The 72,089-nt window shown below is 38.6% G+C and overlaps 1 protein-coding gene and 1 long non-coding RNA gene across 2 annotated transcripts; one reads left to right on the top strand and one right to left on the bottom strand.

Moving 5' to 3' along the window:
- Positions 1 to 31,980: 31,980 nt before the first annotated feature.
- BET1 (Bet1 golgi vesicular membrane trafficking protein) lies at positions 31,981 to 46,522 on the bottom strand. The gene is made up of 4 exons (XM_086397862.1): positions 46,383 to 46,522; positions 41,131 to 41,255; positions 34,581 to 34,637; positions 31,981 to 33,180 (listed from the first exon to the last, which is right to left on the bottom strand). The coding sequence occupies exons 1-4, from the start codon at positions 46,399 to 46,401 to the stop codon at positions 33,025 to 33,027; spliced, it is 357 nt and encodes a 118-aa protein (XP_086253988.1). The 5' UTR covers positions 46,402 to 46,522; the 3' UTR covers positions 31,981 to 33,024.
- Positions 46,523 to 46,597: 75 nt separating this feature from the next.
- On the top strand, positions 46,598 to 54,136 carry LOC147374660 (uncharacterized). The gene is made up of 2 exons (XR_015163010.1): positions 46,598 to 46,899; positions 52,647 to 54,136. It is a non-coding gene; the product is annotated as an uncharacterized LOC147374660 (long non-coding RNA).
- The last annotated feature ends 17,953 nt before the right edge of the window (positions 54,137 to 72,089 follow it).

Raw genomic sequence — 72,089 nt, 5'->3', positions numbered from 1 at the left:
ATATGCAGATGACACCACCCTTATGGCAGAAAGTGAAGAGGAACTAAAAAGCCTCTTGATGAAAGTGAAAGAGGAGAGTGAAAAACTTGGCTTAAAGCTCAACAGTCAGAAAACTAAGATCATGGCATCTGGTCCCATCACTTCATGGGAAATTGATGGGGAAATAGTGGAAACAGTGTCAGACTTTATTTTTCTGGGCTCCAAAATCAGTGCAGATGGTGACTGCAGCCATGAAATTAAAAGACGCTTACTCCTTGGAAGGAAAGTTATGACCAACCTAGATAGCATATTCAAAAGCAGAGACATTGCCAACAAAGGTCCGTCTAGTCAAGGCTATGGTTTTTCCAGTGATCACGTATGGATGTGAGAGTTGGACTGTAAAGAAGGCTGAGCGCCGAAGAATTGATGCTTTTGAACTGTGGTGTTGGAGAAGACTCTTGAGAGTCCCTTGGACTGCAAGGAGATCCAACCAGTCCATTCTGAAGGAGATCAGCCCTGGGATTTCTTTGGAAGAAATGATGCTAAAGCTGAAACTCCAGTACTTTGGCCACCTCATGCGAAGAATTGACTCATTGGAAAAGACTCTGATGCTGGGAGGGATTGGGGGCAGGAGGAGAAGGGGACGACAGAGGATGAGATGGCTGGATGGCATCACTGACTTGATGGACGTGAGTCTGAGTGAACTCCAGGAGTTGGTGATGGACAGGGAGGCCTGGCGTACTGCGATTTATGGGGTTGCAGCGACTGAACTGACTGACTGACTGAATATAAAGTTCTAAATTTTATTTCTTTATACACAAGGTTTAAACATTTCATGATTTACTGGTAAAAGTAAAACAGGATTCATTGTTTGAAATTCAGAATCTTGACTTAATGTGTTCCCTTTAGGTTACATCAGGGCTTTTCTGTTGGATCAGAGGTTAAAGCATCTGCCTGCAATGCGGGAGACCTGGGTTCGATCCCTGAGTTGGGAAGCTCCCCTGGAGAAGGAGATGGCAACCCACTCCAGTATTCTTGCCTGGAGAATCCTGTGGAGAGAGGAGCCTAGTAGGCTACAGTCCACGGGGTCTCAAAGAGTTGGACACGACTGAGCGACTTCACTTTCTTTTAGGTTACATCACAGAATAGCTAATCAGATTAAAAACACCTTGACTGAGATTAAAACTGGATATATTTGATTCTTTAACTATATCCCTGATACTGATTTCTATTTCTACAGAGCAACAACAACAACAAACAGATATTTTTGTACATTCACTTCCACACAAACAATTCCTCTGCAACTGATCTGATCTGATGTCAGAAAAACAGTACCTCAATCAGTATTGGCTGTGACTTTATCAATTATTTTCAATCAGTATTGGCTGTAATTTTATCAAGCTTGTGTCAAAGATGTTTATTCTCTAATAGGTCAAAAGAGGCAGTTACTATTGATAGAAGGGCCAGAAGGCAGTTAAATATTTAATGTTTTTTCTTCTCCAACTATAACATTAATATAGTGATAGCACAGAAATGAGTAGACATTTTCTAAATCTCTTAAAGTTTAAAGAGCAAGCCAACATATTGCATGCTGAATCTATTCATCAGAATTTTTCTTCCATAGCACTAATTATCCCCTGACATATATATTTATTAGCTATTTTACTTATTTGTCTATTTTTTTGTTTCTTCTTTTAAAAGTTAATCATTCTCCAATGAAGGCAGATACTTTTTTAACTACTGTATCTGCAGAATTTAGAATAGTTGTGGACACATGGTGTGTGCATGCTAAGTCACTTCAGTCGTGTCTGACTCTTTGCGACCCTATGGATTGTAGCCTGCCAGGCTCCTCTGTCCATGGGATTCTTCAGGCAAGAATACTAGAGCGGGTTGTCATGCCCTCTTCCAGAGGATCTTCCTGACCCAGGGATCGAACCCAGGTGTCTTACATCTCCTGCATTGGCAGGCAGATTCTTGATCACTGAGCCATTTGGGAAGCTCTGGGAACACAGTAGCCATTTAATAAGTATTTATTGAATAAATAAATAAACCAATCTTTAAGTTGTCTTCGTTTTACTAAAAGATGATTTTTTAACTGTCTTATGGGCAAGAAAAGGCAGCATGAGCTTTTATATGATGACAGATTTCCTTTTAGGCTTCTACCTTGATTGTTTCTGTTGCTCTGTTTAAAATTAGCTTTTTAAAGACTTTCCTATATCTAAATGTAATAGAAAATTATGTTAACAGCCAGTCAATATATTAATGTTAATAAGACATGTGAGGAGCCACATGTATTGGTTTTTTGACATTGGATTATAGTCATTTTACTGGGTTGCTTCCATGTTTAATTTACTTCAAGTTTCTAGGAACCTAAATGTTGATCTGTATACTTTGAGGAATTCCAGATTTGGAAAGGACAATTCTGGAAACTTCTATAATTTTTGAATAATAGAAAAAGTATGATGCTGATAGTGATGCTGTTTTTTCTAGACTAGACTCAATAAATCAGGATGATAGTATGTACTATCTTATGAATGCTATCTTCCAAAGATGAATATGTAAGTGATTTTAATGGTGATAAATAATGTGAGAAGGATAGCCACTATTGTATAGAACTGTGACTATTAGCTACTTTGAATGAATTAGGAGAAAAGTGTTCCTAATCTATGAATACCCATTGTGATTGTGAAATAAGTAAACACAAAGGCTCCTTGAGAGATTATGAAGATGGGGTGGCAATGGATAGCATTCCAAAAGTTGCCGTAAGGTTTGAGAATGCAGATATTTTTCACTAAAATACCTTCCACAACCAAAAGTGATTATTATAGAACATTTTTATATCCTTAACCATTTACTATGTATCAGCTAAGTCAGCTAAGTCACTTCAGTCGTGTCCAACTCTGTGCAGCCCCATAGACGGCAGCCCAACAGGCTCCCCCATCCCTGGGATTCTCCAGGCAAGAACACTGGAGTGGGTTGCCATTTCCTTCTCCAATGCATGAAAGTGAAAAGTGAAAGTGAAGTCACTCAGTCATGTCCGACTCTTAGCAACCCCATGGACTGCAGCCCACCAGGTTCCTCCGTCCATGGGATTTGCCAGGCAAAAGTACTAGAGTGGGGTGCCATTGCATAGAAGGTTACTAAGAATCAGAAATGGTTACTATTCCAGCTGCCATAATGGAAGGGCTGCAAGTGAGTCCATCCTTGAAGCTTTCCAATTCGTTGATCCATTTTTGGAACACATTTGGAAATCGAATATTTAGGAAAGTGAGAGACATATCAGTTCATAGATACTTTTGAATAAAATAGAACCAATGCACACACTATTGACCCAGAGTCCAGAGGTCAAGAAGTTCCAGGGATGTCTGATTCAGTTGTTCAAGGATGCCAACAAAAACCCAAATCCTTTCCACGTTGCCAAACTGCCAACCTCATTGACTTGATATACCCCCTGTCCATGCCAGAGCACAATACTTTTCAAATGGCTGCATAAGCAAACCATAACATTCCCACCAAATGTCAAAAAACTAGAAGATAGTCTGTTCTTCCACCCCCACATCCCACCACCACCCCACTTGGTGGAACGTTCCCAGGTGCCTTTATAGGATTGTCATATCACATTGGCCAGAATTGCTTCATATGCCTATTTCTAAAACAAGCGCTAAAAGGGGAAGTGGGGCAATCTTAATTTGACTTTTGGAATCAAGAGTTGCCCCCTAAAGGTGGAGAGGGGTTCAAGTTATTCTGAAGCAGAGGGTGATCTGAGACCTGAATGCAAGGTTCTAAGAGTAAGGCATAAAGGAGAGGAACAGCTATTGTTGACACCACACAGTCTGTCCCTAGGCTGAAGTGGGATGAGCCCTTGATAGTAATGGTAAGGACTGCTTGAGAATTCACTTTGGGCCCGACGTTGTACTAAACACATTGCAGCTATCTGTTTTAATGACCAAACGTTGTTTTACTGCTGAGAAGAGAGGAGAGGTCAAAAGGAGAGTTGAGAAGCATCCCATTCTCTCTACTCCTTTTACTTGGGACCAATCAACCTATTGTTCATAACAGAGGAGGCGGTTCTTTACAAACATGAGAATCAGGTTAGTCATTTTAGCCATTGCAGGTAGTTTAACCTACTTCTTTTCAAGGCCAGTGATGAATGTTAATAGTATCCCTTTGGCTATTTTGACCATGTTCAACTGGTAAAAAAATATTTTGTTAATTATTCAGTAGTGGCTTGGCAAGCCAGGCAGGTGAGAGTCCACCCTAGATATAGACAGTAAAATTAGATCTTAGCTGGATGATGATGGGTTCTGGAAATCTAATGCTCAGTGTAGCAATGATAGTGAACAGTACTATATTATATACTTCAAAGTTACTGGGAGCCTGGATCTAAATGTCCTCGCCACAAAAGAGAAATGATAATTATGTGAGGTGATGGAGGTGTCAGTTAACTATGATGGTAATCATGTTGCTGTGTATAAATGTTTCAGGTCAACATGTACACCTTGAACTTATAAAATGTTATGTGTCAGTTGTATTTCAATTAAAAAAAGATTAGGCACCATCTGTAAAAAAAAATCTAAATAATAAAATCAAGTTAAGATTCATCTTACTTTTGTTAACACCATCCAGTAGCAGTTTTTAAAAATCAGTGATAAAATATTCTTTCTAGGAAAAAAAATCTTTTGTTGATCTAGTTTCTAAATTGCTTTTGTTACTGTTGGGTTTTAGTAATATATTAAAAGCCTCAAATTAGAATATTTTCATTATTGATATTTTGATAAGTATTGTATTTTGCACAAAAGTTCAGAGCACTCCCTGACAGTCAATCCCAACACCCACAGACTCAAAGACACACACTGTATACAAGAATCTGTTTGTGATGGTTCAGAATTATCTAAGGAATTATTCAAACTTGCTTTGGGTACCGATTATATCTCCAGTCTTTGTGGCACCCTATATTCCTGCTTTTAAACAGTAGATTAGAAATGAACAAAGATGTTAAAAGTATATTCATGTTTATATTATATATTTTGTAAACACATAATATTAATATATAGTATATAAATTTATATAACATATAAAGTCTTATATTTTATTAATGTTATCAATGAGTAGATGAATTATAATTATACAGGAATTCTCCAGGCAAGAATACTGGAGAGGGTAGCCATTCCCTTCTTCAGAGGATCTTCCTGACTCAGGTATCAAGCCCATGTCTCCTGCATTGCAGGCAGATTCTTTACCATCTGAGAGCCACCAGAGAAGCCCCAGATTACATCATAAAGATGAGGAAATACAACTTGAATTAATTCCATTCTGTTACTTTATATGACAATTTGGAGGGGTTTTTTTGTGTTTAAATTTTAAAACAGTGAAAGAGTATGAACCAGAGATGACATGGAGTTTCATTAATATTGTTGTAAATGTAAATTTTAATTCATACATGAAGTATTTTACTCAATTTGAATAATATTTAAATAGAACTTAAAAAAGTTATCTATGTGGGTATAACCACTTTGTAATGTCAATAACTAAATAGCATTCCATTATAAGTGTATACCATATTGTATTTAACTACCTCACTATTGAGAAATATTTAGCCTAAGTCTATCAACTTTAGCTGTCAAATTCCTGCATGACATATTACTAGTAGGGCTCAATTCTCACACAAGAAGATCTAAGAATTAATGAAGCTAGAGGAAAATACTTAGGATATATAAATGATATGTTTTTGCTTTATAACTGTTAAGAAGCTGAAACTAAATTTTATATCCATTTTTCAAAGCAGACTTGAACATTGCATTATAAGATCAATTAATAACTCAAAATTTCCATTTGTCTACAAACATTTAACAGTTTCTAATAAATTATCTTTCATTAAAGGAAAAGATGCTGTGTTATTCATAGAGGATTAAGAGCTGCCTTATTTTAGTTTAGTATTTTCCATTCCACAGAAACCAACAGAAAGAACAGAATCCAGTTCTATCTGTGACATCTTTGCAAAATAATCACTATATTCCATGAGTATTTGGAAAACCAAAGTAATAGTATGCATTTCCATTAAGAGTTTATTTGCCTATGAAGAACACAGCAAAATTTACTTATGGCAGAAACTTGTTTGACACATACTGACCAGAATATATTATCAGAGAATTGTTTGCATTGTGTGGAACATTAAAATGATATCCTATTTGATCTATTTCCTTAACAATAATAAGTAAGTGAAAGTCATTCAGTTGTGTCTGACTCTTTGCGACCCCATGGGTTATACAGTCTGTGGAATTCTCCAGGCTTTCCCTTCTCCAGGGGATCTTCCCAACCCAGGAATTGAACCCAAGTCTCCTGCGTTGTAGGTGGATTCTGTACCAGCTGAACCATAAGGGAAACCCAAGAGTACTGGAGTGGGTAGCCCATCCCTTCTGCAGCGGATCTTTCTGACCCAGGAATCAAACTGGGGTCTCCTGCATTGCCGGTGGATTCTTTACTAACTGAGCTATACGGGAAGCCCTAACATAATAATGAACACATTTAATTCTTGCATATTTCAATTTAGTGTTGAACCATTTCCTCCATGTTACTCTGGCCACCTCCACTTCAAACATACCATAACTCTTGGTGAGTTACATATCAAATCTACAAATACTGGTAAACATGATTGACCAAATATAATTTTTTTACTTTACTGAAATATAATTGACAAATAAAAATGGTACATCTTGAAAGTATACAGCTTGATATTTTGATAAACATCCTTTTTTCTTTTTTTGTGGTAGTGAGAACACTTCGGATCCACCCTCTTAGCAAATCTCAAGTATTCATTACAATATTGCTAACTATCACCACCATGTTCTACATTAGATCTCTTGATCTTAGTCATCTTTCATCAGTGAAACATTGTACCCTTTGTCATAAGCCTTCCATTATTGTTAAGAACAATTAACTGCAAATGCGCTTGCATAATTTTATGAAATACATCTAATTTGTAAAGCAGATTATTCCTAATTCCCAAGACTGGAGTATTCAAACACTAAAAATATACAGCTATGCCAAAATCATTCATATAAAAATAGTATCTGTTCAGTAGTGGCTCTCAAGACAGGTCAGCTGGAACTTAATATTCATTGTCATTTTACATCCCTGACAAAGTGCAGAAAACCATGCTACATACAGAATTCAAGAGATAACAAATGCCTTTTATGGGGCAAAAATACAAATGTCAGTGTGTCTAATGCACACTTAACATATATTTTATGTGAATTATTATTTGTATGCCCCATCCTAGGAGTTATACCTTTATATAGATAGATAGATTTTATAGATAAAGAGGCAAGCCTCAAAAGAGTTAATAACTTAGCCAAAGTCATGTACTCAGCTCAGTGCTCAGTCACTCACTCAGTTGTGTTGGACTATTTGTGACCCTATAGACGATAGCCCACCAGGCTTCCCTGTCTGTGGAATTTTCCAGGAAGGAATATGGGAGTGGGTTGTCATTTCCTTCTCTAAGGGATCTTCCTGACCCAGGGATCGAACCCACGTCTTTTGCATCTCCTGCATTGCAGGTGGATTCTTTACCACTGAGCCACCAGGTCCTATACATGGTAAATTGCAGAACTGGAATTTATACTCAAATATCTGGGAACCTAAAGCCCATATGCTTTTGCTGCACTATACTGTCTTCTTTTTGGAACTTATAATCTGTAACTGGAGAAAGATGACAGACACGTGAAGCATTTAAGTAACAGGAAAGTAAAAGATGACTTTGTAACAGGATGAGTGGGCCTGTGTGTGTCTGTGTGTGTGTGTGTGTGTGTAGCTAGAGAAAGTCATGTAACCTAGACAAAGGTAGTTGAAGTTTTTGTCTCTTATTGCCTTTAGTTTGCATACTGCTACGTCGCTTTAGTTGTATCCTACTCTCTGCGACTCCATGGACTGTAGCCCACCAGGCTCCTCTGTCCATGGGATTCTCCAGGCAAGAATACTGGAGTGGGTTGCCATTTCCTTCTCCAGAGGATCTTCCTGACCCAGAGATCAAACCCGTGTCTCTCATGTCTCCTGCACAGGCAGGTAGGTTCTTTACCACTAGTGTTACCTGGAAAACCCAAAGATCTTTATTTTTTCTCACCTTCTGTAAGGTTGACCATAATTCCTTCTCATTCTTCCCCACCTGTTCACCAGTGACTTCAGCTCTCTGTGAAGGGTGAGACAGGACCAGCTCCTTTTCTTACAGAGGATGATTTATTTATCTAGCTGGTGTGTTAGCAAAAGCCCAAGAACTATACTGGTTTATGTCAAGAAAAATTAAAGTGTAAAATGTAGGGCTTGTGTTTCACTTGGCTTTCTGTCATCTTTCCTTCTGATCTTCTCTTGGCTCCAATTAGGAGTTCACATGTCTCACTCTCCTCCAAATGAAATGACCAGAAGGGAAGGCTTGTCCTGATGAGATGAAGCCTACAGATACTTGGCCCCACAACTGGGTGAATAGCTGGGCTGCAGAGAAGGAAGAATTAGAGGCATATTTTCATTCTTGGGCTCAAGAGAATGCTCTCATCTAGTTTTAACGAAGGGCTTCCCAGTGGCTTAGCAGGTAAAGAGTCTGCCTGCAATGCAAGAGCTAGAGGAGACACAGGTTCAAACTCTGGGTCATGAAGATTCCCTGGAGAAGGGAATGGCTACCTACTCCAATATCCTTGCCTGAAAAATGCCATGGACAGAGGAACTTGGGGGCTAAGTCCAAAGGGTCACAAAGAGTCAGATACAACTGAGCATAGCATAAATTTAATGAAATTTCAGTAGATAGTTTAATCACTATCCGACTTTCGAGTCCATTTTTCAACTCCTTGAGAAAGGAGAAGTATGCCATTATTTGGTAACACACAAGGAACTCCCGCACTGAACAGCTTTAGGAAGGAAGGATCGGACTCCTCTGGACAAAGTCCTTGTTTCCCTAATGAATAGTTTTTCCCAGGTAAATTATTATAAGTTGATAGTCACTCTCTAACCATCAATATAACAAGTAAGCTTATCAATTTGTCTATTATAGTGTTGGTGTATATGAGTGACAAGGAAGGAGTTACAGATGCTAGATGCTTGGATGCAAAGACTTATTTATGACCTGCTTTTATCTGAAAAGCTGAAGGAACCCAAGTTATAACACTTAAGGCAGTTACCTGAGGATATGCTAACTTCATATAGATATTTCCTACTTTCTCCAGTTCATAATATTTACTGACATTTCACACAGTGTATCTTCCTATTTTATTTTTGTGGTCATTTAAATTATTTTTATGCTTATTTTTCATATTGTTTCTATCCTTGACTCTCTAAAATAGTGGAAATGACCATTTGTTCTATTCCTACTTGGCTTATGATGGTTTTCAATGCCCTAGTCAGTTTCAGTGAGTTTATCTATGGATTTAAACATTGAGCTGCAGATATTTAATAGATATTATTTAAATCAACTTTAGATAATAATAATTAGCCAAATATTTACTAATTTGATGAATTTCTGCAAGATTTCTTTTGTCTTCATGGGAGGAGTATGAATTACTAACCATTCTCAGTCAGTGGTTCTTTATAAATGAAATATCTAAATTCATAATCGATCTGTTACATGAAATTGGTGTTTTATACGCACCTTTGTAGTAAAGATCTTTCACTCCAAAATTAAATTTTGTATAATCTAACATTCATGAAAAAGGTAAATACGTGTATTTTTCAAAGACTGTTTATCAAAACCTTCTTTTAATAGACGGATAAAGAGAAATAATTGAGTATTAGTGGATAATGGGGTTTCCCCCTTGGGAAATGCATTCATCCTGACATCACCCAGAACATTCAGTAAATTTAATACCTTCTCTTGTCTGTGTGGAGTGGCTGTGTGTGGAGAAGTTAATGAATGCATGACCAAATTGAACCTCCTTGGTTGGCAGATTTTCCTCCATCTCTATCAGCTCTTGAGAAGAAAACACTTTTCTTGACCTTTTAAATAGCTAGACTTCAAAATCATTTTAGAATTTGCATATTTTGAACATTTTTTCCTGAACCCTGGACACCTACCATCCAAAATATAATCTTTAGCCTGTCATCTTTCTCTAAATAACAAAAATGAGAAGGGGATAGTGCTTGCCTTGGAACAGGACACATGTCTTATTCCTTGTCACAGTGATAATCATGCTCAGCATGTAGAAAATGGTTCAAAAATACTACTTGGGTTATAAAATGAATGTCATACAAAAAATAAGAGAAAAATAAATTTACAAATGCAGTTGGGGATAAATGTGTTAAATAATATGTAGTAGCTGACTTTCAACAAAAATAATGCTAATCGCTGTCAAAATCCAATCATTCATTCTTTTTTCTAAACCTTTTTAGTGTCTCCAATAATGTATTTTATGATGAATTTTCAAAGTGAACATAGAAAGCTTGAAAAGGACAAACATAAAATAAATAGACCTTGTCTGAGCCCTAAAAAAGGCAAGATGCCATTATCAAAACATTTTGAGTAACTGTGAATTAGTTATAATAACTGCTATAGATATTTTTGTTATTATGTTATTTAGAAAATGACTTCGCAGAAAGAACACTCATGGTATTAGCAAAATTCCCAGTATACCTAAATGATAAATCTAATTTTATTTATACTTATTATATTTATACAGACTCACATACATACTGTATATTCTGTGAGTAATATTTAAACAGAAATATCTACAAAATCTAATATATACAGAGGTAGTTCTGTTTCCCCTCAAGGTTTATCTAAAAGCCCAGAATTGTCTTTTAACCATGTATCCTCACACCTGTAGAAAATGTGTCCCTTCATAGGGGAGGACGAGGGAGGTGCCATACAATGAGGTTTAAATCTAATAATCACAAAATTAACGTACTATCGCTAATACATTAGCAAACACTAGATCAAAGTCCAGGACATCAATGCAGGAGATCTATTCCTTCTTTGAAACTTGGGGACAATTTAGGTATACAGTTTTTCTTAATGTAACAGTTAATGCTCAAGCTTAAATGACATGCAAACATTCCATTCAGCACCAAAGAATTGATGCTTTCGAACTGTGGTGTTGGAGAAGACTCTTGAGAGTCACTTGGACTGCAAGGAGATTCAACAAGTCCATTCTGAAGGAGATCAGCCCTGGGATTTCTTTGGAAGGAATGATGCTAAAGCTGAAACTCCAGTACTTTGGCCACCTCATGCAAAGAGTTGACTCATTGGAAAAGACTCTGATGCTGGGAGGGATTGGGGGCAGGAGGAGAAGGGGATGACAGAGGATGAGATGGCTGGATGGCATCACTGACTCGATGGACGTGAGTCTGAGTGAACTCCAGGAGTTGGTAATGGACAGGGAGGCCTGGCGTGCTGCGATTCATGGGATCGCAAAGAGTCAGACACGATTGAGCGACTGAACTGAACTGAACTGAACTGAAACATTCCATTTCATGGGGGAAAAAAATTACAAAATGCTTCTGCTAAATCTAAACAGCTGCCTCACTTCTGCAGGACTCTCAGATACCAGTAATCAGACTAATCAATCTTTCCGGAAAGTTAGAGTGACCTTCTGTCCAGGTTTTTTCAAAGCCATCCCTAACTATGCTTCATGGTCCCAGCATAATTATTAATGAAGTGTACTTTCCCTCCCAAGTATCTCATCCTGGATAATAAATTATAGAGTTACCCTATTTTAGGTTAAAGCAACAAATAGGAAATTTTGTTAAAGATATGGGCTGGTTGCAAATGATATTTAAGTAAGAAATCTTTTCAATTATATACTAACTTTTTATGAAGTAAGTTGACTTTTAAAGGGGCAGATAAAAGCTTTATTAAATAAAAATTTTAAAGATTTTTTTAGCTCTTTTTAGCAGCTGCAGATTTTTTTTTTAAGTTCAATTGGAATTAAAAAAAAAAAAAAGAAGTCTTGAGAAAATTCCTAAGAGGCTTTGCTTTTCTTAAAATAGAGCTCTATTTGAGGTATAGGCTATGGTTATATTTCTTTCTGTCCAGAGAACAACACTCTATATATCAAGTCTTTGGCCATAATTCTACTGTAGACATTAGTGTATCATCCTGTCTGGGTGTGATTGAGTGTGAAGTATTAACTCTAGAACATGAGCTGTCAGAGACAAATTTTGTTCCTCCTGTGCTATGGTGTCCATGACAGTGCCTAAGTAGCCAGGCAACAAAACCAGTACACGCAAAAGGCAGAACGTGCTGACCCAAGGTTGTTTTCTGATTCAATTAACTTTTATAGAAAGCCTATTATGTGCCAGGCCTTTCGACACAACTTTTTTTATTTGATCCTAATAACAACGTGTGAGGTATGTGTTACATTACAGACAGGGAAAGAGAGCCAGAAAGATTAAGTGACTTCCTTAAAGTCACTTAGTTGGTAATTGATGGAAAGTTGATTCAAATCCAGGCGGATTGATTTAGTCTGTGTGCTCTTTCTGCCCCACCTCTGCTTATACCTCTGGCTCCAATCTTTGATGGTCTGGCTGAGAAGAGTTTTCAGATGGGTGGAACACCACTTCCTGCTACACTAACATATAATCCCTGCATGGAGGTAAAACTGAATATTCCTATTTAACTTGAAAATTTTTCAACACTTGCCTTTTCTTCTAAAATGTTTTCTGATGAAAAAGTTTTAAAACCTGAAACAAAATTTATCAGAGTATTAAAAGCAGTAATCTTTGGATGATGAAAAATCAAGATTATTTTCTCTTTTGTACTTTTCCAATTTCTACAATGAGTATGTATGTTCAGAAAAAGACATGTTTTTATTTTTGGTCAGGAAATTCCTTGTGTGTGTGGCTTTGATTATGGGCTTCCCTGGTGACTCAGACTGTAAAGAATCTGTCTGCAATGCAAGAGACGCGGGTTTGATTCCTGGGTTGGGAGGATCCTTTGGAGAAGGGAATGACAACCCACTCCAATATTCTTGTCCGGAGAATTCCATAGGCAGAGGAGCCTAAGGGCTACAGTTTTGCACAGACTTTGGTTTTAAAAAAAAAAATTAACGTATTTTTTTATTTTAAAAAGATAATGCAAAAACCTTTATACTACATGTTAGAAAATATCTGAAAACTTTAACAGCAACGCTTTGGCCTTTGATGGGAAAAATTTCCTGCCCATTAACATTGTTTTTGTACAGAAACTGAGATTGTCATTGAGTTCTTTATGTTCTCATTACAAGCAGACACACACCTTTTTTGAAAGCTAAAATGATCCCTGATATAATGAGCATATGTGGAAAATGCTTCAGTCTGTTGAATAGTTGAAGAATATCATGATACCATCTTTCAATATCATGCTCAACTATATCTCCATATACTGTTTCCAGTTTTCAAAGTATTGAGTGTCCACTAAGTACACTTGTTGTTGGTTTGTTTTTTTTAAAAACTTACATCTTCCTTGGAAGTTTTGGAAGGCACTGTAGAATTTCAAAGTGTCTCTGAGCCATTATTTTGACATGTTATTACATAGCTCTGTGGCTGTTGTAGATGGGCCTGAAAAGAAGCCTGTTTCCTTTTAGGCTTCTGGACAAGTGACAAGGAACTGATGAAATGTGCAGAGCCAGCCTTCTGTTGTGATCATTAGTTGGAACCTGAAGGGTCCACTGTGAAAACACCTATATATTCATTTCTAAGTAATTTGAAAATTTTGTTTAAAGTTGAAGTAAATGGAATTCAAGGAGAGCTGCAGAAAAACTGAGCAGACAATCAGTGAATTTATGGAAGGCTGATGGAATGGGAAACCTGAGTCATTCTTTGACCCTTGATCTTTCCCATTCCCCTCATATCCAGAATCATTTTTCACATTGTGAAGGATGGATGTTAAGTTTTTACTTTCAAAAGTGGAGTGAAGAAGATATGACAAGATTATTCTGAGGGCTTGACTAAATGGTACATGTGAAAGGTATCTGTATATAGTATATATATGCATATATATATATGAGACATATATGATATAGTCACAATAAGTGGTGTGATGACCATTTTAGAATTTATTTATTTATTCGCTTTTGGCTGTTCTGGGTCTTCATTGCTGTGCATGGGCTTTCTCTAGTGGCAAGCAGGGGCTACTCTCTAGCTGTGGTGTGCAGGCTGCTCACGGCGGTGGCTTCTCTCTTAAGAGAAGCACTAGTTCTGAGCACCAGTTCTAGGCTGTGGGCTCTGCAGTTGCAGCACATGGGCCTTTATTGCCCTGTGACATATAGGACTTTCCCAGATCAGGGATCAAACCTGATTAGCAGGAAGGTTCTCAACCATTAGACCACCAGAGAAGTCTGTGTAATGGTGACTTAAGAATACTCTGAGGCTATCAGCTCTATCTAGTAGGGGAGATGAATGCAGGCAGGATCTCTGAACAATAGCTTTCCAGATAACTATAAAAGAAAACATTTTTATTATACTTTAAAAATAGGAATTAGCTTATTATTATAGACTTTATTTTGGGGGGCTTCAAAATCACTGCAGATGGTGACTGCAGCCATGAAGTTTAAAGACGCTTACTCCTTGGAAACACAGTTATGACCAACCTAGACAGCATATTCAAAAGCAGAGACATTACTTTGCCAACAAAGGTCCGTCTAGTCAAGGCTATGGTTTTTCCAGTGGTCATGCATGGATGTGAGAGTTGGACTGTGAAGAAAGCTGAGCGCCAAAGAATTGACGCTTTTGAACCGTGGTGTTGGAGAAGACTCTTGAGAGTCCCTTGGACTGCAAGGAGATTCAACCAGTCCATTCTAAAGGACATCAGTCCTGGGATTTCTTTGGAAGGAATGATGCTAAAGCTGAAACTCCAGTACTTTGGCCACCTCATGCGAAGAGTTGACTCATTGGAAAAGACTCTGATGCTGGGAGGGATTGGGGACAGGAGGAGAAGGGGACGCCAGAGGATGAGATGGCTGGATGGCATCACTGACTCGATGGACGTGAGTCTGGGTGAACTCCGGGAGTTGGTGATGGACAGGGAGGCCTGGCGTGCTGCGATTCATGGGGTTGCAAAGAGTCGGACACGACTGAGCGACTGAACTGAACTGAACTGATTGTGCTTTAGTGCGTTTCACATTTTATCCTGGCGTGATCATTTGGCTGGTCTCCTGCAGATCTTCTTTTAATTCATAACATGGATTTAAGACTTGACCACTGGCTTCCATTTTCATTTAGTTTGTTTTCCAATTTCTCTTCTTTTTCCCCTGATGTTCTTTCTCAAGTTTAATAGGAAAACTTTTGTATGCATATATGTATATATAAATGAATATTATGTATAAGTTAGAAAACATGAATTTTTGCTTAGCTAAAAAAATTTATAATATTTTGATTCTACTTGTTTGACTTAGTTTGAAAGCTAGGTTTCTAATTTATATTCACTCAAAACTGATAGAGTTCCATGTATTTTGGCATCTAGTTTTACTACTAAAAGTCTAGAAAGTTTATTATCTTAATGATCTTTAAAAAAAACTTTTTTGAATGAGGCTTGAAACTTCTAATCCAATTCTGAGAATATAAAGAAATGCTATGTTGTTAAAAAAAAAAAAAAAAAACAACTAGCAAGTGATATAGTATTATTATAGTCCAGAGATACCTGTAGTAACAAGCAAGTTTGCTCTTGGAGTACAAAATGAAGCAGGGCAAAGGCTAGCAGAGTTTTTCCAAGGGAACGCACTGCTCATAACAAACACCCTCTTCCAACAACACAAGAGATGATTCTACACATGGACATTACCAGGTGGTAAATACAGAAATCAGATTGTTTACATTCTTTGCAGCCAAAGATGGAGAAGCTCTATACAGTCAGCAAAAACAAGACCGGGAGCTGACTGTGGCTCAGATCATGATAAAGATATTGCAAAATTCAGACTTAAATTGAAGAAAGTAGGGAAAACCACTAGACTATTCAGATATGACCTAAATCAAATCCCTTACAATTATACAGCAGAAGTGACAAATAGATTCAAAGGATTAGATCTGACAGACAGAGTGCCTGAAGAACTATGGACAAAGGTTCATAACATTGTACAGGAGGTGGTGACCAAAACCATCCCCAAGAAAAAGAAATGCAAAAAGGCAAAATGATTGTCTGAGGAGGCCTTACAAATGGCTGAGAAAAGAAGAGAATCAAAAGGCAAAGAAGAAAAGGAAAGATATTGTAATGTAATTAGCCTTCAATTAAAATAAACAATTAAAAAAAAGATATACCCATTGGAATGCAGAGTTCAAAGAATAACAAGAAGAGATAAGAAAGCCTTCCTAAGTGAATAATGCAAAGAAACAAAGAAAAACAATAGAATAGGAAAGACTAGAGATCTCTTCAATAAAATTAGTGATACCAAGGGAACATTTCATGCAAAGATGGGCTTAATAAAGGACAGAAATAGTATGGACCTAACAGAATCAGAAGATATTAATAAGAGATGGCAAGAATACACAGAAGAATTATGCAAAAAAAAAAATCTTAATGACTCAGATAACCTAGATGGTGTGACCACTCACTTAGAGCCGGACATCCTGGAATGCAAAGTCAAGTGGGCCTTAGGAAGCATCATTATGAACCAAGCTAGTGGAGGTGATGGAATTCCAGTTGAGCTATTTCAAATCCTGAAAGATGATGCTGTGAAAGTGCTGCACTCAATATGCCAGCAAATTTGGAAAACTCAGCAGTGGCCACAGGACTGGAAAAGGTCAGTTTTCATTCCAATCCCAAAGAAAGGCAATGCCAAAGAATGCTCAAACTACTGAACAATAGCACTCATTTCACACGCTAGCAAAGTAATGCTCAAAATTCTCCAAGCCAGGCTTCAACAGAACATGAACCAAGAATTTCCAGATGTTCAAGCTGGATTTAGAAAAGGCAGAGGAACAAGAGACCAAATTGCCAACATCCATTGGTACATAGAAAAAGCAAGAAAATTCCAGAAGAACATCTGCTTCTGCTCTATTGGCTATGCTAAAGGCTTTGACTGTGTGGATCACAACAAATTGTGGAAAATTCTTCAAGAAATGGGAATACCATACCACCTCACCTGCCTCCTGAGAAATCTGTATGCAGGTCAAGAAGCAACAGTTAGAACCAGACATGGAACAACGGATTGGTTCAAAATTTGGAAAGGAGTATGTGAAGGCTGTATATTGTTATCCTGCTTATTTAACTTATATGCAGAGCACATCATGTGAAATACCGGGCTGGATGAAGCACAAGCTGGAATCAAGATTTCCAGGAGAAACATCAATAATCTCAGGTATGCAGCTGATACCACTATTATGGCAGAAAGTGAAGAGGAACTTAAGAACTTCTTGATGAAAGTGAAAGAAGAGAGTGAAAAATCTGGCTTAAAACTCAACATTCAAAAAACGAAGATCATGGCATCTGGTCCCATCATTTCATCGCAAATAGATGAGGAAACAATGGAAACAGTGAAAGACTTTATTTTATTGGGCTCCAAAATCACTTCAGATGGTATCTGCAGCCATGAAAATAAAAGATTGTTCCTTGCTCTTGCTCCTTGGAAGAAAAGCTATGACAAACCTAGACAGCATATTAAAAAGCAGAGACAACACTTTGCAAACAAAAATCCATCTAGTCAAAGCTATGGTTTTCCAGTAGTTATGTATGGATGTGAGAGTTGGACCAAAGAATTGATGCTTTTGAACTGTGGTGTTGGAGAAGAGTCTTGAGAGTCCCTTGGACCTGCAAGGAGATCCAACCAGTCCATCCTAAAGGAAATCAGTCCTGAATATTCACTGGAAGGACTAATGCTGAAGTTGAAGCTCCAGTACTTTGGCCACCTGATTCGAGGAGATGACTCATTAGAAAAGACTCTGATGCTGGGAAAGACTGAGGGCAGGAGGAGAAGGAGACAACAAAGGACAAGATGGTTGGATGGCATCACCGACTCGATGGACGTGAGTTTGAACAAGCTCTGGGAGATGGTGATGGGCAGGGAAGCCTGGCGTGCTGTAGTCCATGGGGTCGCAAAATCAGACATGACTGAGCAACTGAACAACAGCAAGAGTATTATTAACTAAATTTTGTTCAAATTTCACAGAATTTTATGCGTGTCCATTATTTCTTTTCATATCTTATTTGAGACTCCACATTGTATTTAACTGCGTTGAGTAACTTCAGCTGCATGCAACAAATTCTGGGAAATTTCTTTTCATTTTTATTCTATTACAAATATTTACTATTTCCTTGTTATGGCTTCTTGGATACACCCATCATTTAAAGTGGACATTTAATTTCCAAATACATGGGATTTTTATAGTTATCTCTGATATTAATTTTTCTTTTTTTTAAATTTTATTTTATTTTTAAACTTTACAATATTTTATTAGTTTTGCCAAACATCAAAATGAATCCACCACAGGTATACCCGTGCTCCCCATCCTGAACCCTCCTCCCTCCCCACACCCTCCCTCTGGGTCGTCCCAGTGCACCAGCCCCAAGCATCCAGTATCGTGCATTTGACATTAATTTTTAATTTTGATTTTAATTTCTCAATTAAACGCTTTCTTCTCTGCAATTACCCTCCAGTTTTCCAGTCTTCTATCTTTATTGAAGCTTTCAAGGGCTGAGTTAAAGATCTCTCTTGGGAAATGTCACATTGCGTTTGAAACTATGTGGGTTTTTTTCAAATATCTTTTGATATTTATCTCTAACATTATTCCACAGGGATAAGAGAACAGACACTGTGTGATTTCAATACCTTTAGACCGTTAAGTTTTTGCACCTGGATATTTTCAGGGTCTCCTAGCTTATAGTCTATGGGAACTCGAATAGAATTTATGTCCTGCTGTTGTGTGAAAAGTCTATAAATGTTAATTATGTTGAATTGGTTCATGGTGTTTTCAAGTCTGCTATGTCCTTCTACTTTTCTGTCTACTCATTCTATTAACCTGACAGTTTGATATTGAAATTCCAACTGAAAATCTTAATATATCTACTTAAGAAATAATTGTAATATACAGTGGAACTGTATGTAACTTCATTCTGTATTTTCCAAGTCTCCTCTAAATGTGTTATCATATTTTCATAAATTAAAAAATTAAAAAAGAAGCCCAAAAGAGTGCATAGACAAGCCAAAAAAATTTTTTAAATGTCCGTTTTTCATAGGACTTTTAGCTCAAAGGTGATGGAGTAATTGCGCTTGATAGTGACTTAGAATCTGCTTTAATCTAGACAGTAGGATGGTAGTTGGGGTGTGTCTTGTCTTTAATATGTGATTTTTCTCAAAAGTTTGAATTTTATGTAGGTTGAGTCAGGACACTATTGCCTGAAATGGACAGGCATACGTGATGAAACTTATAGAAGGAATTTAGTTGTAGAGCTTTGTTACTGAATCTTTTAAAGTCAGTTTTATTTGAATGGTCTGTTTTATTTGGCTGGCCTCTTTTGCTCAGAGCAATTTTTCAGTAAAAGTAACAAGACATGAAAAATACAGGAACACCTCAAGGGGCATCAAGGTGAAAACTTTTATAAGCAAGATATTTGTTCAGCTCATTCTAGATAATTTAGCAACTTTGTCTACCACCCTCTGAGATCATGTAACTGAATTTGAATGTTATTGAGACTACCAGGAATACACTGTCAGAATATGTATTTTGCTAATGATTTCATACAGAATGACTAACCAGTTAATTAAATTGTAGAAAGAAAACATCCCACTTGTTTTTCTTTGAGTGTTTTAGAATTGATGACCCATTCTGAAATTACACATTCCTAAACAACTGTATTCAAAATTATTTTTTCTCCTCTTTGAAAATATCTCAGGCAACTATGGTAGGCTACCGCCCACGGGGTTGCTAAGAGTCAGACACGATTGAGCAACTTCACTTTCACTTTTCACTTTCATGCATTGGAGAAGGAAATGGCAACCCATTCCAGTGTTCTTGCCTGGAGAATCCCAGGGACGGGGAAGCCTGGTGGCCTGCCGTCTATGGGGTCACGCAGAGTGGGACACGACAGAAGCGACTTAGCAGCAGCAGCCTCAGCAGCAGGCAACTATGCTTAACGTGTTATAGTCAGATTAATTATGGATTTTTTCCACAAGCTTTCATGAGTTGCTATTTTACTCACTAGACTTTGTGCCTTTGGAACTCACTATACCTGTTACCGTACAAGTGTTTGTGTCCAATCAAGTGTTCGTGTGCAAAGCAGAATGACTGTTAATACAAGAGGGTGTGGGTAAGGGGGAGGTGAGGCAGAAGTGTTGGATCGTCTGTAGATGCTTTTTACGAAGCATCTCTATGAGTCAGCCTCCCACCATCGCAATTCTGTCTGCAGCTCCAGTGGCCTTAACCCCAAGATCTTTGCTCCACTGGACTCATCTCTGTTCTCCCAACCTCAGCTTTTCAGTGAGACGGTCTCTGGCCATGCCCTCTAAAGTGGCATCCCCAGTAATTCTCACTCTAATTACCCGACTTATTTGCTTATTTATCAAAATATGCTTATTTTTATTATCCATGGGTTTAGCTTCTCTCTTGCCTGCTCTGTGCTATATTGCATCCCTAACATCCAGCAAAGTGCATGGCATGCAAAAGTGGCTTATTCAGTATTTTGCTAAGCAAATGAATGACAGATCCCTTCAACAGTCCTGGGACGGAGATAAAGGTACCCTCAGTTCACAGAAGAGGAAACAGTGCCAGAGAGATTATGCGACTTGCCACACAGCTAAAAATGGAAAAGCTAAAATTTAAACCTAAGTGTTTCTGACTCAGAACTTTTTCCTGCTCCATTAAAGCTTCAATTATTTGGCTTTTAAGACCTTTGGGTAAATGACATTCTTTTAATTGTCATAATATTATTGCTCTTTGTGCAGGCAATTGTGCTCCTATGTTAACCTCATATAAGCTGCACAGCACCTGAAAGAAAGTTAACGTTTAAATAAGCTAACAGCACATGCAGTTTAAGCAACAGAGGAACAATTTATTTGGCTTTCTTTCCCCTAAAAATATCTAGTGCTTTTAGTGACAATCTTGATATTCCCATTCAGATGTTTAGATCTTCTCTACACCAAGGCTATTTCATTTTTTCTCCATGTACTTCCCTGAAACCATGGTGAGTTTCCAATTGTTGTTCAGTCACTCAGTCAAGTCCAACTCTTTGTGACCCCATGGACTGCAGCACACCAGGTTTCCCTTCCTTCACCATCTCCTGGAGCTTGCTCAAACTCACATCCATTAAAACAGAAAAAATACCTATGGCATAAATTGTCTGCCTTACTTCATTATTAAATTGGGTAAAACGGAATTGAGGGGAAATGTAGCGTCTATGTACAAACTGTTTGTCTAGTAAATAAACAAGTGTGTTTCTGAAGAAACTGAATCTTCAAATCATATGGGTTTTTAAAAACTGGTTTAAAATTCTAGTTGTTACATCTTATATGTTATCCACTAAAAAACATCTATTTAATAACATATTTCATGAAGCAAGTAGGTATAATCAGGTATCAGATTTCATTAGCTGTCTTCTAGTAGCATTTTTTTCGGAGAAGGCAATGGCACCCCACTCCAGTGCTCTTGCCTGGAAAATCCCATGGATGGAGGAGCCTGGAAGGCTGCAGTTCATGGGGTTGCTGAGGGTCAGACATGACTGAGCGACTTCACTTTCACTTTTCACTTTCATGCATTGGAGAAGGAAATGGCAACCCACTCCAGTGTTGTTGCCTGGAGAATCCCAGGGACTGGGCATCCTGGTGGGCTGCCGTCTATGGGGTCGCAGAGAGTCGGACACAACTGAAGTGACTCAGCAGCAGTAGCATTTTTACAGATATAGGAATTATTCGGTATGCATAACGTATAATAAAGTGAATATTTTCCCTGCAAAGCTCAGAGGAATATGTATATATATATTGGACACGGAAATGGCAACCCACTCCAGTATTCTTGCCTGGGAAATCCCATGGACAGGCGAGCCTGGTGGGCGCAGTCCATGGGGTCGCAAGAGTCAGAACATGACTTAGCAACTAAACCACCACTATGTATATATATGTATGTATGTGTGTGTGTGTATATATATATATATATATATATATATATATAGCCTTCCCTGGTGGCTCAGATAGTAAAGAATCTGCCTACAATATGGGAGACCTAGGTTTGATTCCTGGTTGGGAAGATCCCCTGCAGGAGGGCTTGGCAACCCACTCCAGTATTCTTGCCTGGAAAATCCCCATGGACAGAGGAGCCTGGCATACAGTCCATGGGGTTGGAAAGAGCTGGATACGACTGAGTGGCTACGCACAGCACATACATGTGTGTGTGTGTGTGTGTGTGTGTGTATATAATGTAATCATCACTGCTGCTCACCAAATATTGTTCTTTTTTCTAGGCATATAGTAAGATTTCCCTCTCTGCCTTCTGATATTTGGGTTAGGCTTTGGCAGGGATGTGTGAACAGAATGTCACGTGTTACTGCCAGACCCAGAATAAAGAACTGTTTGCACATCCCTGTTTTCTTCCCTCAGTGATTATGAAGCTCAGAGATGGGGCCTCCCCCAGCTTAAGCAGAGGATAACATAGAGCAGAGCTCCCTAAACAACCTGTAATGGGCATGTGGCAAGGGCAAGAGATGGATCTTGGCCTTTTGAGCCCCTGAGAACTTCCTGTGGTTCGTTAAGCATCATCAAGCCTGTCTTGCCTAGTGTGTATGTTTTTGTTTTTAAACCAACAGAGAAGCCTGCTGTTCACTGTATTTCATCCACATGACAAAAGTGGCTGAAAAACCACATGGCTGAGGGAGAGTCTAGGTGGTGATATGGGTCCAAGCACTTAGTTAAAAGGTAACCTTATCTAGTTTCAATTTTGCCACCACCTACCTACCGCTGGGATCTGGCAACTCAAATCATGTGATGATCTAACTTAAATTAGATTCTGGTGGTTTGGATCCCATTGACCCTGAAATTTCTTTCACAACCATTAGCTTTTTTTTTTAAGTGTATTTTTTACTGTTTATTGTAATAGGAGGAGGCAGATGTCAGAAATAATAGTTTAAAGTTTAATTCTTGTAGAATAAATATTTACCGTGGCTTTAATTATTCTTAATGACATATCTTTTCATGAAATAGTTTATGTGGTTATAGACTTCAAAATTTTAAATGTTGATATTCTACTTATTAAATATATTTATCCTATGAATTAAAAAGTTTTATCAATTTCCCACATATTTTACAGTTCTTAACTTTTAAGGAGCAATTTGCCTTCTCTGGTGGCTCAGGTGGTAAAGAATCTGCAATGCAGGGGACCTGGGTTCGACCCCTGGGTTGGGAAAATCCCCTGGAGAAGGGAATTTCCACTCCAATATTCTTATCTGGAGAATTCCATGACCATAGGAGGCTGGCGGGCTACAGTCCATGGGCTGCAAACAGACACGACTGAATGACTAACACTTTCACTTTATCCAGATAGTAAGATTTATTGGATATTATCAATCCTGAAAACATTCATCTAGCCATTTACAACATCTTGGTATGTTATAGTACCCCATTTCCCAAACAGATCTTAACCAGTTGTTTCTATGTGCCAATTATTTTTTTAATTGTACTGTCAAATCATTATGCATAAGTAATATAAAATAGCTCCAAGTAAGTGGATAAGGGCTTTTGCATGGTAGGAATCATGCAGAAGTTTAATAACTGATGAAGGGCAATTAGGGAGAAGTCAAAGGAGAGACAGAGCCTCCATGCTTTAGATAGAGTACTGAAGCCAGTTAACAATGAATTCTTCCTTGATTAAGGAAAAGACATTCTATTCTCTGTTAGCACCTGAAATTCCTAATTCATAAAGATAGACTGAGAATCTAGTTATAATAAGGAATTTTTTTTCCAAAGAAACAGCAGAAGTAAAGTCATCATCTTACATTATCCAGGCTTATGGAAGACTTGACAGGTAGCACCTTCCCATATTACCTCCTCTCAGAAAGGAACTCCTAGACCTCATAGTTTGTGGAACAAGAAGTCTTCCGTATGACAAAAAATCCTATGGTGTTGCCAATAGGAATCAAGGTCAATATTTTTAATTTGGGTCCTTTGAAAAATAAACATTTATTTGATTACATCTTCCTTCCATTTAAGACTGAGAAGTTTTTGTGTATTTTTTCATTGTTAAAGTTTAAATTCCTCTTGATATGATGATATCTTAATGAATGAGTGAAAATAAATTTATTTCTTTTCAAAAACTCACCATTGAGAGTATTTGTAGAATTAGAATATGTTTATGTAATAGAACATATACATTATGTATATAATTCTTTTTTTTCCTCTCCTTCAGCAAAGGCAGAAAGTTAGATCTTTTGGAAAAGTATTCAGTTTTCTTTTCTAGACCTCTATGAGGATATGAGATTTTTAAATTACTTTAGCATGTACAAGTTAGTTTTTTTTTTATGTTTATGTATAACTCAGAAGGATATTCAAATGATGAATCAGATCGGCATGTTACTAATCAGCTGCTTAATTACTTATAACTTAAAGGCAAATAGCATCAATGTATAGATTAGAAACATCATCAATATCATACTCCCAAGAAATAAGTTACCTGGTTAAAAATGAAAAATGCCTTCGTAATAGGAAAGAATTATCTGAAAGGCAGTGTATGATATGGCAGTCAGATTTTGAGTCAAATATGAAGAGTCATTTGCAGCTGTTATGGTCTGCATTGCTGTCTATATAGATAATAGTTTATGTAGAACCAAGACATCAGGATTACTGCCTAACAAATTAATTAACTCACTGCACAATTATCAGACCTTTTTCTTCTCTGTGAGTTAAGGTGGCAAATATGTAAGGGACCACGTGTCCATTTTGTGTGTTTTCTCTCAGTAATACTAAAATTACTGTCATACATGGATCTGTGCCACAAATGGTGAGGTATATCAGTAAGTTTTATGCCAAGAAAATAGCTTGGGCTAACTTGATGAGAAAATGAACCTGGTTGCAGTTTGCCCATATAATCGTGCTGAAGTCCAGAGGATCAAGAACAGAAAGTGGATATGGACAAATAAATGAAGGCTGGCTAGAGAGCAGGAAGCATGTCTAATCACGACTCATGAACACCCTGGTTGGTGGCCACTGGCATTGCCACTTGTAGATACCAAGGCTGGTTTTTCACTGTCTCTGCCAGACTATTCAACATGGGACATTCAGGTTGCTGCCTTTGGACTGTGCATTGATCTCTGTTAGACAGTTGAGGCGGAGGCTTCTGCCATTAATAGTTTCTCAGCTGCTTGCATCTTTTGAAATCTTGGTTGGTCAAGCTTGGATTCTGAGCCTACGACCTAGTTACCAGAAGGGCAGGAAGAGAGTGTCTTCAGTCACTCTGGCTTCTGAACCAGGAAGCCACACTTACATAACCTGAGAACACCCCACAATAGGCAGTCCCTGGGAGCTGGTTACATAAAACAACCAATGTCCACCAATAAAGCCTACCTGTGTCAATTTTCAATGTAATAGGAAGGACATACAACCAACTGAAAGGTGCATTATAAAAACTTCTACTTAAAAATATGTTTTTATTATTCATCTGAAGACAGTAGTCTTTTCCCTTAAATGTCATGTCATAAATTAATGAACTCCAGCTTAACATGATCTCTTAATTTTCATAAACTCGTCCTCTTCTAATTATGATTACATAAAAATTCAGTAGTTAGATTCCGCTTATTTTAAATACTGTCTTGAGGAAGTATGGTGCATTTTGGAGTGATCTAAATTGCATGTTAAAGTTATAACTCACTCTGTGTTTCAGATTGCATTCATTCTCTCACTCAGTAAATATTTCTGGAGCACCTGGTCACTGGGAATAGACCAGGGCACACAGCAATCAGCCCTGATTCTCGTGGAACTGATTCTTTCCTTTGCTTATAATTATGTCCAGTTTTGGTCTTCCCTGTAGCTCAAACAGTAAAAAATCTGCCTGCAACGCAGGAGACCTGGGTTCGATTCCTGGGTTGGGAAGATCCTCTGGAGAAGGGAATGGCTACCCATTCCACTATTCTGGCCTGGAGAATGCCATGGACAGAGGAGCCTGGTGGGCTACAGTCCGTGGGATTGCAAAGAGTCAGACAAGACTGAGTGGCCAACACTACTACTACTACTGCTATGTCCAGCTTTAATCCTGTGTTCCTTAGACCCTTCAGCCTCAGGCATGGGAGTAAAACACTGCAGAGTCATTTCCATCCATTGCTGGGGAGTTTACTTCTTATCTGGGCAGCTATGAAACTGGTACAGCTTCTGATGTTAAAACTGAGTGAAACAAGTCTTAAATTACCATAATCCTACGTGTTTTTCCCAGATTTGCCTTTCCAACTGTGTTTATTACCGTTTTTAAGGATCTTATTCTTTGCATTAGTGGGTATGAGGCTCTGAAAAGAAGCAGTGCACTTGAGGCCATATTATCTTCCTGTACAAGAGCAGGTGTGATGTAATTGCATGAATTTGGGGCATTTAAGCTTACTTCTTCTTCTCTGACCCCTGTTCCCATTAGTCCTCACCTGTGTGTCTGGAGTGATACTATTTCAGTCTCCATTATGGAAATTCTATAGATTGAAGTGATTTTATTCACAAGCCATTCCCCTCACCCCCCACCCTTATTTTTTTACTCTGTAAGATCTGAGAATAGGGCAAGGAACAGAAGGAACAGTTCAGTTCACACTGGCAAGAAGATGGCCTGAAAAATCAGGTACCTTTTTGTCTTTAAAATATTCCTCTTATGTTCATCTTCATTCTATGTCCAATCGTCCTCTTATTAAAGAAATGCATTTAAAACTTATTTTCTTCATCTTTAATGTTTTGCATTTTTAATATGCTGTGCCTGTGAGGTTTTGCTTCTTTTATTTTCTTCTTTTTTCTTTATAATCTCTTTGCACTGTAGTGTGGCATATTGATCAAAGAACTCATGTCATTTTTTTCAATTCTGGAGAATTTTCACTCATTGTCTCTTCAAAACTTGGCTCATTTCCATTTTGGCCATTTTCCCTTTGGGACTTTTAGATACATGTTGGAATTCTCATTTTACAAATCACCATAAATTCTATAATCCTGTGATCAGACCAGAAATTTTTAGCTCTGAAAATTCATGACAGACTGAAAGAGCAGAGTTACTGCTGCTGCTGCTAAGTCACTTCAGTCGTGTCCGACTCTGTGCGACCCCACAGACGGCAACCCACCAAGCTCCCCTGTCCCTGGGATAAGTTGCTAATATTTATCACTTGCCTTTCCTGAATAAGAATGGACTGCCTGTCCTGAAAGATATAAAATAAAGCTTCTATTTCCTCTGATTTCCTTTTTCAGCAGATATTAAGAGAACGGATGTGATGACTCTATTGTCAATGGTAACAAAGTGTAGGCAACCCAAGAACACTGTCTTAATTGGACAACTTCCTCCACTAGTAAATAATGTCCCACTCTCTGACCTTGATCTGTGTGCCAATGAAGTTCCCACCACTTACAATGACTAACTGGGTTACATATCTTGTTGTAGGGCTTTGAGTGATATGCATACATCTTGGCTAAGGATAGAAGTCAAGTCTAAATTACTCCGAGACAGAAAAAAAAATTCTTGAAAACACTAGGTTTTGTGGAATAGAATGCCTTACCCACCTGATCGACTTGGGTCAGAGACATTGATAAACCTCTTCTGTTTTTTCAATTTATTTTTTAAACTTGGTATTTTTGTATTGGGGTATATCCAATTAACAAACCATGTTGTGATAGTTACAGGTGAATAGCGAAGGAAGGGATAGTTAGGGAGTTGGGATGGACATGTACACGCTGCTATATTTACAATGGATAACCAACAAGGACCTACTGTACAGCACAGGGAACTCTGCTCAATGTTATGTGGCAGCCTAGGTGGGAGGGGAGTTTGGGGGAGAATGGAAACCTCTTCTGTTTCAAAATGTGATTGATGATGGATGGAAGAAAAGGAATATTAAGTGGCTTTCCTCAGATCCTCTGCTACTTGGGTCGGATTCGGTGTCATCTGTTCTCGACGTTTTAGGCAGAGCATTCTATTTTAGCCCATAAAATAGAATGGGCTTCAGCTTTCTAAAGTGAAAAACAAAAGAAGAATTTTACATTAGTGATGATTTTTGGCCCCTAATTAATTGAATGGCTACAGTATTGTGTCTCCAATATTCAGAGAAGTTCAGCTCGTAACTGGGCTTATAATGTTACTACTTACATTGCACATTTTTATTGAAGGTTTTCTATGATATCAGCACTGAAATTTTAGTGAGAGATAATTAAAAAAAAGATATGTCTTCTAATAGGAAACATCAACTTATTTACCGAAAGCTTCTTGAGATCTCCTGCTCTGCCAAGTGTCTGAGGGAAAATTCTAGTGTGTATCATAAGGTAGATGCCATGTCCTTGGCATTCAGTTCTCACCAATTTTTCAAACTGGAGGATATTTGTTTTACAATGTTGCAGTTGTCTCTGCTAGTTTTTCTTTTTAAGCATCATAGACACCTGGGTAGAATACTTACAATGGATAATGTGGTTATATTTTGCATTACCCTTTACTACTAAAGCTACAGATGATTAATTAAGCTTCTGTGAATTTTCAAGTCTAATATCAAATATATGGAATTTTTTTTTTGGTCCAAAATATTTTATGTGCATTTTGATCTTTCTGTTCACGTTGAAGATTAGGGAAGATTATTCTAAGACCTCTTTGCACCTCTCTTCAATTCATATGGTGAGTTGAAAGAGTTTTCACAAGAGTTTTTCTCATGAAAAACTCTTCTCAAAAGGCAAACAGGTAAGACTTGAACTCCTCAGCTAACCTTCATCTATAAAGAGAAATCTTCATAAAATATCCAGAACAATTCCTACACTCTGGGAAATTAATTGGAGGGAAAACCATAGAGAATAACAGCAATCATCTACCTTTACAATATACAATTTGTATACAGTATTTGAACGACCGGAAGATGGGAGATCAATATGTGTAGCATGCATTTACCCATAAATATTGAGAAAAGAAGGTGACATATGCCATTTGAAAAACATTATTCTGGTTAATCTATCAGTTTATGTTGCCTGAGCTTTTGTCTATTAAAATTTAAGCAAGAGATTCTCATTTAAGGAACAAATAACTTCTACATTTAAAAAATGGCTTTTAAAACTATTTTTTTTTTTTTAATGGTACGGGGAGGGAGATGGGAGGGGAGTTCAGGATGGGGAACACGTGTATACCCGTGGTGGATTCATATTGATGTATGGCAAAACCAATACAATATTGTAAAGTAATTAACCTCCAATTAAAGTAAAACTAATTTTATTTAGTTGTGCTGGGTCGTCGTTGCTCTGTGGGCTCTTCTCTAGTTGCAGCGAGCAGGGGCCATTCTCCAGTTGGGTGTGCAGCTTCTCATTGCTGTGCAGCACAAGCTCTCGGGCACATGGGCTTAGGTGCCCCATGGCATGTGGGATCTTCCCTGACCAGGGACTGAAGCCACATCTGCTACTCTGGCAGGCAGACTGTTTACCACTGAGCTGCCAGGGAAGCCCTGACTTCTACATTTTTAAAAAGAATATTTATCATCAATATAACTAGTGGTGTACTAAAGCCAGTTTGTACCAGCTTATTAGAGCCAACTATCATATGTTTTCATAATTCTGTGTTCAGTGCTGTTCCATTCGGTAGCTTCAAATCAAAGGTGGTGGAAATATTTATACCATAGAAATTGAAAGTTACTAAAGCTCAGTCCCCTACCACTAACTGCAAGGAGCTGGTTTACCACTATATATCATTAAATACAAACAGAAAGTGAAAAATGTTAAATTTGCTTGGAGTCAAAATATAACATTTCAATAGGGAAACATTTGTTTTCTTTTTTTTTTTTTCCAGTGAAGATTATAAAATATGTGTTTATCAAAATCCACTATGCTTTATTAAAATACTATCAGACCACACTGAAGTTCATTGGAAATAATAAATTGAATAGAATAAATATGAAAAAGGAATGTGAAATAAATAAAATAAATAAGAAAAAAGAATAAATTGGTATGTGTTGTCTATTAAAATACTATGAAACTACAATGACGAAAATAGTGTGGTATTGGTACAAGGATAAAAAAATTGAGTACAGCAAAATATTATACATACACAAGAAAATGACTCTGTCATCTAACCACAATAACATATAAGGAGAGAAAGGTGTTAATATTTACTGTGGGAATAACTAATTGGTGTTTCATAAATTAAAAATAAAATCATTTGTGCCCCTTACCTCAACATTTCAAAATAGAAGAAAGTTAAATCTATATAGAAAAAGTAAAAAGAAATGAAATGTTTATAACTTTTTACCAAGCAGAAAACCTTCTAAGTTCTCTCCCTTCAAACTTCTGTTTTCAGAAAGCTGAAAAGTTTGTTCTCACTCCAATAACTCAAGGTTTTTTAAAAACGAAATCCCATGATTGCTGAAGATACAAACATTAAAAAAAAACTAAATTCCAGAAAATGATGACCCTTCCCAGAAAAGACAAACAGCTGCTTATATCCCTGGTGGGATTATGGGAGAGAGAAAGCAGCCAAAATTTATCAGCAACATGTGGGCTAGCATGACATTAAAATTCCCAAGCACCTGTCCATAGACCCACAAAGGCAACAGCCATCATTGAGTGCCAGGAACCCATTCGAAGTTCTTTACAAGGAATATCATTTATTTATCACAATAACTCTATGACTGTATTACTGCTACCTATATACGATTATTTTTGCTTTACAAATAAAGTAACTGAGGTGGAGAGGTCATCAGATCAAAGTTATGACATGAACAGGGGAGCCAGGATTTACGCTCAGGCAGTGTGACTGCATAGCTTTGTCTTCCTATGCTTTTGTGTTTCCCAGGAAATACTAAGTCAGTTTGTTCATCAATATGGCCTGATAAAGTTATTTACTGATTGAATGAACCCAAATTATCAAGCACTTTCCCCACGTTTTCTACAAGGATGCAAACTCAAGACACAAAATGAGAAATTTAAGAGCACTGAAAAATCAGGGAAACTAGGTTGATGGAAATAGATGGTTTTTATGGGTGCAGGTGCTATAGTTTTCTGCTCCTGAATTCTGATGTTTAAAATGTTGCCTATTTAAGATTTAACAACTCTTCTCTGCTTAAGTAGTATACAAGAACTAATTTGCATGTTAATTTAAAGTCTATCAGTATTATATGTAATTCTCTCTTTCCTCATTGTGGAAACCTATGCCTGGTATAGGGGATTCCCTGGTGGCTCTAATGGTAGAGTCTGCCTGCAATGCAGGAGACCTGGGTTTGATCCCTGGGTCAGGGAAGAGCCCCTGGAGAAGAAAATGGCAAGCCACTCCAGTATTCTTGCCTGGAAAATCCCATGGACGGAGGAGCCTGGCGGGCTACAGTCCATGGGGTTGCATGACTGAGTCAGACATGCAGAAAAAGTCAGACACGACTGAGTGACTTCACTTTCATGCCTGGTATCCATAGGGGATGGGGCAGGTAAATTAAAGTTTCTACCATTTGGACCAACTCCTAGTGAAATAACTAGGTATTTTTCAGAAAAAGTCTAGAGACTTGAGATTTTTCTGAAGCTTCCTTTATCATTTAAAGCACAGGGTTTACAGTGTATCACCCACCAAACACCTACAAGTCTCATGTTTGAATAAAAATAATAACATGAATATTTTGCTTATTCAGTTATTACAATCAACCTCCCAGACACCAAGAGCAATAAAGTCCTTTTCAGATTTAGCAATGAGTTTGTAAAGGATTATAAAAATATTAGAACTTTCCCATATTTGATGTTTTCCCCAAATTTTATTTCTGGAAGTACTTTTTCTTAGGGGTCCCCAAGCAGAAGGAAGAAAGAATTAAATAGATTTTTGAAATTGTTGTCATGATTTATCTCGTTTGTTTGAACCAAGTAGTGAAATAATACATTAAGCTTTCCTGAGTTTGTTGTGAGTTTTCAGAACCACTTCTTGGTTTGTGGGGGAAAAAAAAGACTTGAACAAAGAAGCAACAAAGTCAATTAATATATTTTATTAAAAGTTTTATTTTTGAAGCCCATCAATGAGCAAATTCCAAAACAGTAGCAATACAGACAATTTCACAACATTTTGACATCTACTTAGCAGTCCATTTTTGCAAATGTTTCCTATAAACAAATACACTGGATTAAAACAACTGTGCCCTTAACCCCAAGTTCAATGCCTGAGTATTTATTTTGAGCACATAATAAAGCAGAGGCAATTACTTTTCCTGAACATTTTATTTCCATTCAGAGCTTAGCAATTACTTTAGCTTCACATTATTCTGTCATAAATGATAACCAAATGCCCTATCTGAGTGGCTAAAATCATAAAACTATTATAAGCCAAGTCAATGTTATATATATATAAAGTTAATATAAAATGACAACTATACTGGTACACACTTGTTTTGGATCCTACTAGAAATATGCCAAAATAACAAGTTTTAGTAAAGACTGAGGTCCTTGGGTAGAGGGGGGGAAGAAGAGTCATATCATCAAAAATTATTAGGAAAACTGCAGGTTAAAAAAAAAATCAGCCTACAATTTAAACAAAATAAAGGAGGAAAGAAGAGTACAACATTGGGGCGATGACAATCCAGGAAACACACTCCCCATCCGTCACAGACTTGCTCACCACCTCAAGAGCACAGCACCAGGCTCTTTAGGCACTGCTACTCTCCCAGTAAGTTTCTTTATGTGGAACAGAAACCTACATTTATGATCACAACAGAATTTTATAACTGCTCTTTCATCTCACAGCAAAAAACAGGAAAAAAGTGTTAGGGCCAGAGTGAACCTCAGAACATCTCAGTACCCCTGAAAATAGGGGCAAAAAGTGAATCATTAAGAAACAGTATCCAAAGAGCACTGTATTATCTGGTGTGATTTATAAAACAAGATTCAGTACTCTTTGATGGGAAGAGCCATAGTAGCTGAAATTTAGGAATGTTTTGATGCTGATTTTTTTTTTTTTTTTACTGATGTGGTACTCCAAGCTGTTAAGTTGGAACAAATTCCAAACTCACACTGACTTGCATCACCTCAGTTTAATAATCCAGTAAATGACAAAAAAGACAAACAATGAGAACAGCATCATATAGCACAGCAACTTCGTTTGGCTTCCTCTGGACAAAAGCTTCAGTTTTCCCATAGTTTTACCTAGAAATCCAGTTGTAGAATCAAACTGTGAATCCTGTGAGGAAAAAAGGAAAACATAATGGTTGGATTCTAACATTCTACATATGCATATTTGAGTAATTTAATATACAGTTATTAGAATACACTTTTAATGACATATTCTGGAGCCTGTGTATAACTTGGATAATCAACCTGATTACTCCATGCAAAATAATTTTCTCAATAAATAAGCTCTTTCATTATCCAATAAACATTTTTTCAGCTCCAGAGTAATTCAAAATCCCAAAGTATTTAGGTCTTATTCCAATTATGTGGATTAAAAAACATTAACAATAAAAGTAAGAGGTTCATCTACCATCACACAGGTTTCCCCCTCATTTTGTTGGAGGTATCACTCTCCAAGGTTAAATTCCCAGTACAGCAATTTATCCACTGAATATGGTTAGCAGTTAAATCTACCTTTACTTTTCAGACCCTTTTGTTTAGGAAGCTGACTTCGAAGGTCAGCAGAATCTATTAAAAGTTAAGAGCCTATCATGCAGCGGTAGTAAACTGTGGCAAAGACTTCAAATATGGATGGGGAAAAGCTGCCACATTAAAACACAGCTAGAAAAGTCCTGAAGGGAGAGAACTGCGCATGATTTGGAAAGACCGCACTTTTTTAGAAATCTCAATAACCTGGGATGTAAGGTCCTGACATAACGATAGCCTCTGTACAGTTCAGTTCTAGGCAGCTTAAGCACTTTACATGAATAGTTCTTCCCTAGGGCTATGCAACAGAATCACCTGGGATGTAAAATATTATCAAAATACATATACCGAGCGACGCCCCCTCCCTAAAACTCTCAATCAGTATATTTCAAGTGAGAACCAGGCATGGATATTTTCAAAGTTCCTCAAGTGATTCTCATGTACAACCTTCACTAGAAAATTTTCAGTGCAATATTCATTTTTAAATAGTACAATTTTAAAAGCATTTGAAGAAACTAGGGACGGTCCAGAGGAGTTTGACGTCCAAAATGAACAGTAAGGAATAAAAAGAGCCTCTAGCAAGGAAAGGCATACCTTACTGAGCTTGCTTAGAGAGAAAAGGCTTGGGGATGTTACTATATTCAGTCCTATTGACTCGTTCACAGTGATCCTTAGGAGATCAAGCAGAAGACAGGTTTACATTAAGTGAAAGACATTTGGTTGACTGGATATAAAGCATTTACTTGGCAGTCTATATCCGCTGAGATCTTAAAGACGGCTTGAAATAGTCATTGTCCCGAGTCTCTAACAGTGTTCTAAATACAAGATAGAATATACACTCACTCCTGCCTCCTCCTCCTACTCATGTGGGTTAGGCGAGATGAAAAATGTAAAAATAGGGCAGAAACAACTCTTAGAGTTATTCCAAGCCAAATTTGAGAATATCCAGTCAAGTTTCTTAAAGTTAAAATCATAACCACTTACCATTTCAGCTAATAATTTATTTTGATGTTTAACTTCATGCCCTATTTCAATGGAAAGCTACAAAGAAGAAAGCATAAACATTATTACTTACCTAAATGTTTTTAAGTGTTATAAACTAAAAACAACAATGCCATTCTAAGCATAAATGTTTTCTCAAATAAAACTGTCTTAAAAATATAAAGTATACTTTATTCTTTGGTTATTTTTCCCACTGAAATTAATAAAAACTAACTTAGAAATTAAATGTCCACTTTTAAATGATGGGTGTATCTAAGAAGTCATAACAAAGAAAATTAGAAAATATCTGTAGCAGAATAAAAGTGAAGAGAATTTATCAGAATTTGTTGCATGCAGTGAAGCTGATCAATGCAATTAAATTCAACATGGAATCTTGAATAAGGGATGAAAACAAATAATGAACACTAGCATAAAATTTTGTGAAATTTGGATAAAAGCTGTAGTTAATAACACTGTATCATACGTTAATTTCCTTTTTTTTAACATAGTATATATGGGGTTTTTAAAGTATCTTTGATATTAAGTTCTCAGTTTGATATTAACTTCACATTTAAATGCTTTGCTCTCTGCAATCACCCTGTTTTTTCGATCTTTTAACTTTGTTGAGGCTTTCAATGGCCAAGTCAAAGATCTCTCTTGGGAAATGTCCCATTGCACTTGAAAATATGTGGGTTATTTTCAAATATCTTTTGATACTGATCTCTAACATAATTCCACAGTGGTAAGAGAACAGACACTGTATGATTTCAATACCTTTAGGCCATCAAGTTTCTGCACTTGGTCTTATCCTCTGGATATGCTTCAGGGTCTCCTAGTTTATAGTCTATGGGAACTTGATAGAATTCATATCATTATGTGTGAAAACTGTATAAATCTTAATTATATTGAATTGGCTCACAGTGTTTTCAAGTCTACTATATCGTTCTACTTTTCTGTCTATTCATTCTATTCATTTTTGAGAGTTTGATAGTGAAAATTCAACTAAAAGTCTTAATCTACATAATCAATTGTAATATATAGTGGAAATATTATTCATTCTGTATTTTCCAAGTCTCCTATAAAGTTACCTTAGTTTCATAATTAAAAAGAAAACCAATTTAGAATCTCTATTCCTTCTCAACTATAGACATTGTCTCTCTGTTCTTCATTTTGATTTAAACTTAATATTCAATTCCATCTTTTAATTTAGGTACATGTTTCTTTCCTGTCCTCTTATCCTTGAATTCTTTTTTCTCTCTTTATATCATTCACACAATAGCATTTGTTTGTATATTTCTTCATTTACATTTTAAAAATGTTATCTAAGTTCCCATATTAAGTTCAGATATAATAAGTAATATTTTCCTAATGAATGTGACATTACTTTGACTATAAGCCTAAATTAATTATTTCTTTAGATTGTAAAGGTATTGTTTCTTCAAAATTTGATAACAAATTGGAAAAAATTTACAAGTTAGTGTTACCCACATCATGAAGCTATGCAAAGAAGAGGCTGAGTCTGAATGAAGATTCAAATCAAAACCTATCTAATACTTCATATGATAAATTCATCAAAGACTTCACTTCTAAAATAGCTGAATAAATACACTACTACTAAATCTTGGAAACTACTAAAAATCATGGTAAACCACTGCAAATATTGTCCTCAACTTATTTTGTAAGTATCTGGGGTAATATCAACACAAAATCATTCTAGGATTCTATAGATCAGAATATAAGCTTTTCCACAAAATTTAACAATTCAGAAATAATAAAGCAACTATGAAACTAGCCAGCCCAAATCGCCGAACTACTTTTACAACTGTCATTCATGCCAGGGAAAGAAATATGCATGAGAAAAAGGCTTTCTTCTAACAAGGAGCTTAAAATATCAATATTGGAATTAAAAAAAATCATTTAATTCTTAATTTCCTCCAAAATGTTGTATTTTCTAAGTTATTAACATTATACAATATTGCTTAGTTCATAGATCAACTCCTTTTGATTTAATTAGACCTTGAAAACAATACTCATTTCAGGAGATAACAGTCTCTAGGCTGAAATACAATTCAATTTTCCAAAGACTAATGAACTATCAATTAAGTTTTGGCAACATAAGCTTCCAATGAATGCTCTATAAGTGTACCACACATGTTTATTTTAAGGCATAATCAAAACTGTCTTTTTGTAATTCCTTTATTTAATACATATTAACTCAATACACTATAAGGAAATACGTTAAGTGCTATGCAGAATGTAAAACTACAGTAGAAAACACTGTATTCTGATAATTTTTTTTTACATACAAATAATTCCAATGCAGATCGTTATGCAATAAGTGCTACAGAAATGGTACAAATGATCTTACGTTCACAAGGAAAAGGTTAGGTTTATGTGGTGATCAGGTGAAGCCTGGAGGAGAGAAGGTGAAAAGAAGAGATGGAGCCTTTCAGATGGGTAAGACTTCAGCCAGGGTCAGGAGGGAGAGGGTGCCCTAGGCAAGGGGACTGCATGACCCAAGATGCAGGAGTGGGAGGGCGACAGCGCGCACAGGGCACGAGGGATGCACAAATCCGTCTGGCGGCAGCACGCACACATTCTGAAGCACAGGAGGTGAGGTCTAAAACGCTGGGGCAATCTCTGCAGAACCTGTCTCATCAAGCTACAGAGTGGGAACTTCATTTCTTACATCATGGGAGGCCACTAAGACTTCTGGGAGTGTAGAATGCAATTTAAAAAATACTCTAAAAACCAAGGAGATGACTGTGATGACTACTGGGTGTAGCTCAGACCAAAACATACGAAAAATGGGAAACAGGTTAAAAGGCTTTCCCAATAGTCCACTGATGAAAACCCGGGCAAAGTATTAGAAACAGGAAGGTCAAAATAGGAACAGTAGAGAGAAAGAACATAGGACTTGGTGACTGACACGAGGTTCAAAGGCAAAAACACAAAAGACTGAGATTTGTAGCTTTTTGAGACTAGAAGAAGAAAAGTCAGAAGATGGGCTGCTTGGGGGTGGAAGGTAGAATGCTCTGAGATATTACTACATTGTAATTGTACTGTAGTATTGCAAAATACTACAAGCAGTATTTTAGATTTAACCACCAAAAAAAGCTGAAGTTAAAAAAAAAATATATATATATATAACTTCAGCTTTTTTTGGTGGTTAAATATATATATATATATTTATATATATAAATATATACACACCATAAGTTTTGACATTTTCTAATCTGTACTCAGATTGTGTTTAAATTTTGAGTCACGTTGCTAAAACTTAACTGATATTTCATTAGTTTTTGGAAAGTAGAATTGTATTCAGTCTGGAGACTGTTACATTCTGAAATTAATATTATTTTCAAGGTCTTAATAAATAAATAGGAATTGATTATTGAACTAACAATATCATATAATGTTAATAATTTGGAAAATACAACATTTAGAGGAAATTAAGAATTACTTGAGTTTTAATACCAATATTGATAATTTAGGCTCCTTATTAAAAGAAAGCTTTTTTTCTCATGGAAATTTCTTTCCCTGGAATAAATGACAGTTGTATTAAAGAAAGTACAGTACTTGCATGCAATCACAAAAATGTAAGAATGATCTGTTTGTTTCGAAGGCAAACCATTCAATATCACAGTAATCCATGTCTATGCCCCGACCAGTAACACTGAAGAAGCTGAAGTAGCTGAAGCAGAATGGTTCTATGAAGACCTACAAGGCCTTTTAGAACTAACACTCAAAAAAGATGTCCTTTTCATTATAGGGGATGGAATGCAAAAGTACGAAGTCAAAAAACACCTGGAGTAACAGGCAAATTTGGCCTTGGAGTACAGAATGAAGCAGGGCAAAGGCTAATGTAGTTCTGCCAAGAGAACGCACTGGTCATAGCAAACACCCTCTTCCAACAACACAAGAGAAGACTCTACACATGGACATCATCAGATGGTCAACACCAACATCAGATTGATTATATTCTTTGCAGCCGAAGATAGAGATGCTGTATACAGTCAGCAAAAACAAGACCAGGAGCTGACTGTGGCTCGGATCATGAACTCCTTATTGCCAAATTCAGACATTGAAGAAAGTAGGGAAAACCACTAGACCATTCAGGTAAGACCTAAATCATATCCCTTATGATTATACAGTGGAAGTGAGAAATAGATTTAAGGGACTAGATCTGATAGACAGAGTGCCTGAAGAACTATAGATGAAGGTTCGTGACATTGTACAGGAGATGGGAATGAAGACCATCCTCAAGAAAAAGAAATGCAAAAAAGCAAAATGGCTGTCTGAGGAGGCCTTACAAATAGCTGTGAAAACAAGGGAAGTGAAAAGCAAAGGAGAAAAGGAAAGATATAGGCATCTGAATGCAGAGTTCCAAAGAATAGCAAGGAGAGAAAAGAAAGCCTTCCTCAGCGATCAGTGCAAAGAAATAGAGGAAAACATTAGACTGGGAAAGAATAGAGATCTCTTCAAGAAAATTAGAGATAGCAAGGGAACTTTTCATGTAAAGATGGGCTCAATAAAGGACAGAAATGGTATGGACCTAACAGAAGCAAAAGATATTAAGAAGAGGGAGCAAGAATACACAGAAGAACTGTTCAGAAAAGATCTTCATGACCCAGATAATCACGATGGTGTGATCACTCACCTAGAGCCAGACATCCTGGGATGTGAAGTCAAGTGGGCCTTAGGAAGAATCACTACGAACAAAGCTAGTGAGGTGATGGAACTCAAGTTAAGCTATTTCAAATCCTAAAAGATGATGCTGTGAAAGTGCTGCACTCAATATGCCAGCAAATTTGGACAACTCAGCAGTGGCCACAGGACTGGAAAAGGTCAGTTTTCATTCCAATCCCCCAAAAAAGGTAATGCCAAAGAATGTTCAAACTACTGCATAACTGTACTCATCTCACACGCTAGCAAAGTAATGCTCAAAATTCTCCAAGCCAGGCTTCAGCAATACATGAACCATGAACTTCCATATGTTCAAGTAGGATTTAGAAAAGGCAGAGGAACCAGGGATCAAATTGCCAACATCTGTTGGATAATCGAAAAAGCAAGAGAGTTCCAGAAAAACATCTATTTCTGCTTTATTAACTATGCCAAAGCCTTTGACTGTGTGGATCACAATAAACTGTGGAAATTTTTGAAAGAAATGGGAATACCAGTCCACCTAACCTGCCTCCTGTGAAATCTGTATCCAGATCAAGAAGCAACAGTTAGAACTGGACATGGAACATGGGTCCAAATAGGAAAAGGAGTATGTCAAGGCTGTATATTGTCACCCTGCTTATTTAACTTTTATGCAGAGTACATCATGAGAAATGCTGGGTTGGAAGAAGCACAAGCTGGAATAAAGATTTCTGGGAGAAATATCAGTAACCTCAGATATGCAGATGACACCACCCTTATGGCAGAAAGTGAAGAGGAACTAGAGAGCCTCTTGATGAAAGTGAAAGAGGAGAGTGAAAAAGTTGGCTTAAAGTTCAACATTCAGAAAACTAAGATCATGGTATCCAGTCCCATCACTTCATGGCAAATAGATGGGGACACAGTGGAAACAGTGGCTGACTTTAATTTTTGGGCTCCAAAATCACTGCAGATGGTGACTGCAGCCATGAAATTAAAAAACACTTACTCCCTGGAAGGAAAGTTATGACCAACCTAGACAGCGTATTATAAAGCAGAGACATTACTTTGTCAACAAAGGTCCGTCTAGTCAAGGCTATGGTTTTTCCAGTGGTCATGTATGGATATGAGAGTTGGACTGTAAAGAAAGCTGAGCGCCAAAGAATTGATGTTTTTGAATTGTGGTGTTGGAGAAGACTCTTTAGAGTCCCTTGGACTGCAAAGAGATCCAACCAGTCCATCCTAAAGGAGACCAGTCCTGGGTGTTCATTGGAAGGACTGATGTTGAAGCTGAAAATCCAATACTTTCGCAACCTGATGCAAAGAGCCGACTCATTTGCAAAGACCCTGATGCTGGGAAAGATGAAGGGCAGGAGGAGAAGGGGACGACAGAGGATGAGATGGTTGGATGGCATCACCAACTCAATGGACATGAGTTCGGGTAAACTCCACGAGTTGGTGATGGACAGGGAGGCCTGGCGTGCTGCAGTCCATGGAGTCACAAAGAGTCGGACACAACTAAGTGACTGAACTGAATTTAGGTGATTTGGGCTATCTAGGTGCTTTATTATCCCTGAATTGTTAAATCTAGGGGGAAAGCGCATATCACTGAACTATACCGTTTTGTGGGACTAAATCCCCTATGCCAGTAAAAATAAACATTTTTAAACTGTTTTAATTTGTACTGGAGTACAGCCAATTAACAATATTGTGACAGTGCAGGTGAACTGCCAAGGGACTCAATGGATACACATGTATCCGTTCTCCTGCATACAACCCTCTCATCCAGGCTGCCACACACATTGAGCAGAGTTCCCTGTACTATACACTAAGTCCTTGTTGGTTATCCATTTTAAATATAGCAGCGTGTACATGTCATGTACAAACTGAAAAGTACCTGTTATATACTTACAGATTTTATTGCAGTTACTTTGTTTCTCAGACTTTCCGTGAGTCTCTCGTTCTCCTCTTCACAGGCACTATACCCACTATTAGGATAGCCATAGTTCCCATAGTTGCCAGGGGGTACTCCTTCACCTGCAAGGATCAGTTCCGAGCAGAGTTGTAGCAAAAACAAGTCCCTTCTGAAACCCTGACTAGAAAGAACCGAAAAAGACCCCTGGAGGCCGCTGGCAGACAGACCAGGTATGTCTGTAATACTCACACTTCAAATGAACTTTAAAAATTAATAACCAGTGCCAGTGCACCAGCCCCAAGCATCCAGGATCGTGCATCGAACCTGGACTGGCAACTCGTTTCATACATGATATTATACATGTTTCAATGTCATTCTCCCAGAGGGATGGTATGGAGAGGGAGGAGGGAGGAGGGTTCCGGATGGGGAACACATGTATACCTGTGGCGGATTCATTTCGATATTTGGCAAAACTAATACAATATTATAAAGTTTAAAAATAAAATAAAATAAAAAAAAATAAATAAAAATTAATAACCAAACAGAGTTCAGAACAACTCTAATAACCTCTCTTAAGCAAAGGATACTGAATTCAGCTCAATACGCATTGGTTGACTGCTTACTGATTGCCCACAAAACTGTGAAATACACACTGATATATAAGGGTATTCTGGACATATTTCCTGCTCTCTAGAACTACACCATTAAACACACACCCCTAAAATTAGTAACATCAACTACCTATGGAAGAATCTTGGCTGTGCAGGGAAAGGCAGAGTCAGGATAATACAACAGGACGGAGTTAATGGTAGAGGGAAGGTCCTTTATGGGCAGCTCTTTTAAACAGAAGCGAGCGAAAATAACTTATGGAGAATATTAACTCAGATTTAAGAGGAAGACTCATTCATTCTTCAACAAATACTTGATAAACTATCACGCATCAGATCCCTTGTTCTTTCTAGGTGCTATCAATACTTTTCAGAGCTCTTCTTCTAGGGAAGAACATTGGGATACAGGACAACAGTCCCAGGCACTGCCCAATATAACTTGATATTCATCAGGTACTCCAACAGGTGGAGTGAGCCTTGAACAGTGAATACATGTACTAACACGTTGGAGGACTGAGAAAGGAAAGCATAGTTGAGGGTATTATTTAACTGCATTTAAAAGAGAAAAAAAAAACTGTTGACAATTTTCTCAGTGAAATAAGAGAAAAGCCTGTCTTTGAAAAATGGTGATCTTTTGGGGGAAAAAAACTGTAGAGAATAATGGAGGAAAATAACTGGGGTTGTACAGGATTACTACAGGGGTAAAGCAATTGTGGCTGAGGCAATTATACTGTAGTGTGATTTTTCACCTGGATGTGTGATTTTTCTGCAGAAAAACTGATCAGCCTATATCAGCCCATGAGAACCTGGAGGGTTAGACTGAAACAAGAGTTGGAGTGCAGTGCTGGGGCTGCTGAAGAACAGAGCCCCAAGACGTTGAGATTCCTTGTCAAAAGAGTAGGTGATATATATGGATTCTGGGGACTAGACTGGACAAGGATTGTACTGGCAATGGAAGCCCGGCTCTATGGAGGAAAGGGATAATACAGAGACTAGAGGCCTCCATCTACTCAGAGTGAATGAAGTGGCTCTGACAGTAAGATGGAAGTGCAGAAAGTAGCAGGCATCACTGGTGACTGATGGAAGTGTCGGAAAGTGAACAGAAAGCTCTTTCCAGGCATAGTAAAACTCACTTTCTCTAAAAAGCAAAATCCTCTTTTGAATTCTTACAGTTCTGACTATACATAACACTAATATCATGCTCTGGACTGCACTCCAAGGGCAGAAACTAAATTTGTTCTGCCCATGCCTATAGATCCCCCCCAAACATATATACACAGCAAGGCATAGCCAGTAAATACTTATAAATGAACCAACTAATGAACAGAATCTGAAATCAGTTATTCAGCTTTGAATGTGTCTGCCTTTGTCAACAGTAGGGTCATAAGCTTCTTTGAGGACAAAAGCGGCATCTCAGCCTGTTTCTGTATCCCTGTATCTAACAAGTACTTCGAGCAGGAGACACACAATCTCTACCACCACAAAAACCACAACAAAATGTTAAACAAGTATATTACTGAGGAGAAAGAGTTGCCTTCCTCAAATTTCCAACTGCTGATCCATCATCTACAAAGTTCTCTAAGTGTGCCATTGTACAACGGAAGGACAAGTGACTACACATAATATTTCCCTCTACTCAACAATTAAAAGAATCATTTAAAAAATGCATTCTCATCCTATTCACCAATGATATGCTATACAAAGTCTACTTTAATAAAGACCAAAATCCTTAAAGGAAATAAAAATCTCTTCATATTTTATACGATTAATATGCTACATAAATAATGTTCACCAGTAAGTCATTACTGACTGGTTGAATTAACCACCTGACAACTTCCCCAAGGAATTCAGTTCTAAATTAGTGGCTATTTGTTTCCATTTCCTTCATTATTATTTTTGCATATCTTATTTTTATTTTTAGAGTTCTTCTGCACTGTTCCATTTATTAAAAGTGAAATTCCCATTTTATTTATTGTCCAGAAAGCTTTCAAAGCACCTTCTCCTATTAAAGAGTTAATCTTCCCCCACACTATCATCCATTCCCAGTATTTAAAAAAAAAAAAATCAAAAGTTAGGAGTTGTTATTCCAAGTTTAGCCACTTGTTTTGTGACTTACTGGCATGAAAATTTGTAGGAAAGCTAATGGGGGTCAAAGATAATCCTCACACTGTGTCCATAAGCAAATGCTACTTCTGCATAGTTTGTATCATAAATGAACCGAGTCACTTAGACAGTCATGTGAACTGTGGGCCTGCAGAGGGAAATGGCAACCCAGTCCAGTATCCTTGCCTGGAAAATTCCCTGGACAGAGGAGTCTGGCAGGCTATAGGTCTTGGGGTCACAAAGAGTTAGGCCCGACTGAGGCACCAAGCATGCAGATGAAGTGCGGGGGGCTTCTCTACATGAATATTTATCAGATTAATGACCCCAATACACATTGATACTTAAAAAAGAAAAAAAGCTCTTGTCACATCATGTCATATCACTCCAATGTAATTTACAACAACAGACACCTAAGGAATCATCTTTCCTCCTCTCAACTACAGGGGAGTTTAAAAACAAACTAAAACAAAAACACTCTATCCTAGAGATTCTAACTTAGTTGGTCTGGGCTGGGGTCCAGGTATTCAAGCCTTAAAAGCTCTCTAGGTGATTCTAGTGCACAGTCAGGGCTCAGAACCACCATCTCTCAAGTTCTTCTCTCTGCACTTTCACAGCATACTGCTGCACAAAACTTTCAAAAAGGCCCAAAGACCTACTGATGAGATCCAAATTCTTTGACCTGGTACTCAAAGGTCTCCACATGGTTGGTTTTGGTTCTATGTCTCCTACTTCAACCGAATTGGTTTAATCATAATCCCTTAAACACATTATTCATAATTCTAGATTCTAGTCCTACAATTGTTTTGGTGCAAGGAGAGGGTCACCCTTCCAACTGGAAACAAACTCTCCTACACTTTGCTATTTAAGCTGCAGTTGAGGCTTCTATGTCCACACAAATTACCAAGCACTCTCTGTGAAATCCCTGGGATATTCACGGCCTGTAGAACTTATTTGGTATTTGGTTGTATAGCTACCACCTTGTACTATAACTTATCTTTGTACATATTTCTACTCCTCAACTAGATTAGAAGCTTGGGGAACATGAACAGAGCTACACAGGACTGCGTGTGAGTGCTCAGTCCTGACTGACTCTTTGTGACCCCATGGACTGTAGCCCGCCAGGCTCCTCTGTCCATGGGATTTTCCAGGCAAGAATACTGGAGTGGGTTCTTTCTTCAGGGGATCTTCCTGACCCAGGGATCGAACCTGCATCTCGTGTGCACCTCCAGCACTGGCAGGTGGATTCTCTACCACTAAGCCACAGGGAAGCCACAGAGGACTGTATACCTACAGCTTACGCAAATACACAATAAATGTTTGCTGTCATTAATGATAAAAAGGAAACTCATTTAGGCATATAAAACTACACTTACCCATGGTGGATTCATGTTGATGTATGGCAAAACCAATATTGTGAAGTAAAAAAATAAATAAATAATAAAAATGCAGTACACACACACAAAAAAAAACTATACTTGTTCAAAATGAGTTATTTTTTTTTCTATACAATTTACCCAGCCAATTTTCCTTTTATGACCCAAGTATTCACAAAAACTACATTTTTCAAGAGCTTTTTCTCATACTATAATTTACTAATCAATGTACATGCCTAGAGTTACTGGCAACTTTCACTAACTTTAAATACCTGACACTTTTGAATAACTTTTTTTCCATCGAATTATAAGAATTGAAAAAGGTAACAAACATTATCCTTTTTCAAGTATTTCATATATTTTCTCAGGTCTACTGTATACTAATATGGCAGGTTTCTTCTTCTCTTTTTTCCCAGTCATCTCTTAATAGTTCCAGAACCAGAAAATGCTGTTTTAATGGATTTGTGCTGTAACAGCCCACTGTAAATTCTTGTGCCTAATTTGTTCTGCTGCTTGGTGAACTACTTTCTAGGCCAAAAGTCAAGAACAAATGCTAAGTCACCAGGTATTACTACATTCTACCGTCTTACCAGTGGAACAAGGGTGAGATAAGAAATGTTCTGGGTAAAATGGCCTTTGACTCCGAAGATGCACATCACGGCCTTTAACAAAAATGACACTTGGGTTTACCTGTGAAACTCACTGTTACCAGGCTAATACGGTTATTATCAGTGTGCTTTGCATGCAACAGTCTTCAAACTTCACTTCTGAAGAAACTAACATTAGGTCCAGTAGAGAGAAGCGAAGACAGACTTCAGCAACTATGGAAACTCAGCAATTTCCATAACCGCGCTCAGTCAGTAACACTACAAAAAAACTCCTCACTGCATTGGTACCTGTACATACCTCACCCCGAGTTCTCCACTATTCCATCTAAACCTACCATCCATAACTTGAGACAGAACCAAACTTAAGGAACCCCCTAGGATCTGGAACAAACGGTGGTGTTTCCACTTGACACCACTTCCAAAGACTCCTCCATACACCCTGCTCTCTGCCTCAGGTTCCAGAGACAAGAGGCCAGTCCGATTTCCCCCCCCGCGCCCCTGCGCCCAGCACCGCCAGTTCTAGGGTCCCGGAACTTCGAATCTCAGCCTCTTCTTACCCAGGCCTGCACGCCTCATCCTGCCAGAGGAGCGGGGGAAAAGGCGAGCAGAGGGGTGGGTAGGAAGAGGCCAAGGACCACCTCAGGACCAGTGCCCGGCGAAACAGCAACTTCTTCCTCCAATGCGCCACGACATCAGTAGAGTCTAAACACCGCGCTGGCTGATGGCGTCACCCAAGGCGCTTACTGGCGCCCTGCGCAGCGGCTTGAACGGCATTCTGGGAAATATAGTTCGCCGCCGAGGCCGACCGTGAGGCCGGGACTTGGAGTGAACCCGGGTGAAGAAGTGGGCGGGGCTCCCGGCAAAGGGGCGCGTCTGCTTCAGCTGCCACTCAGGACCTGGGACTCAGACTCCGGACCTGGGACGCTGGATCTCCGCTCCTGGACTGGCTCTTTCTCTCAGCTGCCGGACCCCGAATTTAAATCAGTACATCTGTCCTTCCCAGACCATGAGAGGATGGTTAACTTCTCTTTCCTGATTCCGCCTCTCACTGCCTGTCACCACGAGTTAGTTCAGGTAAAGTCGAAGAAAACTTTATCCAAGTTTCTGGTCTCACACATAAGTAATCTAAGAGCCATTGAAGGGACGGAAGAGGGGTAACCAGTTGGTGCCCGGGTCACCCAGTGGTGTAGAGTAAAACCAAGCCCCTAGTACTAGGATCCTGCTCTATTGAACTAGTCGATCAAATTAGTAACTGGGTCTCCTCAGAGGCAGTGGAGGTTTCATTTGCTTTACTGAGTTGGTTGCATTTCTAGAAAGAATCACAGCCATTAGTTAAGGGACTGAAAGACCCTTAAACATCCCCCTACTTAGATCTTTTAAACTTAGACAAAGGATACCAAAATCTGTCTAGTCAAGGCTATGGTTTTTCCAGTGGTCATATATGGATGTGAGAGTTGGACTGTGAAGAAGGCTGAGCGCCAAAGAAGTGATGCTTTTGAACTGTAGTGTTGGAGAAGACTCTTGAGAGTCCCTTGGACTGCAAGGAGATCCAACCAGTCCATTCTGAAGGAGATCAGCCCTGGGATTTCTTTGGAAGGAATGATGCTAAAGCTGAAACTCCAGTACTTTGGCCACCTCGTGCGAAGAGTTGACTCATTGGAAAAGACTCTGATGCTGGGAGGGATTGGGGGCAGGAGGAGAAGGGGACGCCAGAGGATGAGATGGCTGGATGGCATCACCAACTCGATGGACATGAGTCTGAGTGAACTCCGGGAGTTGGTGATGGACAGGGAGGCCTGGTGTGCTACGATTCATGGGGTCGCAAAGAGTCGGACACGACTGAGCGACTGAACTGAACTGAAGGTGCCAATTTAAAGAGTTTATAAGCTTGTTGGTGGAGGTGGAGTAGTACTGGAATGGTGATTATTCCTAGAATGTCATTGTACCTCACAGGATTATGGTGAGGATTGAATGAGAAATTAAAAAAAAAAAAGAATCTGATACACAGTAGATGAAGAAAGGCATTGGATCCTTGCAGTTTTGTCATTGCTGCTGTATGACAGTGAGATAATCTCTGTATGAGAGAGTTCTGAGAAGGAAATCTCTGATCACTTCAGTCAGTTCAGTTCAGTTCAGTCACTCAGTCATGCCCGACTCTTTGTGACCTCATGAACCGCAGGACGCCAGGCCTCCCTGTCCATCACCAGCTCCCGGAGTCTACCCAAACCCATGTCCATTGAATCAATGATGCCATCCAACCATCTCATCCTCTGTCGTCCCCTTCTCCTCTTGCCCTTAATCTTTCCCAGCATCAGGGTCTTTGCAAATGAGTCAGCTCTTCCCATCAGGTGGCCAAAGTATTGGAGTTTCAGCTTCAACATCAGTCCTTCCAATGCACACCCAGGACTGATCTTTAGAATAGACTGGTTGGATCTCCTTGCAGTCCAAGGGACTCTCAAGAGTCTTCTCCAACACCACGGTTCAAAAGCATCAATTCTTCAGCGCTCAGCTTTCTTCACAGTCCAACTCTCACATCCATACATGACTACTGGGAAAATCATAGCCTTGACTAGACGGACCTTTGTTGACAAAGTAATGTCTCTGCTTTTTAATATGCTGTCCAGGTTAGTCATAACTTTCCTTCCAAGGAGTAAGCGTCTTTTAATTTCATGGCTGCAATCATCATCTGCAGTGATTTTGGAGCCCCAAAATTAAAGTCAGCCACTGTTTCCACGGTGTCCCCATCTATTTGCCATGAAGTGATGGGACCGGATGTCATGATCTTAGTTTTCTAAATGTTGACCTTTAAGCCAACTTTTTCACTCTCCTCTTTCACTTTCATCAAGAGGCTCTTTAGATCTTCTTCACTTTCTGCCATAAAGGTGGTGTCATCTGCATATCTGAGGTGTTTGATATTTCTCCTGGCAATCTTGATTCCAGCTTGTGCTTCTTCCAGCCCAGCATTTCTCATGATGTACTCTGCATATAAGTTAAATAAGCAGGGTGACAATATACAGCCTTGAGGTACTCCTTTTCCTATTTGGAACCAGTCTGTTGTTCATGTGTTCCCTTATAGTTTCTCAGTGGGAACATTGACTATAGTAGTGGCAGAGTGAGTCTCTGCCCTAAGGTTGTTTTTTTAAAACACACACAAAACCATTTTTTGAAACTTTATTTTATATTGAAATACAGCTAATTAACAATGTTGTGATAATTGAGGTGCACAGCAAAGTGACTCAGCCATACATATACTTGTGTCTGTTCTCCCCCAAGCTCCCTCGCATTCAGCCTGCACATGTTGAGCAGAATTCCCAGTGATATACAGTAGGTCCTTGTTGGTTATCCATTTTAAATACATGAATTTAAACTGTGTACATGTCAAAAAAGCCAATTTTTAATAAAAGTTATTAACCTGGGAAATAAGCTTAATCCAATAATGTTTTGAGAGGAAAACAGTCTTCATAAAATTATACAACCATTCTCTAAAAACACAAGAATTAAATAAAGATTTTATCAGAAATAGTTATTCCAAATAAACACTGAATTTTCAATAAGAGAAATGATGGCATTTTATCTTACAGTCTGTGACAGTTCCTTCTTTTGTAAGAAGTACATGTGTTCTATAATCAAAACATGTCAGAAAAATCATCTTACTTAGAAAGCTTTCTCATGCTAATGTAATTTTTTTAAATCGAGAGTTAAGTTTACCAAAGCAGACTGTTTAAATTACAAAAGTACTTATCCTCTTAAAAACTGCTTCCCCTACATGGTACTGTGCTATGTTTAGTTGCTCAGTTGTGTCCAACTCTTCACAACCCCATGGACTATAGCCTGCCAGACTCCTCTCTCTATGGGATTCTCCAGGCAAGAATACTGGAGTGGGTTGCCATGCCCTCCTCCAGGGGATCTTCCCAACACAGGAATCCAACCCGAGTCTCCCTCATTGCAGGCAAATTTTTTACCATCTGAGCCACCAGGGAAACCCCAGAATACTGGAGTGGGTAACCTATCCATTCTCCAGGATAACTTTTTGACTCAGGAATTGAACCAGGGTTTTCCTGCATTGCAGGCAGATTCTTTACCAACTGAGCTACCAGGGAAGCCCCTGCCCCTACTTGATAGGGAGATATAATAATAAAATGTAAAAGGGAGAAAAAATAAAATAATGAAAGGTACTAAGAATATAATGTCAGACAGGCAAAGCTGGTTTTTAGTGAGCTGGTGACCTAAAAATCCAAATAGTTACTTTCTCCTTTCTGCAAAAGAATTCTGGTTCATGTGCTCTTTCAGGGTTGTCAAGGCCCACACTTATTCAGTCATGGACTTAACACACTGTACTCACTTTAAAGTGAGTTTTGCTGAATTTTCATGCATTATTGGTCCTGGCATTTTGTGCTCATGGGGCGCCATGTATGTTACATGTGAATGAGATGGCAAGCAATGATAAACATGTATATTGCACTGGCCCTTGTCTGCGGAGGTAAATCTTCCAAGATAATGGGGACATAATTGGTAAATGAAAAGGAAGAGAGTGAAGGAATATAGAGGACATACATATCCATACAGGGACTATTTTTGTGTGATGTTAGGAGGTGTTCTAATTTCATTCTTTTACATGTAGCTGTCCAGTTTTCCCATCACCACTTACTGAAGAAGCTGTCTTCTCCATTGTATACTCTTGTGTCTTTTGTCAAAGATAAGGTGCCCAAAGATGCATAGGTTTATATGTGGGCTTCCTACCTTGTTCCATCTGTATTTCTGTTTTTGTTCCAGTACCATACTATCTTGATAACTATAGCTTTGTGGTATAGTCTGAAATCAGGAAGGTTGATTCCTCCAGCTCCATTTTTCTTTCTTAAGGTTGCTTTGGCTATTCAGGGTCTTTTGTGTTTCCATTACAAACACTGATCAAGGTGACATAACTGAGAAGTGAAATTTTCAGGGAAACGAGAAAATAGAGTATGTGATGCCCCAAGCAAAAGGAACGAAGGAATGAAAGGGGTTGTAATTTCCACCATTTTCCCAAACCACCCGCCACGTTGGCTTTTGTCTTAAGAGGATAATGAACTGTAGGAGAGTGAATTTCATGTGACTTGGTGGGTATAGGCAGTAGAAAAATTTTTTATCATGGTGGGCATGATATCAGAGAACATGAAAGATAGAGTGTAATTGTAGAGATAAGACTTTTTCTCATGTTTCACTCTGAGATATTTCAATCGTCCAGCAATTCTGATGTATTACTAAGACCTCATTCTGGGAAATGACTCCTTCCTTAATGTCAGTGAATCAGTAGCTTTGATTTTTTTTTTTCCTGAATATCTGGACCCATAGCAGAGCTGAATTTCAAATGGTGCTTTGCATAGGCTGCCCTTATGATAGTCCAATTTTAGAGACATTCTTAACATTTATAAAACAGTGTTTTAGGTTAAAGATGATAGATTTAATTTCTATTGCTTAGAAAATATCAATGTCTGTTTCAAAAGACTCTGCATTATGTCTCAAAGTTAGAAACCAGAGTATCTAACTTACAAATTGCTTTACAAGGTAGTATTTTTTAATGGACACTAAAGTTAACAGTGAGTAAAGTTGGCATGATGTTATATTTTTGCAGGGCTTTTTGCTTTTTGCATTTGGGGACAGGTAGGAAAACAGAATTTCAAGGTGGACATTTTGGAATCCAGCTGCACAAAGTACAACCTAATTTCTTTGTGGAAAGACCAGATGCAGCTTATTTTGTCCCTCTGGGGCTATGTGGTGCCTCCTCTCTCTATCTCTCACCTAGTTTACTCTTCTCTTTGAACACTGGATTCCTTTATCTGTTATAGAACAAAAGCCTCTGCATCATGTCTCTTTGATGGTCCAGTTTGATCCCTGTACCACAGTATTCTCAGTCCCAGTTTTCTGGAAGAGAAAATCTGATTAGTCAACCATGGATAAGGGGTCTCTCCCTGGTTGGTCCAAGCAGTTGATGCTGAGTGTTAGGGATTCCAGTACTTTGGGCAGAGCAGATTCTCCAAGTGCAAGCGGGCGTAGGGGGAAAAGTTATTTCTTAATACATTAAAGCATGTGTGTGGTTTGAGCACTTGCATAAAAGGTGTTCATCTCTGTTCTGAGTAATAAACAGGTTTCATGGAATAGCTTAGGGCTAGGTGCTCACTCACATCACTGAGGCCTTTATCACTATCATAAACTGGCCATGAAAGTTATGGTTCGTTAGGGCGATGATTTGTGTTCTGAACTCAGACGTGTTTGGCCACATGCTTTCACTCCTGTTTATCTTATGTTGTTGAATTTTCTTTATTGCAATTAGAAGACCATCTTCTCTTGGAAGGCAAGGATAAAGACCTGATCTTATTTGAAGCAAATCTTTATGGGAGATGCTAAGAATTTGATTTTTTCTCTTGCCAAAGGCCTCCCTCCACTGCCTCCTTTAAAATTCTCTATAAATAGGGCCTCAAGGTCAAAAACATAATCTGAACAATAACTATTAGCAAGGAATTATGTGGAAATAACAATTCTTACAGAGAAAATTAGAAAAACTGATTTCGTAGAAAAAGGGAGAGAGAATTTGCCTTCATAGCCCCCAACACCTCAAACTTTATTAAAGTGTGAATATGGCACTTCTGGGCCTTTAGCCTGGATGTCTAGTTCTAGGCTACTGTGACTTTTTCTAGCTCAATTAGAAAGGTTTGAGAGATTTTAAAAAGTGTTTCTAAATGATAGTGTTACATAAATATTCATGATTTGCAGTCCTCTGATATCTGGACCATTTAGAACTTTCTTCCATTAAATAATGACTTTTTTTTTTTTTTTTGCTACAGGTGCCATCCATTAGCTAGTGACCAATGACATCCATTATGCATGGCCATGAATATTTATCTAGTGCCTTATGCCCGTACCAGAGAGGACAGGGAAAGAGGAGTTACAAAGAAGCTTTTCTTCCACACCAGTTGACCAGCTCAACTGAAGAAACTAAGTGGATCCATCTTCAGGTAAGCCTTCATAAAGGTAAAAGATGCATGCTCAGTTGTGTCCAAGCCTTTGAGACCCCATGGACTGAAACCCACAAGGCTCCAGTGTCCATGGGATTTCCCAGGGAAGAATACTGGAGTCGGTTGCTATTTCCTCCTATAGGGGCTCTTTCTGACCCAGGGATCGAACCCGGGTCTCTTGCATTTCCTGCACTGGCAGGCGGGTTCTTTACCCCCGCACCACCTGGGAATCACAGGTGAAGCTTCATCCATTGATATTCTGCTGGGTGAGGGTTAGCTTAACTGTTGAGAGAAAGCACGTGACAGACTCCAATGCTCGCGGAATAATGGAGTAGTTTGCCAGAATCTATTAATACATCTCTTTATCTGGAAGGCCTTAAGACAAGCTCAGTTCAAAATTTTGCTCAGTATCTGTGGGACTTAAGAGTTACTCACAGGCAGCCTTCTGAAGAATTGTCTGTTCCCGTTTTTACCAGCACTAGCTTTCCCTTCCTCTCCAAAACCAGCTGGTCTTATGCAGATGACACCACAGTCATCACTCAGTGAATGGATGGGAGAGAATTGGGACAGACAGTGAGTAGCCAGCCATGTGTCATTTATCTGCAGACATTACCGACATTCTACTCTATCACTCTAGACCTGGCCCCTTTCTTCACTTCCAGTAGCTTATTTCTACCATCATTTTGAGCATTTCTCTTTGGATATCCTACCATCAACTCAAACTCAATCAGTATCTGCCCCAAAGCAGCTTACCTTTCTGATTTTCTGCCCTTGTTAATGATATCATTAAGCCTCAGAACCTATGAGTCATTATGACTTTTCCCCATTTTGCCAACACTATCAACCCAATGGCCAAGTCCTCTTGAAATGTCTTTTTGATGTGCACCTTTCTCTCCATTTCAAAACTAACAACATTATTTAAAGTTTCAAAACCTCTTGCTAGGGCTTCTTCATTTCCTTGCTTTCACATCCACTCCCTTCAAACACATCAGACTAAAATGTCCAGACTCTAATTTTGTCTTACAACTGTTCCCCCTACCCCTTTTTTTTTTTTTTTTTTTGGTCTGAACTGGGTGGTTTGTGGATTCTTAGTTCCCAGACCAGGGATGGAACCTGGGTCCCCTGCAGTGAAAGCTCAGAGTCCTAACCACTGGGATGCCATGGAATTCCTGGCTTACCACTGTGTGATGGCAGTTGAAAGCTTCTGCAGGATTTATTAGGGGGAGAGGTGGAGAGTTATGTTTGAGTTTCCATGAAGTCATCTGAAGATGCCCAGAAAGTTGTGGCTGTGTATGGTCTTCAGTAGTCACAGTTTTGAGGAACAATGTAATAGACATCTGAATCTTTCTGGCATTGTAAATTATTAGTGTTTTGTCATTCACGTATCTCTACTTTAACTGTAATTAGTTTTGTGTATGGTATGAGATAGTAATCAAGTTCATTTTTTCCTATATGGATACCCGATTTTTCCATTATCATTATTATTACAAACACTGTTCTTTTTCTATCCCCCCCCCAGTTCCTTCTCATAAACCAAACACCCCTATACCTGTAGCCTTTTTATACAGCTATCTATTTATTCCCTTGATCTGTTCTTTTATCCTTGCTTCAGCAACGCACTCTCTCTTTTTTTAGAAATATGTATTTGTTTATTTGGCTGAGCTGGGTTTTAGCTGGGGCATGCAGGATCTTTAGTTATGGTATGAGGGACCTAATTCCCTGATCAGGATAGAACCCAGGCCTTCTGCACTGGGAGTGAGAACACACTCTCTTAAATAGCTTTATAATGAGACTTGCTGATGCTGCTGCTAAGTCGCTTCAGTCGTGTCCGACTCTGTGTGACCCCATAGACGGCAGCCCACCAGGCTCCTCCATCCCTGGGATTCTCCAGGCAAGAACGCTGGAGTGGGTTGCCATTTCCAATTCTCCAATACATGGAACTGAAAAGTGAAAGTGAAGTCGCTCAGTCATGACTCTTAGCGATCCCGTGGACTGCAGCCTACCAGGCTCCTCCATCCATGGGATTTTCCAGGCAAGAGGACTGGAGTGGGGTGCCATTGCCTTCTTGCAGTCAGTAAAAATAAGTCCTCCTGCAATGTTCTTCTTCATCGAGGATGTTTTAACTAAGACCCCTTTGCATTTTTCCATGTAAGTTTTAGAAACAGCTTGTCAAGTTTCATTTTAAAATATCCTATTGGTATTTTGACTGAGCTTGCATTGCAGTGGGGGAACAATGATATTGTCAACATTGAGTTTTCCAGTTCTTAAATGCAATGTGCTTTTCTAATAATATTGAATTTCCTTAATTTCAAACAAGAATGTTCTATAGCTTTCTGTGTAGACATTTTGAAAAATTTTTACTAGATACATCCCTATGTATTGATATTTTTGATGTTATTATGAATGCTATCTGTCTTAAGAATTTCATTTCTAATTATTACTAGTGTATAGAAATGCAATAAAGTTATTCTGATAGATTACCCACTGCTTCAATTACATCATCTATAAAAAGTAGATATTTTATTTGTTTATTTACAATCCCTAATCCTTTCTCTTTCCCTATTTTTTCTTTTTTCTATTGGTTAGGATCTCCAGTACAGTGTTGAACTTATGTCCAAAGTCACGGTGACGACTTTCAATATTATAACTTTGCATATAAATGTTTTCTTAGATACCTTTTATAAATGCTTTGTCAGATTCAAGAATTTTATATTCCTATTACCCCAATTTTTTTTTTTTTAATCATTAATGGCTATAGGATTTTACTGTATTCTTTTTCTGAGTTTTTTGAGATGATCAGCTTTTTGAGTTCTTCTTTTAATGTGGTGACTTAAATTAATTTTTAAATGTTAAACCAACTCTGCATTCCCAGAATAAAACCAATTTGATCATGATATAGTATTATTTTTTCATATACAATTTACTTTGACAATATTTGTTAAAAATTTATATATCATTATGAGAAAAATTTGCCTGGAATTTTCCTTTCTAGTTATGACTTGTCAGGTTTTATTGTCAAAGCTAGCCTAATTCCTCACATATTTGGAAGAAGTCATTGTGAAATCATTAATATCTGATGATTTTTTACCTGTTTTCTTGAAAATATTTATTACGGGTTACTAATGCATGGGTTCAATATCTGAATCACCTCTGGGTCTGTTTATGTTCCCTTTTTTCTCTTTGTTTTTAGTCACAGGTCTTGTTAGCATATCTATTAATTCTTAATTGAATTGTAGAATATATGTAATATCACTTCATAAAATTTTAAATATTTTTACTGGAAAAAAAATCACACAAATTCAGCCTTTTTCATCTCAGAATATGGTGTGATGCATTTTCTGGTTTGTTCAATGCTTTCAAAGCACAAAATGAATTCTGCTTTGGAAATATGCATGGGCTTGAAGCATCAAAGATTTAGATAAACAGATGAGAATCTCAGTAAAAATTAAAATGGAATGAGTTAGTATAAAGACAGAGCATATCTATTATACATTTGAAAAGTAACATACCCATAAAATTGAAATCTGTACTAGTAAAATAAAATGATTCTCAAACTGATCCACCACGAATTTCTGAATTGGTTCTGTTACAAAAAGAATGGGGGTGAAATTAGCAAACTTTCCTTAAACTTTTAAAATCTAAATAGAACAGAAATCCACACCTTAAAAATGTATTTTTTTCCTCTACTTTATGGTGAGTCAAACAGTTCTGTTTAGGAACTAACTATGAAATGTTTCAAATAAATACAAAATTTAAAAAAACCTCTTTCATGAAAATCCTTAAGACAATAGTAAACTCAAAAGTAGTTATTTTGTCCCCCAGCGGCCCCACAGGGTTTAGTTCACTTTTATAGGACACAGTTTTTATGTTTATCGAAATGTCCAGCTATTTTCAGTTGTATTTGACACGCATTTAATTTCTGTATGTGCTGGAGAAGATGGAGGACTCTATTTCAGATCAGACAATTTGTTTTGATACCACTAATGACCTTAAATTTTAAATTGACTCTTACTTTTTGTACAGCATTCATACAATGTAATTCTAATACGCTGTACACAAGCTGAAATACAATAGGATGGCAATACAGTGTAAAAAGGGCTTGGCACTTTTTGTCATGCCTTCCATTTCCAGAATCTCACATTATTATATTTCTTAAAAACCCATTTTGCTGAAGAAATAAAGTTGATTTACCAAGGTGTAATTAGAAATTAATTTTTTTTTCCCCAAAAACACATTATACAAGCAGATTTATTCCCTGCTTATTTGTTAGAAGTAGAAAAGGTTTCAGCTTCCATGGCTTTTTCCCTCTTCAGATTTTTTCTAAAAAATGTAAATGGAAGGTATTTGTAGAATGTAACAAAAATAAGTTTTTTAAAGTAAAACTGATTTAAAAACAAGAAAATTAGCACATTTAGTGTTAATGACAAAAAGCAGGTGTGGAACATGTAGAGTTGAGGAGAATGCATTTTTGCCCCCAGTTATATAGTAGCATTAAAATCAAGGAACGGGACTACATTTTCATATCAAATACCTAAACCAGTTGCAAATACCTAAATAATTGTTTTACAATTTGTTTTTAGATGGCAGTAATAAATTCTTTATTTGTAAAAATTCCAGCTTATAACCAGAGCCAAATCAAATGTGAACCCCCAACTGTCCCAGAATTGTAGGGTCTCTGTGGCCCACAAAAGGTAAAGAGGAAGAAAGAACACTTTTTTGGGGTGGGGGGCAGTGCATGCAATACACACAGGCTGCTTAACTCACAGTAGGACAAGCAAATCATGTCCTCTGGAAAATAAAAAAAATAAGCAAAAACAAATAACCTTACATCTCCAAGGCAGTTAGCCAGCATTCTTTCAGTGTTCCAAGTAAAACCAAAAAATGAAGGAAGGAGAAAGGAAAGTATTGAATCATTCCTGGTTCCCTGTAACCAGTTTATCTCTCTAGTCATAAATAGATATGGAGAGCTTTCCATGGCATTACCAGATATTAATTTTAAGAAATTTAATTTTATTCTGGTAGGCAGTTATAGCTGGTTAAGCTCCTCTGTTTTTGATCTGCTGTTACTTCTAGAGATAGCCCCTTCAGGCTCTCATTCCTTCTCGACCTGGGCCATTGCTCCCTGGTGAGCTCAAAATTCCATCTTCCTGGAACCATCTAATCACTGTGTTCTTTGCTTAAAGGATTAGCCTTTAAGAAGCTGTTTTCTGCGTGGTTTCTCAGAGCCCTCACCATGCTTTCACTGGTTAAGGGGTCAGTAAATCACTGCAGATGGTGACTGCAGCCATGAAATTAAAAGACGCTTACTCCTTGGAAGGAAAGTTATGACCAACCTAGATAGCATATTCAAAAGCAGAGACAGTACTTTGCCAACAAAGGTCCGTCTAGTCAAGGCTATGGTTTTTCCTGTGGTCATGTATGGATGTGAGAGTTGGACTGTGAAGAAGGCTGAGCGCCGAAGAATTGATGCTTTTGAACTGTGGTGTTAGAGAAGACTCTTGAGAGTCCCTTGGACTGCAAGGAGATCCAACCAGTCCATTCTGAAGGAGATCAGCCCTGGGATTTCTTTGGAAGGAATGACGCTAAAGCTGAAACTCCAGTACTTTGGCCACCTGATGCGAAGAGTTGACTCATTGGAAAAGACTCTGATGCTGGGAGGGATTGGGGGCAGGAAGAGAAGGGGATGACAGAGGATGAGATGGCTGGATGGCATCACTGACTCGATGGACGTGAGTCTGAGTGAACTCCAGGAGTTGGTGATGGACAGGGAGGCCTGGCGTGCTGCGATTCATGGGGTCGCAAAGAGTCGGACACGACTGAGCAACTGATCTGATCTGATCTGATCTGATCTGAAATGTACTGAGGGCAGGATATCTAAAGAAGGGTGGACTTTGTTTTCTGTAGGTTCCCTTTTTTCCTGGGATCTTGATCTTTTAAGTCCTGATTGCCCTGAAAAGCTCTGAACTCCAATTACTGTCTCCCTAGCCCAGTGAGAGAGAAGACTGTTGCAGGTTCTAGGTTACCACTTTCTGCTCAGTCTCCATGCTCCCATGCAGTGAATCTGAAAATAATTAGCAAAGAAAAAGAATGATTGATTTAACTTCATAAAACTTTGAAACTTCTGCTTGCCAAAATAGTTCAAGTGAGTTATATCAGAAATTGTATCTATGGAACTTCCCTGGTGGCACAGTGGATAAGAGTCTGCCTGCCAATGCAGGCACACGAGTTTGACTTCTGGTCTGGGAAGATTCCACATGCTGTGTTCCACAGCTACTGAGCCCTTGAGCCCTAGAGTGTGCACGCTGGAACTGCTGAGTCTGTGCTCTACAATTACTGAAGCATGTGTGCCTAGAGTGCATGTTCCACAGTGAGAGAATCCCATGAGGCTCAATAAGAAGCTTGCTTCCTGCAACTAGAGAGCAATCCCTGCTTGCTGCAACTAGAGAAAGTCTGCTCAAAGCAACAAAGACCCAGGGTGGCCAAAAATTTAGAAATGTAAATAAATAAATAAAAATTTAAAGAAATTGTATCTGTTTTCCTAAATTTTATCCATCCTTTCTGTAGTATACAGTTGTACATGGAATGTAACAGCCCAATCAGGGACTAAATTTCCCCATCACATTTGCCACTAAGTGTGGTCAGTGAAATATAAGTGAAAGCAATGCATGCTGATTTCTGGGCCAAGAATCATGAAAGGCCAGTGTACTTCCCCCATGCTCTCTTCCCACCTCAGCTGAAGGTAGATGATGGTAAGGCAGATGTCACAGATGCTTGGGTCTTTTTCTGACAGTAAAGTCACAGGATCCAAGCATCTAGGTCCCAAAATCACTTCACTGAAGAGCCATTATAAGTTTAGAGATCTAGTTGTTAGAATGATTTAGTCTATACTAGCTAAAATGTAAGGTTAAAGTTATAAACGGAAAATATATGTTGTCAGAATATATAACTTGCTATAATTTGAAAAGAGCCTTGAAATTCAATTAATAAAAGAAATATTTCAATAAAGATTAGAATAGAGGCACTTATCAAAAGAAGGTATTTTTAAGTTAACAATGATGTTCAAACTGACTACTGAGATTAATATCATGCATTAACAATAGGGTCTGGTATATAACCTATGAGATTAGCAAAAAAAACCTTAATGCAAGTGTCCAGTGGTTAAATGTCCAACAGAAATATGCTTGATGTTGATATACAATGTTGAATAATGACTTTATACTTCTTTTTTTTTTGGCTGCACCAGGTCTTAGTTGCATTACTTGGGCTCTTAGTTATGACATAGGGGATCTAGTTCCCTGACTAGGGATTGAACCTGGTCCCCCTGCATTGGGAGAGAGGAGTCTTAACCACTGGACAATCAAGGAAGTCCCCATAATTTTATACACTGAAGCAGAAATAACATCCTGACATTTTTTCCGAAGGAGAAAATGACTGTAAAATGATGTAGCCACTATAATGTTCATTTTATCATTAAAAAAAAATGCCAACAGAAAATAACATTAGTGAGACCAACCATATATAAATTGTGCCAGTATCATAAAATTTGATTTATAACATATTTTGAGTATTCTTTCTATGAAAAGTTATTCTTATGTAAATATATACATTTAACCTGTATGGATGTGAAAGTTGGACCATAAAGATGGCTGAGCACCAAAGAATTTATGCTTTCGAATCAGTGCTGGAGAAGACTCTTGAGAGTCCCTTGGACTGCAAAGAGATCAAACCAGTCCATCCTAAAGGAAATCAACCCTGAATATTCATTGGAAGAACTGATGATGAAGCTGAAGCTCAAATACTCTGGCCATGTGATGTGAAGAGCCAACTCATTGGAAAAGACCCTGATGCTGGAAAAGATTGAAGGCAAGAGGAGAAGTGGGCAACAGAGGATGAGATGGTTGGATGGCATCACCAACTCAATGGACATGAGTTTGAGCAAGCTCCAGGAAATGGTAAAGGACAGGGAAGCCTGGCGTGCTGCAGTCTGTGGGGTCGCAAAGAGTCAGACATGACTGAGCAACTGAACAACAACCACCTCTGTGTGTGTGTGTGTACACGTGAGTGTGTATAGAGATAGAAAGAGAGATGTGAGAATCTGAAAGATATTTACCAAAATGTGTATGGTGATTCTCAGTTGTGATGGTGTTCCTGCTTTCATGCTTGTACATCTTTGAACTTCCAGCAACACATCATTATCACCCAAAGTCTATAACATACATTAGAGTTCACTCTTGGTGTACAGTCTGTAGGCTTGGACACATGTATGATGACATGGATCCGCCACTATACTATTGATGCTTATGGTGTACAATGTCGGTTTGGTGATCTCCGAAGAAGAAGATTTAGCTTCCGGACCAAGGACCAGGCTTGATCACTTAAGAGCTTTTGTGTAGCAGAGTTTTATTAAAGTATAAAAGGGGACAGAGAAAGCTTCTGACACAGATATCAGAAGGGGAATGGAGAGTGCCCCTCTCGCTAGTGTTAGCCAAGGAGTCATATAGTTTTTGATTTTTACAATAAATCAAAAGAAAGTCTCAAGTTTGTGAAAATTTTACCAGACCCACTCCCATAATATACATTTTAAGATATCAGGATTAGTCAGAAGGTTTTCAGGAAGGAGAAACTGTCCTCAAGCAGGATACATTGTTATTATATAATACCTAGTACAATGGCACCCCACTCCAGTACTCTTGCCTGGAAAATCCCATGGATGAAGAAGCCTGGTAGGCTGCAGTCCATGGGGTCGCTAAGAGTCAGGCATGACTGAGTGACTTCACTTTCACTTTTCACTTTCATGCATTGGAGAAGGAAATGGCAACCCACTCCAGTATTCTTGCCTGGAGAATCCCAGGGACAGAGGAGCCTAGTGGGCTGCCATCTGTGGGGTTGCACAGAGTCAGACACTACTGAAGCGACTTAGCAGCAGCAGCAGCAGTACAGAGTTTAAACTGAGTTGTTTGTTGTGTAATCATCAGTTCTGAGTTTAAAGAAAAAACGTTTTATGTGACTAAGACTAAGGAATGTAGAGGGAAAAAAAAAAAAAAGATTTTGTCCTTTCTTCCTCCTTGAGAACCCCAGACCCCTATCTCCACTTCTAGAGCCCCAGACTCCTTTCTCCTTCTCGGGGACCCCAGACTTCTTATCAATCTGCCTAGGAATTAACTCACTATCATACAGTTTTACTGCCTGAAGAAGCTTATGCTTTTTAAAGTGAGAATTCTTTGATTAAAGCCACAATCTCCTTCTCTCAAAACAATGGACCTGGAAAATGGACTTACATGGACATTAACTTTTCAGGTAATGTCAGGAATTTCAGGCTGCCTGAGAACCTCTTCGGCTCAGAGAATTGCATTTAAACCCAAAATAGTAGTCCCTTCTAGAGTCTTCCCAAGGGCAAACTAAGCAAGTTATCTTATGTACCAGTGATCTTCCTGGGTGTCTTTCAGAACATTTTAGATGCCAAAGAGGAAATATTTCTGCATTGCAATTTCTGTGTAATGTTTTCTCATAATGATAAATTATCCTTTAAAAATTATTATCATATCAAATAGATAAAAAGTAGTTTGCCTGGGTAAGAAAAATAACACAGAAACTTTCCTTTCTCCTACTAAAAGCTCTTCATCTATCATGTAGCTTTCAAGCATAGTGACCTTTCTTCTATTGATATTTCTGGCAGAAATCTTGGAAACCTCAGTCTAACTGTAAGTATTCCCAGCAATAGATAAATCATTATTAGGAAGTGAAATGGACACTTTGAGAGTTGGATATGTCTGCCCATTACCTGTTTAAAAGTTTTGGAGGATGTTAATTTTAATATGATCCCAGCATATATTGGTGGCTTATTTTTGTTTTCATTAATCTCCTCTGTCAAAATTACGATTATAATTCATTTGTTTACAAATGTGTGTCTTCTGGCGACCCTGTCTCCTGAATGCCATCCTCCTCTTTCACCATATTTTCCTTCACTTTCTTACTCAGATCCCACTGTAGTTGGCTCACCTTTTTAAATGCCATGCTCCTGTCATGCCCTGGGTCTCCACCTGCATATGTTGTTTATGGAACAACACGTGTTTAGAGTGTTCTTTCTGTTCTTTTACCTCTGCTAAGTTCATGCCGTCTGTAGTAAGCAAAATGTCATTCGTTAAAAATGATAGTATCCTCACTTCCAGGCTTCCCTGGTAGAGAATCTACCTGATGATGTAGGAGATACGGGTTAGATCCCTGGGTCAGGAAAACCCTCTGGAGAAGGAAATGGCAACCCACTCCAGTGTTTTTGCCTTGGAGAATCCCAATGACAGAGGAGCCTGGTGGGCTACAATCCATGGAGCTGCAAGAGTCTGACATGACTTAGCAACTAAAGGACAACATTCTTAACCTCCAGAATTCGTGTGTGTGTGTGTGTGTGTGTGTGCGTATGTGCGTGCACTCGTGTGCACTTAGGGATATAAGTGCAGATAGAATACAGTTGCTGATCAACTGACCTTAATCAGCCTGGATTATCCACATGGGCCCAGTGTCATCTGAAGGATCCTTAAGAGTGGACAAAGGAGGAGAAAGAGGAGAGTCAGAGGACAATGAGACCCTAAAGAAAGGTACGTGCATAGAGATACAGCGTTGTTGGTATTGACTACAGAGGGAGGGAGCCATGAGTCAAGGATGAGCACAGACTCTGGGAGCTGAGAAGGGCGAGGACGCAGATTCTCTTAGAGCCTCCAGGGAAGAGTAGAGTTCTGCTAGTGCTTTGATTTTTATCTCGTGAGATCCATATGGGAATTCTATCCTAAGGAACTGTACTACAATAAAACATTATGTGATAGTTTCTACCGAACACCAACAGGAATCAGTCATAGTTTACTCTACCACTTCCCTCCCCATCTCACCCCCCTAGGTTGCTACTGAGCCCCTGTTTGAGTTCCCTGAGTCATACAGCAAATTCCCATTTGCTATCTGTTTTACATATGATAATGTATGTTTCCATGTTGCTCTCTCCATACTTCCCACCCTCTCCTTCCTCCCCACCACAGTCATGTTTATAAGTCTGTTCCTCCAGATAGTCAGGTTTCCCTCTTAGACACTGCATTAGCACAGCACTTATTCATTTTGACACCCTAAAGCTTGTAAAATAGCCATAACTAAAATGTATTGTTTTACAAACTTATGGTTGCCATGGGGGAAAGAATGGGGAGAAGGGGTAGTTAGGGAGTTTGGGATGGCCATGTACACACTGCTGTATTTTAACTGGATAACCAACAAGGACCTGCTGTATAGCACAGGGAACCCTGTTCAGTGTTAGTGGCAGCCTGGATGGGAGGGGAGTTTGGAGGAGAATGGATCTGTGTATACGTATGACTGAGTCCCTTCACTGTACACCTGAAACTGTCACAACATTGTTAATCAGCTATACTCCAATATAAAATAAAAAGTAAAAAAAATGTATTGTTTGTCTGTGTGTATATATATATAGTCATTGTCCCCTGCTGGTGTGTGAACTCCAGGATATGGTCCTTGTCTTTCTCGTGCTTGCCACAGAGTAGGTGTCATATGAGTGTGTGTTCCAGGATTGACTCTCCCCTTTTCTTCCCTAAGTGTGCACACATCCAAAGGAAATCAGATAAGTTCCCCTGACAAACTCATGGGACAAAGAGAGTCATCTTGCATTTAGTAACCCATTTAATTCATATGGTATTTCTTTTGTCTAGGACATCAGTTCAAAAAGTGTGGTCCCCAGACCCAGCAGCTCCAGTGTCGCCTTGGAACTATTGCATTAGGGTCGATCCCTGCAATGGGTGTCCAGATGGTGCCATGTACTAAAATTTGAGAACGAAGGATCCAGGCCCTGCTCACAGAATTTCTGACTTAGGAGGTCTCCAATGGGGCCTCAGAACTTTCCCACCAAATTCTTAAGAGATTCTGGTGCTGCCAGGGCTGGGACCTCAGTGTGAGAGTAACTGACCTAGCCTACAGGTAGGCCAGGGAATTTCTGTTAGTAGAATTTGATCAGAAGAGATCTGACAACTTAGTCTTTATCCACCTACTGTTCTGTGGTCTGTGTGCCATCCTTAGCCAGAGATTGTCACTGTCTTTAGATCAAGATAATGGGATCCCTTATAAAGTTCGGCCTAGGTCTCTATTAGAGTGATTGACAATTAGATTGAACAATCCAATTGAAATCCAATCTAAACATATCTTTTCAGTTTACATAGTTAAAATTGCTTGATTTTTCTAAAGTCACAATAGTCCTTTCAAAGACGAATGAATAGTGACTGTAAACCAGTTTTCTTGGCTCTAAAACTTACTGCGTAATGATTTTCCTAAGGATGAATGTAAAATCCCCTGATGTTATATTTCTGAAATAGTGACAGCAGTCGCTTATAAAATATTTATAATGTGCTTTAAACAACTAGGAAAAACAAGTTACTGAACATAAATTACATTTTAAGGAATGATTTGGTTTAATGAAAGATTAATAATATATAGAGTTTACAGATGGTTTTGAAGTCAGTTTTCACTTGAGTATTTCGGTAGCTAGGAATGACTCTGGTACCCGTCTTTTGGAGGGAAGGTCCTTGTGGAAAGTTAAGTTATTGTCTTAAATCAAGATGCCAGTGCTTATGAGAGTGACAAGGCAACACTCCAACACCCACGGTGACACACGATGGCCTCTTAGACTGATTTCAAGGTGCAAATAGGATCCCTCTGTCCTTTATTCACCTGCCTGCTGCAGGAAACAAGTCTTACATTTCACAGCTGAGGGAACCAGTGCTCAAAGTGTCAATGACTCTGGACAGGTATCAGATTGCTTTCCATCCTCTGATAATAGATTCCATTTGAAAGAGGATGCAGTGAGAGCCTGAGAGAAGAGCACCCCTCCAAGAAAACCTGGGAGACAGAAAGTGAATAGAGGAGAATAAAAACATAACTAGGCATGAAAGTGCTGGGGAACAGGACTTAGCTGAAAAGCTTCAGTATTTTGAAACAACGAGTCATTGGCTTACAGCAACACTAAGGAGGTAATTAGGCTGGGAAATTAAGCATGGGTGTATTAAGGGACTTCCCTGATGGTCCAGTGGTTGACGGCTTGCCTTCCAATTCAGGGGGTACAAGTTTAATCCCTGGTCTGGGAACTAAGATCCCTCATGCCTTGGGGCCAAAACACCAAAACATAAAGATAGAAGCAATACTATAACAAATCCAATAAAGACTTAAAAAAGGAATTGGTTTCTTAAAAAGCATGCAAGTTAAATGAGGCAGTTATTAACTGAAGAGAAAATATAAATATGTTATATCTGTCTCTATGAACAGTAAATACTAAGTTATGCTGATATATAACATGATTTTCTATAAAACCATGATATAATTGTATTGGCTAGGAAGAGAGGGGAGAATGAGCATCTGTAACTGGGCTGTATCCACCCACATATCATTTAGAGTTATGAAAATGAATGCAACAGCATAACCAAGAGCAATCATACAGCTGAAAGTGTTCTAAGGGATGGCTCTGCAAAGTGGAAGCAGGGTGACCACATTGCAGGGTGTATATAATGACCTGTATTATAACAACCCTTCAAAAAATAGTTCATACATCAATAAAATGTCTTTAATGGAACATGATCACCTGTTATTTCTTTATTTTGATTATTTCAGAGGTGACTTGCAAATTTATTCTGAGGTCACTTTTAGAAAGAGTATTTTCATCATTCATTTTTAAGAAAAAGATTATCGACAACAAAATTCAATCCGTTCTCTCTAACCTTGGGTGTTGAGTTCTAGCTCTTGCTGCCTCCCAGCGCTGTGTGAACTTGGGCGAGTCCTCTTGTCTACCTCCCTGAATGTTAGCATCCTCATTTGTTAGAGTTACTGTGAGGGTTAAATACAGTGAGGTCTCTAAAGCACTGGGATAATGTCAACCACTCTGCTCTCCATACCTCCCTTCCAGTTTCCTGTAACTTCAATCACCTAGGCACAGAAACAGCTTTTAAGTCCATGTCCATAAGTACAAAGAGCTTTTATGTGACTTTAGTATCATTAGCCATATTTGCATTGCTTTTATATTTAGAGCATCTGTTTTATTATCTGTTTTATTGCAATCTCCCCCAATGCCTTCTAGCTGTGTGGCCCTAGCTTCTTCATCCCTTTTGATAGTTTCTCCTTCCAGAAGCACTTTCCCAGGGACTCTTGTCATTCTACAACTCCACTCCAGATGGCCGCGTCTATTTTCATGGTCTTAACAACCACACAGTGGCAACTTCCACGTTTGTATTTCCAGCACAGATCACTCATCTGACTTCCAGACGTGTACATCCATCCAACTGCCTGCCTGATATCTCCTTTGGGATGAATTGAGGCATATCTCAAACTCAACCTGTCTAAAACCAAACTCCTAATCTACTTCCCCTACATGCTCTCTTCCACCCTTTCCTAATTTCAGGAACAGTACTTTCACCATCCAGTTAGCACATCCAGAAACTTCCAGTTCCTTGACACCTCACACTTTTGAAATTATGTCCTGCCCAAACCCAAGATCCTGTCCATCAGCATAGGCTGTTGATTTTACACCCACTCTCAAATCCCTCTCCTCTTGTCCTCCACCACCATTATATCTAGACCATGCCACTCCGTACTTATACCATTCCAGTTTTCTGTTTTATACATATCCCTTCTTGCACCAAAGCATCCATTTTCCATAGAATATTCAAAAATTGTTGGCCTTTTGTCACTATCCCTTCTTCTGGTATAAGGACATATTTTGTTGAATAAATGAGTATTTATCTGGGGTCTACTTAACTACTTTTGAATCATATGTGTATACTAAATTCAGTAATGTTTATAAACTATAAAACAAGCCTTAAAATGTTTGGTAATGTTGACTTTAATACTTTAGAAGTAAATTCAAAGTGTAGAAAGCTCGCCCACCTCTTCAAGGGAAAAAATCAGATTCAAATATATGAGAAAATAGAAAAATAAGTTTCAGTAGGAGAGAGACAACATTTTGACCCTTTGTAACAGTGTTTCTGGGTTGTTTTGGTGGGGAGTGGTTTTGGTGGGTTTTCTTGGCTTAGGTTCTTACTTTTATCCCTTTGGGTTTCTGAAGTAGCTATTTAAGGCATTTGATGTCAAGGAAAAAATAATTTATCTTCTGTGGTAAAAGAGAGAACACATTCATTAGTTTAACTCTGGAGAGGATTAGAATTCAACCATGTGTGATGAACTGGCAGATGATCAAAACAGGGGCTTCCCTGGTGGCTCAATGGTAAACAATCTGCCTGCCAATATAGGAGTCATGGGTTCGATTCCTGGTTCTGGAAGATTCCACATGCCGAGGAGCAACTAAGCTTGTGTGCCACAACTGCTGAGCCCCATACTCTAGGGCCTGTGAGCCACAACTACTGAAGCCTGTGTGCCCTAGAGTCCATGTTCCACAACAAGAGAAGCTACAGCAATAAGAAGCACACACACTGCAACTAGGGAGCAGTCCCCACCCACTGCAGCTGGAGAAAAGCCCATGCAGCAACGATGCCCAGCACAGCCAAAAAACACAATAAATTTTTAAAAAAAAGGACATACAGCATAAGGAACAATGGGAAGGTATTCATATAAGAAAAGAGAAAGAGGAACCAGAAGTGGCAGGGGTCAGGGTCTACGCACCCAGCCATATGAGAGGAAGGGAGGAAGAACCTGAGTCCAATTGGACTACAGGAGAGTGCAAGTCACCACTTGGTGGAAGGGCAGAGTGGGCTGGAGGGCCCACTGGAAAGCAGAGTCTATAGGAACCGGATATCACCACCAGATGGTCGACACTGAAATCAGATTGATTATATTTTTTGCAGCCAAAGATGGAGAAGCTCTATACAGGCAGCAAAAACAAGACTGGGAGCTGACTGTGGCTCAGATCATGAACTCCTTATTGCCAAATTCAGACTGAAATTGAAGAAAGTGGAGAAAACCACTAAACCATTCAGGTATGACATAAATCAAATCCCTTATGATTATACAATGGAAGTGAGAAATAGACTTAAGGGACTAGATCTGATAGACAGAGTGCCTGAAGAACTATAGATGGAGGTTCATGACATTGCAAGGATACAGGGAGCAAGACCATCCCCAAGAAAAAGAAATGCAAAAAAGCAAAATGGCTGTCTGAGGAGGCCTTACAAATAGCTGTGAAAAGAAGAAAAGCAAAAAGCAAAAGAGAAAAGGAAAGATATACCCATTTGAATGCAGAGTTCAAAAGAATAGCAAGGAGAGATAAGAAAGCCTTCCTCAGGGATGAATGCAAAAACACAGAGGAAAACAACAGAATAGAAAAGACTAGAGATCTCTTCAAGAAAATTAGAGATACCAAGGGAACATTTCATGCAAAGATGGGCTCAATAAAGGACAGAAATGGTAGGAACCTAACAGAAGCAGAAGATATTAAGAGGTGGCAAGAATACACAGAAGAACTGTACAAAAAAGATCTTCATGACCCAGATAATCACGATGGTATGATCACTCACCTAGAGCCAGACATCCTGGAATGTGAAGTCAAGTTGGCCTTAGAAAGCATCACTGTGAACAAAGCTAGTGGAGGTGATGGAATTCCAGTTGAGCTATTTCAAATCCTGAAAGATGATGCTGTGAAAGTGTTGCACTTAATATGCCAGCAAATTTGGAAAACTCAGCAGTGGCCACAGGACAGGAAAAGGTCAGTTTTCATTCCAATCCCAAAGAAAAGCAATGCCAAAGAATGCTCAAACTACCACACAGTTGTACTCATCTCACATGCTAGTAAAGTAATGCTTAATATTCTCCAAGCCAGGCTTCAGCAATATGTGAACCATGAACTTCCACATGTTCAAGCTGGTTTTAGAAAAGGCAGAGGAACCAGAGATCAAATTGCCAACATCCACTGGATCCTTGAAAAAGCAAGAGAGTTCCAGAAAAAAAACATCTATTTCTGCTTTATTGACTATGCCAAAACCTTTGACTGTGTGGATCACAATAAACTGTGGAAAATTCTTCAAGAGATTGGAACACCAGACCACCTGACCTGCCTCTTGAGAAGCCTATATGCAGGTCAGGAAGCAACAGTTAGAACTGGACATGGAACAACAGGCTGGTTCCAAATAGGAAAAGGAGTACCTCAAGTCTGTATATTGTCACCTCGCTTATTTAACTTATATGCAGAGTACATCATGAGAAATGCTGGACTGGAAGAAACACAAGCTGGAATCAAGATTGCCAGGAGAAATATCAGTAACCTCAGATATGCAGATGACACCACCCTTATGGCAGAAAGTGAAGAAGAACTAAAGAGCCTCTTGATGAAAGTGAAAGTGAAGAGTGAAAAAGTTGGCTTAAAGCTCAACATTCAGAAAACTAAGATCATGGCATCTGGTCCCATCACTTCATGGCAAATAGATGGGGAAACAGTAGCTGACTTTATTTTTTGGGGCTCCAAAATCACTGCAGATGGTGACCACAGCCATGAAATTAAAAGACGCTTGCTCCTTGGAAGGAAAGTTATTAGCAACCTAGACAGCATATTAAAAGCAGAGACATTACTTTGCCAACAAAGGTGCGTCTAGTCAAGGCTATGGTTTTTCCAGTAGTCATGTATGGATGTGAGAGTTGGACTGTGAAGAAGGCTGAACACCAAAGAATTGATGCTTTTGAACTGTGGTGTTGGAGAAGACTCTTGAGAGTCCCTTGGACTGCAAGGAGATTCAACCAGTCCATCCTAAAGGAGATCAGTCCTGGGTGTTCATTGGAAGGACTGATGTTGAAACTGAAATGCCAGTACTTTGGCCACCTGATGCGAAGAGCTGACTCATTGGAAAAGACCCTGATGCTGGGAAAGATGGAGGGCAGGAGGAGAAGGGGATGACAGAGGATGAGATGGCTGGATGGCATCACCGACTCAATGGACATGAGTTTGAGTAAACTCCGGGAGTTGATGATGGACAGGGAGGCCTGGAGTCCTGCGATTCATGGGGTTGCAAAGAGTCGGACACAACTGAGCAACTGAACTGAACTGAACTGGTGGAAACCGTGAAACAATTACTCCATTATGCTCCACTCTGAGCAGACCTAGAATATTCTGCTTTTCCAGAGAAGCAGGATGTGGGAAATGTGTGTGGGTGTTGGAAGGAAATCCACAGACATGAATAAATGCTGAGGACATTAAATCTGTATAGATTATTTCCACATGAAAATCCCAAGGTTTACAGAAAGGGAAGTGAATTCTTTTGGAGCTGTATCTTCCCATTTTAATAAGGAACCTTCTCAAATCACTTGCAGTGAATCCATGAGGAAGCATTCCTTTAGAGTCCTAGTCTGGTAGACTATCTGGGTTGTGCTGAGGACCTCATTGGAGGGAGTGAATTGCCAGAGCTCTGTGCTGTGGAAGAGCTGATGGAATACGTGAAGCCATTGTTCAGTGTGACGTCTATCTGTATAGGGAGTTCAGCTGTAATGAATGAATCGAGTGTGGGTTGATGATTGCTAATTGTGCTAGTACCATTCAAACACTGTGACTGAGAGATGTAGTATTTGGGGTTATTCTGTGGATCCGGAGCATCCGAGAAAATATATGAGTCATGGGAAAAAAAATGTTGACCCAAATCTGACTTTTAATGATGACTTTTTTTTTATGTCATTATATATACTGACTAGGATTCTCTAGAAGATGGAAAAGCTTTGACTTCCTTAGTCTGGCTACACAGGGACCTTTTGGGCAAAGATATGGAATAAGTTTGAAAAGGATAAGAGAGCAAAATCTGTAATGGGAAGATGGTCATTCCAAGAAGTGAGGTTCCTCGTTTTCCTTTTTAATATCTATCTTGAGAATATTTTTTAAGTTTTTATACTATAACAAAAGAGAATGACTCCCTCCTCCAGATTATACAGCCATTTCTATGTCTTTTCTTATATTAAATTGCTGACAACACAATCCAACCAGCCCACCATTTGCAGAATGCTGTGCTGTGTGGCTGATGTTATAATTGGGACACTGAATAATGTGTGCTCTAATGAAAGGCTATGCTATGATGCAGGGTATGTGGGGTGGGGGACAGAAGGCAGGAGGCGGCGACCCATCCGAGGGACCCAGATGACATCCTATGCCTTTTGAAATCTCTTTTTAACAAAATACTTTTAATTAGCAAAAGAACTATTGTAACACCTTTGCTTACAAAACAGGTAGTCTCAGCCCTCGAATAGCGTATAGCTATGAAATCAGATGTTGATTTATTTCTCAGATGTTGGTGGAGGTCTGAGTTCATAAAGGATCTC

This window comes from Bos grunniens, chromosome 4 (genome assembly GCF_055505025.1).
Source record: "Bos grunniens cultivar Pamir isolate PY7600 chromosome 4, Bosgru_T2T1.0, whole genome shotgun sequence".
Lineage (NCBI taxonomy): Eukaryota > Metazoa > Chordata > Mammalia > Artiodactyla > Bovidae > Bos > Bos grunniens.
Note: the sequence above shows the minus strand (reverse complement) of the source record. Positions and strands in the feature narration are given on the sequence as shown.

Bases quoted from the DNA above. Each gene is read 5' to 3' on its own strand.
- BET1 (XM_086397862.1), bottom strand. The intron at 34,638-41,130 runs GTAAGTATATAA...TCTTCTTTGTAG, and splicing joins AAGTAACTGCAATAAAATCT to CTTTCCATTGAAATAGGGCA. The intron at 33,181-34,580 runs GTAAGTGGTTAT...TTTTCCTCACAG, and splicing joins ATAAATTATTAGCTGAAATG to GATTCACAGTTTGATTCTAC.